This window comes from Vanellus vanellus, assembly GCF_965231255.1.
Source record: "Vanellus vanellus genome assembly, chromosome: 3".
In the NCBI taxonomy this organism is placed as follows: domain Eukaryota; kingdom Metazoa; phylum Chordata; class Aves; order Charadriiformes; family Charadriidae; genus Vanellus; species Vanellus vanellus.
In genome coordinates, this window is record NC_138907.1 from 59,961,788 (window position 1) to 60,033,876 (window position 72,089).

Consider the following 72,089-nt stretch of genomic DNA (forward strand, 5'->3'; position numbering starts at 1 on the left):
TATCTAAAATTTGCCTCCCTTGTTTGTAGTTGTTATCAGGAAATACCACATAGGGTGTGCTACTTCCATTTAATTATACAAAACAGAAGAGTAATATAGGTAAAGCAAAATAAATAGGTACACAGACACACATCTATATATGTACATGCCTACACACACTAAATTGCTTATACACAAAGCTTCATGCACAACAGTCCAGGATTTCTGCTGAGTTACTGAACGTTTCCCAGCACTGCTATATCATCTCCATATGGAAAGTTTTCTTAGCTCTAACAAGTACCTCTTAATAAGTTCCCTTATTTTTCCTTTCCCTGATTAGAAATTACAAATTGCACCCCAAGGCATAAAATATCTATTTTTTACAAAAAAATTTGCAATACCTATATGAAAAGCTGTGGCCATTCTTATTTCCCATAATTTAGAGAAAAAGCAGTATTACTAAAAATTCTTCTTCTGTTTGGTGGCCATGATATAGAGTGCTTTTCTACATTATCAATCAGGAGTGAGTCAGGAAAGTGCCTCCTCTGTCTTCCTACATCTCTGTAAATCAGAAGCAATGCCACTAAAATGGGGAGGTTAAAACCTGCCTGACAAAAGAGCAAAATCCATAGATTTGAAGGCAAAACTCCAACAACTGCAGACGTTTCGTGGCTAAAAGAGACATTCACAGACACTGGGAAAATTCTGTGCTCCTTCCCACCCACAAAATGCAGACACTTTCCTTTCTGGGTATATTTTCCCCCACTATTTTACCTAAGCTGTCACTTCTGTTAAACTGCTCATTGTGAAAGTTAAGCTGTCTCCAGAGATGCATCCAGACTGCTGCCTTCTACAAGTTTCCCAAAGATAAAAAGAAAGCTATGGGGATGGATTGCTAATGCCTTCCCACCTCACAACAGTTGCTCCAAAACACAAAAGGCCACTTGACTTGCTTTTAGTTATGTCCTTGCCATTTCTCAAGGACCCAGAGTTTAACTTTGCTGGATTTCAGCCCAGCACAGATTGACGTAAAAATCCCCACCATTTCTCGCAGTTTGCCTCAAAACTGCCCTTTCTTGAAGTATATTTTGATCTCTTTGTTCTCTGCCCTCTCTCTTCTCTCAGAATGTCAAGTCCATTTTTGCAAATCTGCTCGCTCCAGATTTCCCGATCACAGCTGAAGTCCAGAGAGGCTTTTTATCTCCTACCACCGAGAAGATCAATGTTGTTTTGATACCCTTCTGTCCAATGCAAACCTGAAAAATACATTACTAGTGTTAGTTCTTCCTACTATTAATAATCTCATTGCAGATTAACAGGCATAGTTACAGCAGTATGTGCATAGCCACTCTGTGTCAGAGTTTATCATGTGATGGGTCTTTTCTAAGACTATTAAAGTGGCTCTGTCTCTCCCGCTTTCACTTTCTCTCTCAAGCTCGTGGGCAGATAACAACTGCTACTCCCAATCACAGCCCCCCAGGGCATGTTACACTCAAAACTCATCAAGGATCAGTTACCTTCATTTTTTCTCCCTTCCAAAGGAAAAAAAAAAAAGTGACTACTTAAAGTACAACACATACACCGACATTATCTGTGCTGGCCTCCTGTTCATGCCTTTTTGAGACATCCCATCATTTTACCCTCTCTGTGTCTCTGTCAGGTCCATTCCATTGATGCTATCTGGCTCACGGGCTCCTTTTTACTTGTTTTTAAGATTTGGCGTCCATCTCTTCCCACCAAGGGAAGATGGCGCAATGCCTCCTCTTTGTCCAGCAGATCTGTGCTTGCTCAGTAATTGTCTCATCAGAGAGAGAAGCAACTTCTTATGACAGCAGTCTTTTGTGCTATTAAATTTATTTCCATTAAATGCAGTCTAGCTGTCTTGGATTGCAAAGATTTCATTCCTGCCGTTCGATTTGATTTTTTCACATCAGTTGTGCATCCATCACTTTTACATCACTGACTGCACTGTTGGACAGTCTTAATCCAAGTTGGCTGGTGAACATGCTTCAGTATCCAGAGCACTGCTCTGGAATTAAACAATTCTTAAATGGGATATAAGCAGAACTTAACAGATTGTTTAAGCGGTCTTCCCATACTGCATCAGACTGTGGATATCCTGAATCAGAAGTAATGAGTTCAAAACTCTTTTAGAAAATGTTTGAATTCCTAATAATGAAATTGTGGTCCATTATCTGACATAACCATCGGTTGTGTGCTATGGCAGACAAATACCATCTACGTATGTGAGATCACACGTTCAACAGATGACTTCTGCAGCAATGTTATTTCTGGATACCAGGAATACTGATCAAGAAAAAATGTGACATTTTTTTACAGCAAACATAAATAAATTTCTTTCAGCCATGGAGTGGGAGTCTTAATTTTCTGGAATTACCCTCGTTGTTTTTTTAAATTTACCCACATTTCTGAAATTAAGTGGGGGGTTTTGTGCTTTAGCTATTTTGCCCACAATAACCCATAGTTAATATTTCTGAATGTAATATAATACATTTTGTATTTTCTTCATACGCAGATATCATGCATGCATTCTGTTTACCAGCACTGGATTCAAAGTTTTGGGAAGCGGTTTAGCATGCTTAGAAAATACACTCTGTATTCTACACGCTTTCAAAATTGTTTAAGAACCAGTAAGTGCTGGCCAGTTGGTCAGACTCATAGCCTGGATTACCTTCTGCAATGTTATATCTAGCATTTTGGCTTTCTGCAGTGACAGGCGTCCACAGTGACATCCTGTCTGAGAAGAAACAAAATTCTTAACAATTTTTGCGTGCACAGGAGACTCTGTGTCTGTACTACTTCAGTTCTATTGAAAGCTCTAGATAGACTATCTGCTCTATGTAAGTCTTTTCCAGATTTATATTTGAGCTGTAAATCATACCAGACGTTGCAATCTAGGAGATCTGCCTGCAAAGCCCTTTTCAGCCATTGCCACTTATGGCTTGTGATCAGTTCCTGCTAGCACTGGTATTCCATATAAAAACAACGACTATTGTTTGCATGCATGGACTAAAGACAGAGCCTCCGATTCTTTTTGTGCATGCTGACATGCTGTTCCAGTTAGGTCTCCAGAAGCATATGCCATGGGTCTCCAGTGATCACCATTCCTTGTTAAAAGTGTTGCCCCAAGGCCTTGCTTAGAAGCATCAACTGCCAGCTTTGTTTGGTGCTTATTATCATTCACTCTGAGGACAGGTTCCCTCTTATCAACTATTTGAGATTCAGGAAGTCCCTGTTGTGATTACCGTTCCATGCCCATTATGCATTTTTACACACTAAAGACCTTCAGATAGCAGTTTAAATGGTTTAGAGCTGTTTGAATATAAACTCCCCAACAAAATATGCCTTTTCTTTAAGTTTTTGTATGTCTTCTTTATATATGTATGGGGACATGTTAGTAATCAGACCTATTTGTATCCTCTGCGAAGTTTTTTTATTTCCCTGCTACATTTTCCTAGATTGGTTATTTCTTTAACCTTCAACTCACATTTTTGTCTTCTACATTTCAACCTCCTAATTTGAATCCCTTCCAGAAGCTTACCAGAGTCTATGACTGCAACATTTTTCTGTTATTTTTCTCCTCATCTTCTCCTCATGGTTGCATGTCATTTATTGTGTATTTGTGGGAAATACTTGAGATTTGAAAATCATTTTCCAAATAATGTGGTAAACTGGGGCCTTATAAATGGTGTGTTAAAATTGCACCATTTTTTTTGAGCCTTTTTTTTCCAGAGGACCCTGGCAGAACACAGCTGAAGCATCCAGTGGTCCACAGAAACCATTCCTTGGCTAGGGATTTTTTTCCTCTTTTTACATGCTTTGTTAGTTGCTCAGACTGCCAGCCACAGGGAAGTACTCATCTTTCTTTTTCATAATTACTGTGGAATAAACTAATTTTGGAAGCTCTTTGATAGTTTCCATTGTATCTGTCTTGGCCAAAATAACTCTTCCAAGTTTTCATTTCAGCTCCAGAGAGAGATTTCTAGGAACATCTATGATAGGACAACTGATTCAGTCATCTTACTCTATGTTTTTGTTGGCTTTCTTTGACAACATTAAAAACATCTGGAAAACGATCTCCCAGCTTACGAGCTGCTGTCCTTCCAAAGAATGTATTCTGTCAGCAGTCAGTAGGTTGGACATGTTTGCAGCATGAGAGTAGGTACTCCATTTGTGACAGCACTTATAAAGTGTTTCTGCTAAAGCTGCTGTTTGCATCAAACTCACAGTGAAAAAGCACAATTTCTTCATCTATGGAATAGAAGTTATATGTGCCTGATCATTTATTTTCAAACAGTTTCTTGAAACTTTGGATATAGCCTTCCCTATCTAGTTTAGGAGATTTACATCTCTCTAGATTAAAAGTAGTGAGACATCAAATTCTGATCAAGATAATATTCTCGTGTTAAGAGGTAGCTGTCTCTTGTACAGATCCCTGAAAGAGATAGTTACTTACGTTGAAGATACGTGTATTTTTTGTAGGCACAGGTTATTTTTCCAAAAAGGTTCTGCTTTATGGAAATTTAGCAGCTCTGTCTTAGCACAAAGCAATGCTTAAATTTACAGTTTTTTTCACATCATTCACACTTATTTGTATGACTTTTCCCAAACTCACTCAATTAGAATTTTGTGGAGTATTTTTCCTGTGTTCTCATTTTTCTTCATCTGCATGTTGTTATGGACCCATGCTTTGCAAAAATGTTTTGCTCATTTTCATTTTCATATTCTGAATTCTGGTCTGGTTCTTTTGTGCAATTAGGTAAAATGCAAACAATTTTTCTAACTTCATGTTGAGATCTTCTAGCATAAGGCCTCTGATACCTACTATAGTCTTGTCTCAAAGCAAGGATAGCACAGGCCTCCAAAACGCTATTTCTGACTCAGTCTCAACTCATTTTTGACCACTTGAGAAGTATTACTCTTTGTATTTACATGTAGCTAATCTCTCAGAAGCCTCATACTTCCTAGGAGTCAACCTTCTTCAGCAGGTCACTATTCCTAAATCGACTGTGGGTTTTAAAGAAATCTCAGCTCTCCCGCTTTGCTGTATTGAACACCTAGCAACCTTTTGCTCACCTTTCTCTTCCACCTGCTATCATGAAATAGATACATCTTTTTTGGACCACTTCTTCTGCACTGTTTCTGAGAGCTTAAGCTGTTTTGGAGTTCTTAGTTCCATATTAGCCTTTTGCTGCCTTACCTCCTTCTCCTTCTCCTTCTCCTTCTCCTTCTCCTTCTCCTTCTCCTTCTCCTTCTCCTTCTCCTTCTCCTTCTCCTTCTCCTTCTCCTTCTCCTTCTCCTTCTCCTTCTCCTTCTCCTCCTTCCATCTCTCATTCCATACTCTGTTCTAAGATGAGTATTAATAAAGGACTTTGTGAGACAGCTTATAAAATATAAGCCGTTCATACGGTAGGTGAACAACCATTATATGGAAGGGCTTGAAAAGGAAAAAGAGAGAGATCTGCATCTTTCTTTGGCTGCTAATCAACGAACAACAGATGTGACATTTCAGCCTTACATGCAGAAGCAGCTTCAGGGTTTGCTCTTTTAACGAAATAGTTGCCTGGAGATTCTTTTGCACTGCTCTGAATGTCTGAGAAGACACAGCTAGTCGCAGTATTTTTTATCTATCTTCTGCTTCTGAGTTTGCATTGTATATGTGTTGTCCCTTTAGTCCTGGTGGTATAGAGGAGCCTACGTTTTGGAGAGGAACAGGCAAAAACAGTTCCTCTCCTTTATTCCAAGCCAATAATAGTCAGGTGAAAATTAATGAAAATTAATTTTAATATTGAAATAGATCATGATGATTTTAACTGTAAAATAACTCCAGAAGATAAAAAAGAAGTATTTGTTGACTTAATGAATAACTCTATTAATAAATGGTGCTCTTTTTCAGGGTTACAACCTTTTTTGATTGCCCCCTCTATAGTGAAACATAACCTTATTGATTTGAATTTGTAAAACACCTCTGTGACTTACCATGACTCATGGGGGACCATGAAATCACTCTGTGACCTTCTAAGTCTCTCACAAGTACCAGGAACAACAATTTCTAGTATCAAATATTTCAAAATAGGCAGAATAATGTAAAATTCAGTACTGATTCGCAACATCCAGAATGAAAGACTGTGGATGAAAATGGAGATACAAAAGACTTTGGATGCTAGCAAGCTACAGAGCAAATCTGTCAGCTTATGTTGCTGAATGATGAACTATTCTTCAACCCATGCCTGTCAGTTCCTTCTGTTTTTTCTTCCATCCCTCTATTCTACATGCTGCATGTTGCTTTTACTTTTCATTTGAAGTATATAGTGCTGGGCAGTAAACAATAAACTGTAAGTCTGTATATTTTGCTTTTTATTTTGAAACTTCAGCTGGTCAAAAATGTTGGGTGAAAAAATAATTTTCTCTAAAGAACGAGTTTTTTTCAGAAAATGCTTTTTCATGGGAAAATATAACTTAATTACTTTTTCTTTTCATTTTTCAGTGGCAAGGTCTACGAGGAAAGTAAGTTAAGTTTCAGTTTACATTTCTTGTTTTATTTCAGCTTTAAATTCAAACTTTGTTTACTTTTAAATGTCACATAATGTAGTTTGAATAAAATTTTTCAACCAGTTTTATCTAAAAAGTTAGAGTTGTGAGGATGGCAGTGGCAGAGAGTGTTTAGCTTTACTCAAACTCTGTTCCCATTGAATGGTTGCTTTATCTCCATTGAATGGTGGCTTTAAGCTGGAACCCATGAGGTAGACTGCTGCATGTCCAGGAGAAGGCACTGGCTCTTAGAAGAAAGCAGACACCAACCCCCAGGTAGACAAAATTCCTGTGACAATAGTAGAGCAGTAAGCTGTGCTCATGGCACAGAGCTGCTGCAGGTGCTCTCCAGCACAGCCAGGCCACCACTGTGGGCAGGACTGCCGGCACTGTGGGACCACAGAAAGTCTTCTGGGACATCACCTGGATGAAGTTGCTCTGGTTGGCTAAATTGGTGTACTTAATGCAGAAAAAAGAACAAAGACTGTGAAACTTGGTTTATAACCTCTATTATCAATTTACATTCATCCCTGCTCCTTCAAGGTAAAGCTAAAATTCAAGCCTGTCCTGTTCCTACAACATGAGGTGACTAATTTACCAATACAAGGCAATAGTATCCTTCCTCTGACCAGAGCTCCTTTCCTCCTTTCTCCCATTTTACTAGGATACACACACCACAGTCGATCCAATGGTATTTGATTGCTCAAGTATCTTAAAAGCAATGAGATGGTTCTTCTACTGCTGGACACACATTTACAGCTTCCATCTGACCATCTTCTGCTCCTCTCCTTCTACAACGCATAGCTCTCATTCATACTAATGTGAGGCACACCTCAATGCTAATTAAAGAGAGCATTAACCAGTGTCTATATTTGACAGTACTAATCACATCCATCATGTACACATGTGACAGTGCTATCAGTATCAGGAATCAGACACTCTCTTTAGTATACCTTTTACATCTTTTTAGTCAAAAAAAGGTTCTTTTTGCTGACAGCTTCCAGCTCTGATAGTACACTCTCACAGATCCTTGAAGAGGAGTCATCACTTCTATTCCAACTTTTATAACCCAGAATTTTGGCTATTAATAAGCATGTTGTATTTCTAACTATACTTTAGAAACTAAGCCGCAATACAATGAAGTCATTGCTTTACTTGTTCTACTACTTGTTAGCCCTTTAAACAACTTATTTTATTTAGCACAGAACACCAACAGTTACTAGATAGATATATTGGGGCCAAGGTCTTATCTCAGTTAAAATACAAAGACCTATTCACTGGGCAGAGAAAATATGATTCAGGCTGAGAAAACAAGGCTCTATTTGGTGGCCTTATAAATTATTTTATTTTATAATTTTTCCAAAAGTTTTTGCTGTATAGAAAGATGTGATTTGGCCAAGTTCATTTCAGCAGAAAATTATCAGCCAGAGGGATTGGGAGGAAAAACATGAATTCTTGAACACTGCAGGCGTATAGGACTGAGTCCTCTGTGACTTGATCAGGATTTCCAAATGCTGGAAAACCAGCAGTGGAACATACTAGATACCAACAGGAGAAAGAAGTGATGCTCCTATATAGTCGAAAGTCTTAGGCAGTCCAGAGCAACAGGGGCTTAAACACTCATGCTGTCTGGCTGCCTATCTGCCCACCTTTCTGTGAGAGACATGAGAACATGTCTGATTCCAGCCAAATTTGACAAAGGGGCTGCAACAAAAACGTATTTAATCCTTACAACTTTGGGAAAATCGGAAAGTGGGGAAAGAAAAGAGGTCATATCCACCCTTCTGCTGATGGAGAATAGGCAGAGCATGTCCATTATTTGTCGTCTTTGGCAACCGGTTTGTCCAGCAGCCCCCTGCAGGCAGCAGGCAATCCCCGTGTGCACTGCTGCAGCCCAACCGCTGGAGCTGCCAAATCCTGCACAGTCCCAAGGGTGTGGGAACAAATATGGGATAGAAATGGAGGCAATGTGGATGACTGGATGGGAGAGATTGCTTAAGACCATAGGAGAGAGGAAAGGAGCCGAAGGGCATTTAGAAGATGCTGGGAGGACCTAAAACTCTGATTGCAGTAACGGTGGCAGAAGGGGCACGGGAAGGACAGCCAAGGCTGTTGCAAAGAGAGTGAGCAGGAGTTGTTGAGCACAAATCCACAAGGGCCCTCATCTTGATTAGCACCACAATCACGGAACCACTTGTTTTAACGTGATAAGGAAAGGAGGTGAGATAGGCAGCTACATGCTCTGAAATGATGGCTCAGGGAGAGTCCCTTTATCAAGCAAATGCTCAGAAGAGTATAATTAGCTTCATTCAGCTTGAGTCACAGGGAAATCATAAGCCCATCCCAGCTGGAACCTAGAGCATTTGGACTCTGAAAGTCCACTTCCCTGCTACAGGCAGGAATTCAAACTCAAGGGCAAGAGTCTGTGAAGGAATCCAGAAGAAACTTCATGCCAAGGAAAAGGCAATAGGTTGGCCAAAGGTGGAATAGGAATACAAGAAATATCCGGAACCTCAGCTTCCCCTAAACCCGTGCCATACCAGTGCTCTCTGAAGTATTGGTACCCAATACCCATCAGATAGCTTTTCACTGAGGACTTGAATTTCTGTAGGAATGAAAAAAACTTTCAAAAATCTGTAATCACAGGGTGATCATTTCCATTTTCTTCCAGTCCCAGGGCACAGGCCCACCTAGTTCCCAGGAAAATTAGCAGACACGGTGCACCGAGTGGCATTTTCCCCGTGCAGCAGGCTGACACAGCCAATAACACAACCAATAAACTACTACCAGAGCTGAATTTAGTGCTCAAGGATGCCACATTGGCCTGATAACTCCAATTCACCTGTGGAGCCACCTAATCCTGCCAGTGCACTGTGGCTTCTGCCTTCAGCAGCGTGCCCTGCCTCTATCTTAGATATTTCTGCTGCTAGTGCATAGGTGGCTCCTATGCTCCTGAAGCAGTATCTGGGGTGGAGCAGCACAGCTGGCATCAGTCTTGACTTTCTCTAAATAATGGGGTTTAGTGCACAGGAGTTCAGTTGATGCTGCTGGAACAGCTGAGCCATCCCTGCAAGAGGAATGGGGCAGACACGTAGAGATGAAAACAGCTATGGTATCCTGGGATGAATCATTTCCCGCATCTATTTTAGATCAAACTTTTGCAAGTTACACAACACTTTCCCAGACATCGGGTCAACTTTTCCTCTATTTACATCATCTCCAAATTTTGTCTCCAATACAGAGGTCTGAATTTCCATTAAGCAGTAGTTGCTTTAATATTGCTTTTCAGTGGTTTTGTAAAATGGAAAGGAAGTACCGCAGCTCAGCACATCAGGACATCTGCAGGCAAAGTCCATCATATTTATTTAGACTGCAGCCTTCCAGCCATTTACCCAGAAAGGAAACTGTGTAGAAGGCACAACTTAAAGACTCAGTAAAGATGTTTCCTTCCATCTTGACTCATCAGCTGACACATCCCATATGCTCTGTTTTGCTTATTATTAATTTAACTAACAATAGAAAGTATATTTAATGAATTATGATCCTGTGACAACAAATTAGCTAGACTAGTATGTAGAAAGGTCTCTCTTTAAACTTTAATTAGTTTAACAATGGTGTGCCTGCTGCCTGTGTTTGCATTTCAAGAAAACATGCAGCAGCTTGGAAGCAGGATGCTTTGTATTTAACATGGAAAGTGTCTCTCAGTCCAGGCTTATTTATAAAGCAATTTTCTAATAATGATCTAGATTCAGTGGAGTTCAATCAGGGATGGAGTTACCCTGACATACATAAAATGAATACATTAAGCCACTTATCAAGTAACTGACTGCACAAATAAACATAAAGAATGGGGGGGAAGGGAGATGAAACCTGCCAAATGGGGAAAGGCTGAGAGAACTGGGTTTGCTCAGCCTTAAGAAAAGAAGGCTGAGGGGAGACCTCATCACCACATTCTGGTATTTAAAAAGTGGCTACAAAGAAGATGGAGACTCCCTTTTTACAAGGAGTCACACGGAAAGACATGGGGTAATGGGTACAAGTTACTCCTGGGGAGATTCTGACTGGACACAAGAGGACAATTTTTCACAATGAGAACAATCAGCCATTGGAATAAATTCCCCAGGGAAGTGGTGGATTCCCCAACACTGGACAAAGATTCAGCTGGACAGGATGCTGGGCCATCTTGTCCAGATCGTGCTTTTGCCAAGAAAGGTTGGACCAGATGATCCCTGAGGTCCCTTCCAACCTGGTATTCTGTGATTCTATGATTCTATAAAGAGAGGTGACTCTTGAATTGGATCCTTTTCTCCTGAAAACCCTCTCCTCTCCCTGCCCCTTGCCCAAAGCTGGGGAACGTGGCAGGCTGCACTGTGTACAACACATGCTCGTTCTGCCTTCCCTGGAGAACCCTATGGACTGCACACTTTGCTGCTTCCGTAGGTCTGAGTGCAAAAGGCACTGCTCATCATGCATCACGCAACGAGCTCCCTGTCGGTCCCTCTGCCCTCTTTCTACTTCAGGGTTTCCCCACACCTCCTCCTGCCTCCTCTCTCCCACCTGCTCTCTCAGCCCCACATCTCCATCCTGTAGCACATGCATGCCTTCGCCCCACAGCACACTCTCCCCCTCAAGGCCAAGGGGAGGAGGATTCACCACTGCCCTCTCCCACTCTTCCTGTTCTCCGTAGTGTCCCTTTCCACATGGCAGTTCCTCCCCTGCCCCAGATTCCCTTTGATGTTGGCTCTCTGAGACGGATTTTCCCATGCCACCCCTCCCTGTTTCCTCCAACACATCCATGTGCCCCTCACACTCCTTCCTCCATCTTCCACCTCTGTCCCAGGAGGACATGACCCAGGCCAGCCCATAGGAAGAGGGGGGGTTGTTGTGAGAGCACAGGACAAGCCAAGCCACCCTCCCTCTCTGGGCAAGTCCCTCTGCCAGAAGTAGGAAGTGTCTGAGCGCTACTGCAGAACCAGTGCTGTTTCTGGTGTCATGAGCAGTGGTCTCTTTCCTTTCCATGCCTTTTATGCAGCTTTCAAACAGGCATCTCCTTGTCCTACTAACACATAAGAAAACTTGTACCAAATAAGCCTTTCAGAAGTTTCAGCAGCTCAGTTTTATCTATAGCCTAAAAAGGAGCCTTGTTGTCCCCAAAAAATGCAGGCTGGACCTTCCATGCTTGCATTATGCCAAGGCATTAAATACTGAGTGGCTTATATTGCCAAAGAGATGTTAGCTGGAAGGGACCTCTGAAGGTCGCCGAGTCCAACCCCCTCTGAAATTGGGACTTTTCACAGAATCACAGAATCATGGAGTTTTCCGAGTTGGAAGGGACCTCTAGAGATCATCTAGTCCAAGTCTACTGCTAAAGCAGGATTGCCCAGAGCACATTACTCAGGACTGCATCCAGGCGGGTCTTGAAAATCTCCAGAGAAGGGGACTCCACAACCTCCCTGGGCAGCCTGTGCCAGTGCTCTGTCACCCTCACCATAAAGAAGTGTTTCTGTGTATTTGAACGGAACTTCCTATGTTCTAACTTGTGCCCATTACCCCTCGTCCTGTCACTGGCAACCATTGAAAAGAGCCTGGCTCCATCCTCCTTCAACCCACCCTTTAGATACTTGTACGCCATAATAAGGTCTCCCCTCAGCCTTCTCTTCTCCAGGCTAAAGAGTCCCAGCTCTCTCAGCCTTTCCTCATAAGGGAGATGCTCCAAGCCCTTAATCATCTTAGTTGCCCTTTGCTGGACTTGCTCCAGCAGTTCCCTGTCCCTCTTGAACTGGGGAGCCCAAAACTGGACACAGTATTCCAGTTGTGGCCTCACCAGTGCAGAGTAGAGGGGGAGAATGACCTCCTTCGACCTACTGGCCACACTCTTCCCTATGCAGCCCAGGATTCCATTGGCCTTTTTGGCAACAAGGGCACATTGCTGCGCCATGGATAATTTACAGTCTACCACAACCCCCAGAGCCTTCTCCTCTGAGCTACTTCCCAGCAGGTCCGCCCCTAACCTATACTGGTGCCTAGCATTCTTCCTCCCCAGGTGCAGGACCTTGCACTTGCTTTTGTTCAACCTCATTAGGTTCTTCTCTGCCCAGCTCTCCAGCCTGTCCAGGTCACGCTGGATGGCAGCACAGCCCTCTGGGGTGTCAGCCACCCCACCCAGTTTGGTAGCATCAGCAAACTTGCTGAGGATACACTCTGTCCCCTCATCCAGGTCATTAATGAATATATTGAACAAAATTGGACCAAGTATTGACCCCTGGGGGACACCACTGGTTACAGGCCTCCAACTAGACTCTGTGCTGCTGATCACAACCCTCTGAGTGTGATCAGCAGCCAATTCTCAATCCACCTCACTGTCACCTCATCTAGCCCATACTTCCTCAGCTTCCTAATGAGGATGTTATGGGAGACAGTGTCAAAAGCCTTGCTAAAGTCAAGGTAGATGACATCTACGACTCTTCCCTCATCCAGCCAACCAGTTATAACATCACAGAAAGCTATCAGATTGGTCAAGCATGATTTACCCTTGGTAAATCCATGTTGACCACTTCCAATAACTTCCTGTTCCTCAAAGTGTTTGGAGATGACATCCAGAATGAGTCACTCCATTACCTTCCCAGGGACAGAGGTGAGATTAACCGGTCTGTAGTTCCCTGGGTCCTCCTTCTTGCCTTTTTTGAAAATCGGAGTGATGTCAGCCTTCCTCCAGTCCTCAGGCACCTCTCCTGTTCTCCATGACCTTTCAAAGACGATGGAGAGTGGTCTAACAATAACATCTGCCAGCTCTCTCAGCACTCACGGGTGCATGCCATCGGGGCCCATGGACTTGTGAATGTCCAGCTTGGCCAAGTGGTCTCTGACACGGTCCTCCTCAACTGAGGGAAAATCTTCCTCTCTCCAGACCTTCCCCTTTGCCTTCAGAGTATGGGATTCATGAGGCACAGCTTTAGCAGTGAAGACCGAAGAAAAGAAGGCATTCAGTAACTCTGCCTTCTCTGTGTCTTCCACCACTCGGGCACCTGTCTCATTCACCAGTGGGCCTACATTTTCCCTAGTCTTCCTTTTTCTACTGATATACTCAAAGAATCTCTTCTTATTGTCTTTAACTGCCCCCTACATAGCTTTGTTATATCTTGATAGTCCTCATAAGTTGCCAACCCCCTTTTCCGGAGAATGTAAACTTTCCTTTTTTTCCTGAGGTCCAGCCAAAGTTCTCTATTTAGCCAGGCTGGTCTTCTTCCCCGTCTGCTCGTTTTTCGAGACACAGGGATGGCCTTCTCCTGTGCTTCTAAGAGCACCTGCTTGAGTATGCCCAGCCTTCCTGGGCACCTTAGCTCTTCAAAACTGCCTCCCAAGGGACACTCTCGACCATGCTCCTAAACAGGCTAAAGTCTGCCCTTCGGAAATCCAAGGTGCCAGTTCTGCTGGCTCCTTGCCTTACTTCATCAAGAATTGAAAATTCTATCATTTCGTGATCACTCTGCCCAAGGCGACATCCAACCTTTACATCCCCCACAAGACCTTCTCTGTTAACAAACAGTAGGTCCAGTAGGGCACTTCCCCTAGTTGGTTCCTTCACCAGCTGTGTTAGGAAGTTGTCTTCCACACTCTCCAGGAACCTCCATGACTGTTCCCTCTCTGCTGCGTAGTATTTCCAGCAGACATCTGGGAAGTTGAAGTCACCCACAAGAACAAGGGCAGATGATCGTGAGACCTCTGCCAGCTGCTTATAGAATTTTGCCAACATTAGATGATGTTTCTTCAAATCTCTTCTGCTAATTCAAAGCAAGATGTTTGAAAGATTTCTGAAAGTTGCATACTCGCTACAAGGTGGCACACTATCTGTTGGAAGAACAGCCTGCGTTCTCTGTCCTTCGCAGCTGGTGGCCACCACTCATGCTTCACGTGACCTCGAAACAAAGGCAGAAGTTAACTTCTTGTTCACTGTAAACTATCATAAACAATTTTTGTTTGGTTTAATGTCTTTGATTACATCCCAACATTTCAGAGTCATCAAAGCTTCCTTTTTATTAATCCTCTAAAACAGCAAAGAGTACCAGCTGCTGTTTAATTAACCACACACCAAATCAATAATTTTCTTACAACCATTTTAAAAGTCTCACACATTTTTCAGGTCTTCAAGGGTGTGATTCATCTGACTGAAATAGTTGTGTAGTACTGTTTCAGCTGTATAGTGTTTGGCAGTCAGCCGTTTCATCTACTTCTTTCTCTTCACACAGAACTTCAAAAGCTTGAGAGGCATCTTTGCTCACCAGGCAACTGCTCTTGGATGACCAGACACAGAAAGACACCTATATTGCCCCTCATGCAGCTGTATGGGAAAGCCTAGATACCTGGGGCCCTTTATGATTTGTTTCCTGTTATTAGTTCCATTTTCACCACTTCCATGCCAGAACCATGACTGCACTAGCTGGGCATCTTCAGGAAATGAAACACCACCCCCTGCACACTTTTCCAATGCCTGCCTGCTAGGTAAAACCAGAAGGAAGGAGGGAGAATGAGGGATAACAGATTTTCTGTAAGATCACCAAGTCAAATCAGTTTAGTGTGACAATGGAATAAATTAGATTAGCACTGGAGGGAGACAGAGGTAGGGCTCAGGAGGTATAGTTAGGGACGCTATGCATAGACAGGAGTTTGAGATCATCACAAAATTTAGCCCCCCAAAATCCTGGGATAGCGTCTAGAACAGAAACATCCTTCCACAAGCTGGCAGTGTCACCACCACTAGTGTCACTAGGTATGTGTGAGGATCCTGGCACCTGAGAAGAGCCAGAGGTGTGCCTGCTGCACCCTGAAGAAGTTCATCAGAGCCACTGGAAAATAAACAGAACAATTTATGCACTTCACCTGGGGGCCAGAATTGAACTATGAAGGGTTTCTGCTTGAAAGCTCATGTCCCACAAATAATAGCATCTTTAATCCTAGTCTTAAAGCTATGTAGAAACAACATCACAGTGCATGGGCCTATGAATGTCACAGGTAATGGCTTCAGGTTTTGGGCCACAGATCCATTTTGTGGGCATAAAATCTACAAAAATTCTCAGACCTCAAGTGTGGGACTGCAGACCAGGCACAGATAGTACTTTACCACAAGTAGAGATGAGCGGTTTCTTCATAAGCACTTTTAAAAAAAAACGTTCATCTTGCACCTCACATCCATTTTCATCCATGGACAGTCCCCACCAGCCCATCTTGGCATGATTTCAGCAGTCAACTTACACAAAGGATCTTAACTGGGCACCCTCGCTTTCTACTTTATTCTCTCTCTCCACTTAATGCCTGCCTCCTTGGACCATTGCATCTCACCTTCTTCAGATATTTGCCAGCTGCTTCACGGCAATACTGCAACAGCACTCACTGCCAGACCCACGCCACAGCAGAGCAAGCCCTTGGCATCCTCAAGATATGTTACTGATGCTAGTACCACTCCGGAGGCATGGGGTCCACCCCACATGCCAGAGGTGCTCAACACCATTTTTGAGGCGTGCTGTATCCTCCACAACCTGGCTCCAATGCCCATCACACGTGGGAGTTGGCAGATCACCTGCTCTGAGGGAAGAGGGGGAGAGGCAGGGAGGTGGGGATGCAGAGGCTGATGAATGGTGCTGGAAGACAGAACAGCAGAGAGGAGATGTCACAAGTGGCAGCCACAGGACAGCCTTCAGGGGAATGTTTCCTTGGCTCAGCAATCTCGGGACTGAGCAACACCCATGCCCTCTTCTTCACCCAGCCGAGAGACCTGGCATCCCAGGGCACAGCAACCAAGTGAAAAAGCTCAGAAAGAGAGTTCAGGTGGAAATAAAAAGGAATTTACTGCACGACACAGTAGAAGGAGTCGAGCCACCTCAGAAAGGTGTATGAGTGGGCCGATTTCAGGCCATTTTAGGTGCACTGTATCTCACTGTCTGTCCCACCACTCCCAGTATGAGGTCTCTTCCAGGGAAGGCAGCAGGGACGCTGAGCAAGCAGCGGAAGTGCAGGCACCTGCTCTGAGGAGGGCACCTAATCTAATTTTGGCCTGGATGAATCTCAGCCAAAATCACTAGATGAATTGCCTAAGCCCTGGCAACAAAAGAATGCTACAGCACAATACTGTATAGGTGCTTAGTGGCCCCTAAAAGCAGGAGAAAGAGCTGTTTTGTTTGGTTTAGGTGGCTGGGAGTTTATATGAAGGCTGGGAGCTCAGTTTAAATGCTAATTGGCTCATAAACAAGCCTGAGTTAAATAAAAGAATCAACTAGCATCAGCTGAGCTAGATCAGTTTAAAAATTAGGCCTTTTGTTAATCAGAGGGAGTTTGTACTGGGATAGGCCAGGCATTGCTCCAAAAGCAGCATCAGATTACACCTCCTACTCGAAAAACACTCATTAAAAAGCGACTTCCATTGAAAAAGATCCCACTTGTCGCTACCAGCCATTGTTAGGTAGTGAAACAGTGACAGATATTTTTGAAGAGTATTATGGGAAATAAATATTTATTTAGCTGTCTAAAGTAATTAATCCCCGCTGTTTGCTTTTATGTAAGCACATACAAGGCAAGACTGTCTTTGTACTTGAATTTTAGCAGACAAGTCTGTGCAGTGGCTCCCATGGTTTTTGAAGGCAGTAACAAATTCATACCTAATGTTTTCTGTGCAATTTGAGAATGCCAACCGTCAAGCAGTAATAGACTTTTCCTATCCTCATTCAGTTGCAGCAGGAAGGAGATATATGAAGGGGAAAGGACAGAGAGGAGAAAGGTTAGAAAGCAAGAGACTGCAAGTGGCATGGAAGGCTGCGAGAAGCTGGCACGCGGCTGGCGTGGGATCTGCTGAAGGAAATCACTTTTGTGGAGTATCAGCTTGAGAATCAGGAAAAAAAAGGAAAAAGAATGAAGGGGGATTAAGCTGTAAAAGCACAAGAAAAAAGGATCAATAGCCATCTTGGATGAATTTTCTGGGAAGTTGGCATGGATAGCACAAAGATGTTACTTAGTGAATATGTTGGCATCTTCCCATTTACAAGTTATACAGCCAAAGTGCAATTAGCACATTCAGAGGAACAATAATTAAACAATACCAAACAGGCAGTCCATAGACTGATCTAAGCATATGTGAAAAATAGAGATATAGACCCTAGCTCAGTTCTTACATGAGTGCCTCTCTGCCCTAATAATCAGTTGAACAAGGTATACCCACATTGTAGCATATGAGCTACAGATGATAACTACATATGAGCTTGATAACATGCAGATTGTTTTTGCTTTTTAAATTTTAGCAGGTAAATGTCATTGCTACATGTTTAAAATCAGAAGCAATTTTTAAAAAAGTAGCTCAAGTGCTAAGTTCCATATTTCTTTTTCCCCAGAAGTATTTTATTGCGGAGTAAAATGACAGATGCAATTAGATAATGTTGAGCAGATTATAGTTTGAGAATGTTATGCTGTGTTACATATTCACGAGTGAACAATAGCAAGGAAAAAAGAGAAGAGATGGGTATCTTAGTGCCTATTTTTAAAGTTGGACTAAGAAATGTGTCTTTTCTAGGTAGGCAAATATTATGGGGCTTTATGAATTCAGTTGTGTTATCTCTTCTCAGCTACACGAGGAAGCTTCTCTGACTCAGTTTAGCTTTAAAAATCACTTTGGTATTACTGGAAAAATTTAGAATTGACCAAGAGCTGGGTTTGTGACAACGTGACAGTTGGGCTCAGACTCACTGAACTTATTTTCCACTGATATCAAGAAGCATTTGCAAGCCCACACATTTTACTTTGTTGACCTATGTCTCAACTCACCTACCAACAGTGAAGGTATATCCCTTAGACTGTGGAGCAGGTACCTATCAACACAAATAGACTATAGGTTAGGAAATATTATTCCATTAAACCAAGCCCTTCTGGAGACATCCATCTTCCAGAATAATGAAACAGGGCAAGAGCTGATCCTTATTCCTGGTATAGATTTTGTGCTTAAAAATTAGTTATCTAAATCTGAGTTACTCTAGTCTTTATACTTAATGGCAAGAAGGACACAACTTCACAGAGTGATTTGTTTTGCCCATCTTGGACCACCTGTTAAGGTGATATGCTTCATCTGAAGGAGAAAAACACCTTTTCGTTTCTCTCCATTGACTATAAAAGGAAGTCAGGGTAACTTTTTCAGATTTGAACAGACATCACTTTGAGATACCTAAGTGAGATGCAATAAGTCTGATTCTGTGGGAAGAGCACAGAGAAAGCATATTATGCCTTCCCTCCTCATTTTGTACCCACACAAGAGCCAGGCACAATCAGACTCCTTCTTTAAAAATTATTTTAGCCAGAAGTGCAGTTTTACCCAGTTTTATCCTGCCAGTAACCTAAAAGATCATACAAAGATAGCAGGTCCCTCCCCATCCTTTGCAAAGGAGAGTGTGGCCTCCCCTCGAGGTCAGCTCTTCCAGGGTCACACAGACACCCAGTGTGATTTGGCAGATTTACTTTCACCAGCCCTAAGAGAACTGTAAAATTTCCCTTCCAAAGTATCCACTCTTCCATCGCACTGTGCTGGGACTGCCCTGGCAAGCTGAGAGTGAGATTTTTGCATTGATGGACACAGTTAAGGGCAGACCAGCAAACCTTGGAGATGGTTTTAATCTTGTTCTTTCATGGCGAAAGTGCTCTCATTACAGTCCCAGCAAGGCAGCAGAATGCAAGGTCTGCATCCCTACCAGCAATCTACAACTAGACCCAAGGCTATGAAACTCACCTGTCCAGGAAGCAGATGGAAAGGGCTTCACTAATTAAATATGGCAGTGCCTTCTTCGCACAGCTCAAAGAAATCACTTGACTCAGAGACTCAAAAACCCAGCTTCTGAGTCACTGGACACAAACATGAATACATTTTGCCCTGGTTTGAGGCAAAACAGAATGAATTTGCTGTTCAGTAATTTTACTTTTCAGTTAAGCCTCTTCTAAATAACTCAACTCCCTGAAATTAACAGACGCTGCCCTCTTCCAGAGGGATAAGACCTGATTGTTTCTAATTTATGCCGAGGCATGATATGCAGAGAGGCTCTGGCTTATACTTATTGCTACAACATCCAAGGCAGCTAACCGTGTTATTTGCCCCGTTGGAGGGTGGGAAGAGGAAAAGCGTAGTGGGGTCGCACCTGCGGGGAGGAGCGGACAGGACAGGTGACCCAAAACTGACCAACGGGGTATTCCATCCCATCTGCCTCATGCTCAGTACAAAAGCTGAGGGATCAAAGGGCCAGCTCTCTTTCTTCAATAGCTGGTGCCCGAGGAGGACTTTTCGTTCGTCTGCTTTTGATCCTGAGCCATGCATTCCTGCATCCAGACCTGGAATCCAGTTCCCGTCCATCACTGAGTCCAGTCTGAGACTTTCCCGATGCCAGCTGGTGATGCAATCATGATCCTGGGAGCTTGATAGAGTCTTGTATATATTGTATATATTTCATTATTTTCTTTTTATTATTTTATTAATATTTTCATTAAAGTAGCTTGGTTTTCTTTTAAACTCGTGCTTTTTCTCTCTCTTCGTCCTCTCCCTGGAGAGAGAGGTGGGGGAGAGCATCCATCATTCATTTCAGTGGCCAGTCTGGCCCAAACCACAACACATTTCAATGGTTTCTGTACCTTTAGGTTCACTCTTTCATTCCCAGAATAGCATGCGTTATAAGTAGCCAGTTCCCCACATTTCCTGGCATCCCATTTCATTTTGCCTGTAAACCCATGTTATTTTCATTAGCTGACCAGTCAGTCACTCTGCCACCTGACTTAACATGACAGCCGTTCAAATCTGTCACATTCTCTGGCATCATTGGATGTTACTCCCAGATTAGTAAACAGATGTTATCAATACCCCGTAACAGGCAGAGAGTGCGCAAGGCACCTCATTTAGAAGAAAGAGCGATTTAAATAGATCTTACAGAAATTGTAAGGAATGCTGTGAATATGCTCAATATTGAATTCACTTCAGTGTGGGAACTGAATACTTTGATACGTCTAAAGAAAAATTACCTGCTATAGTTACAGTGGTTTTTATTCCTTATTTAATAGAATTTTACTTTAAAATGACAACCAAAAAGTATTTCATTCCCATCCACAGATTTTAAATAAACAGTTTATAAGCTCCACTTCACTTGGAATCTGTAAGAGATGCACTTAGCCTTCAAGGAGGAAATTCCAGTTCTGTTTCAGTCCATATGGCGAACCTGTGACAAGTCCCTTTTTCCTCTTTAAATTTCAGTGTCCCCATCTGCAAAATGCCTACTACATTTCTTGCTTATTGTTTAATTTCATCCCCTAATTAATTTGATGAAGCCCCTCTAAATAAGTAAAATTTATTCAGAATAACACAGCCTTTATTTTGATCAGTTTTGATCCCTTTCAGCAGGTAATCCTTGATAATGTAATCACTGGGTATAGAAGGTTTCATTTAATAATGAAAGACAAAAATTCTGAAAGAGAGAGACAGGAGGAAGCTACTGGAAGACTGGAGTGATAATAAAAGATGACTACAACCCGAAGTTGCATTACTTAGAGATTATTATTGATATTGCAAGAACTACCATATGCTTTGCAAGCTGTGACAGTCACCCTTGTAGTCACATGGATGAAATGATCAACTGCTTTTTGCATTCAAAGTGATAGGAACAAACTTGATCCAAGTAAGAGAAGCTGCTGTGTAACAAACAGCACAGGGACATCATGTGGCCTAATTACCGATGTAGGGGAAGAGGGTCACTTGGTTTGGTTTCGTTCGGATCCTCAGCTGGAAGTGCTGCAAGCAGTAAGGGCAACATTTATTTTCTAATGCATTGCCGAGGAAAAAGCTAGATGAGTTCAGGAAGTTGCCATTTCATTACGTCACGCAATCATTCTTATGCGTCACATCACACATTTGACACCATTAATGCCAGTGATGCGCTGTTGTGCCCTTAGGACAAACATGATGAGCCTGGTCTGAGTGGACAGGACTAGAGTAAATTGCCCACGCTTTTTCAGTCACATTTAAGTTAGAGACTCAATGCTTATATAAAGGTCTTGTCTTCTTATAGCCTACTACAACCCCTGTGCTACATCCTTTGCACCCTGTATAATTCTGGGGACGAGGTGGCAGAACCACTTCCAGATGGGATATTTGATACCATCACAGTGGTCCTTCCTCTGTGATGGCATAGCTGCTTCAGGAGGCACCAGAGTGCATCAAACCTCGGCACACTTGAGTGCACCCTCGACAGACCTTGAAGCATGGATCGAAAGGTATGCCTCAGAAATCGCCCACTGACCTCATTTTGGATTCAGACCTGACAGGATTTTAATCCCCCCTGCAATCATGATGGCTGTGCTCTCAGCAGAAGTAATACACTCTCATTATTGGTAGACCTTCAGCTTCACAGACCATAACAGCATCGATCCTGTCACTGAGCATGCAGAAAGTCCATGCTGGGGAATCTCTGCATGGACAGTAACTCCTTGTGCTCACTGTCAGACCTGGGGAAACATGAGAGAAATACTGTTTGCTGTAAGACTTCTGGTCCAGAGTCTCCTCCTTAAAAAGAAGAACTATTTTGGGGCAGGCACAGGGAAAGGAGATGAAAAGTGGGGATATGCACAGCTCCATGGCCTGACCCCAGACTTTATGGCATGTGCAGCAGACACACTCCTCTGACAACAGATGAAGCGCTGGGCTTCACTCATTTCTCCCTCACCTGCTGGACCTCGTCGTAGCTGAAAACGGGGGCAGCTCAGAGGGACTCCTTGTTCCATCTCCATCGCAAAGCGTGGGGCTTTGGGTAACTGGATATTTCTCCACTAAATCTGATTTCACACTTGCAATTGGAAAGGGTCAGCCCCCTTCAAAACAACATATCGTATCTATTTTGGAAACATAAAGCGAAGGAGACTTTATTTAACAGTGCAACACATACAGGCATGTCTTCTATTTACTCCTTTTTTATTTATTTACTCCTACATGAGGTCATTGAAACTAGCAAGAACTTTACAAATCATTTCATTTTTCACCATTGCTTATTAATCATTAAATAAGAGTTGGCACTTCACGTGAATAGACTACATATCAACTGGAGCTTTAAATGGGATTGTATTGATACAGTAGAAGTAGAGAAACATTTTTTTTAACTTCCCTCAGTGTAGTCAGAGAAGGCAGCATCAATGGTTTCATTTTGTTTGTACAAAGTTTACCTATGTGATTCCCATGCACCAGCACTGATTTGCAGCACAGGCAAGGATTTGCACCTGAAGTATTTTCACTTGGGTTTTCTTATTTTTATTAAATCACAAAAACTTTTGCTAAATTTAGGGGTTTTTTTTTCTTAAATGTTTTATTTGGTCTTGAATGTAATCTGAATTTGGGGGCAAAAAGGACTTGGCAGAGTCCCTTTATATCACCTATATCTTCAAACAACCAGCAAGAGAACTGAGACAAAAAGTAGGCCAAGGTTTTTTCTTAAGGTATAACTGTTCTTTTTTGTCAAGCTTGATCCAATGTGGAAGTTTCATTTAAATGTGACCTGCAAAGCAAAAATGAAACGCAACCACAAACTTCTGCACTGAATATCTCCAGGCTGTGGGGTACAAGAAAACCCGGTACAGAAACAGCTGTAATATTTTAGTGCATGGGTTTTGGGGGGAGGTTCCTGGCATAAAACCTCCCAACTCACTGCAGAGGCCCCAGAATTCATCCTACGTTGTCGGCAGATTGACTGTCTCAGTTGAAATGAGAATTTGTGGAGTCACTCTCTGAATGTCCAATTGAATGTGCCACATGCTGGGATTTTTTCAGTGAGCTAAGAACAAAAGGAAATTTCACCAAGGAAAAAGAATTCAAAGTTCTTAAAAAAATACCTGTGATAAATGTCTTTTCTGCTTTGTCTAACATGTGGCCTGGGGAGCCCTGGAAGATTGAGGACTGTACATGAAGGTGTGTGAGGGAGAAGTGAGTAAAGCAAGAATACTGTTAGTACATTCAAATGCAATTTCCAAAGTCTGCATCTGGATCAGGACATGTATAGAAGCTTCTCAGCAGAAAAACATCATAGAAGCCTTGGTCCAGGTCCTGCAGGTGCCAGCACCCAGTTAACAATGCTGAAGCTGGAGCAGAGCTTTTCATATCAGAGTGGAGCAACTTCTCCAGTTTCTGGGGGAAAAAAATGCAAGCAGAATTGAGTTGCAGATGCTGTAGGTAGAAGAGAAATGTGTAGATATTGACAAGTACTGCCTGTCCCAAAGAAGGTGAGGGAATTGGTAAGAGCCTGAAAAAAAAAAAAAAAAAACACTTATTTATGGCTTTGAGGCAATGTTTTAAAACTTTTGGGGCAAAACCAACAATTAGGTAACACAGATTTATCTATTTGACTGTTAAATGGGTTGACACTGTGTAAATGGACTCTACCATGCCATGCAGCGCTTTAGAGGAGACCACTTTCACACGTGTGATGTAGAGAAGGGAACTAGCATCTGTGACCTTGGGAGCATTAAAGCAAGGGTTTATATGGAGAGCAGCCCCTGCCTTTATTCCCATTGAAACTTGGCTCTCCCCCACCCCCACCCCAAAACCAGCATCCATAGTGCTGCCTCCTCTGAACATGCCTGTAGTATTTCCACCCATGTGTCATTCGCTGACACTAATTGAAAACAGGGACCTTGACAAAATGGTCTACATTGAGAGAAAGAAAACATTAGTGTCATTGTGATGCTAATAGAGGATGCTATAGTTAGACTGGGAGGAAAAGGAAGGGGGGTTATGTGTATGCACCTCTTTTGATTTATCCATGGTACTTCCACACATTTTTCATTTATAGGAAAGAAAAATGGTCTTTTTTTTTCAAATTACCTTGATAATGCCAAAAAAAAAAGAAGAATCAGGAGAATGTTCAAATGTTTCAGGCTTTCCACAGTTAAAAGAAAGTTGAATTTAAACTAAGGAAAAGTACTTTTTTTTTGTTTCAGCCTGTCCTCGAATCATTCTTTTAAAACACCAGCTCATTATAGTCAAAGGTCCTAATTTTAAGAATGTCAGACTCCATGGGGGTTTCATCAGCTCTTTGTTATTCATTTAATGAATGGTCCGGACCTTCGTTTTGATCAACCAGGGACTTTTGGGAATGAACCTTGAGGTGAAGGTGGATATACATTGCTTTCCTGCTATCGAGTTAGATTCCAAGCTGTCACAGTATATAAGAAGATATTCCTGGAACAAACAGCCTCAGATATCCATAGGGAATACACATATGTGATTAACCCAACTGGCCACTGGGTGTGACCATTGCACCACACAAAAGCATCTGAGACTTTTCCAAAGACAGGTCTGGAAGTATCGGAGCTAGAAAAAAAAAAAAAAAACACAGCCTTTTGAGGTACGAGCAGGCAGCGGCAATGTCAAATAACTTCCTGTGCACTGGTTTCATATGCTTGCTGCACGATGTGGAACCTCTCTCAAAAGCAAGACATAGAGCATTTAAAATCATAGTGTAAAAAAATTCAGTGTAAATCACATTAATGACATTACCGGAGTCCCTTTTACTTCTCCAAAAGAAAACTAGTGAGTCCCTTAAAGCTGCAGGTGCTTGGCTCTCTGTTCACTGAAGCCACATTAATAGAATAAGCACATTCACAGGCAGAATGGCTTAACTAGGCAGTATCCACACTATTAACTCTCCATTACCTAGCTTGCAGCCAAAAGGGTAATACTGACTAAAAAGAAGAGGAAAAATAAAGTCTACAATAAAACGCTGATAATTATTTTTCTTCAAATCTGGGGTTTGTAAATATGAGACAAAATAATTTTGTCCAGAGTAACCCAGCCAGATATGTGGCATTATGTAGCTCATGTCAGACCACTTCAAAATGCTTCCCAATTTTATGTGTTATTTTATAGCATTTCTACTATTGAAAAGTCCCCAAATTTATCTTTTACAACAGATATACTATCTTATATTCTCAGTGCAGATATAGATGTACACACCAATTTACAAGATGTGTTTTCCTGATCACACTCAGGTTGAGTAGAGAAATGTTTGCATATTCCCTTGAGTCAGGTTGAACTTCAGTAGTATCAGACCCTGATCAAAGAGTCAATGGTGGAATAACATCACCTTGATCTCTGAAAAACCTGTCAGTCCTGAGATTGTTCGAGCTTACATTGGCTACAACTACCTCAACAGGCAATAACTGAACAAAAAAATCACCAGGAGTATAACCGTGCTTTGCCTTTCTTCGTCCTTGGGTTAATACCCAGTGCCCTGGTCAGTGGGTATCAAACACGGTGGATGTTACAGGGTCAGTTTTACCAAAACACGAGTTTTCCCACGCAGGAGGAGTCTGAAGCTGTACTTGTGGAAAGCTTCATTGCATACAAAGTGAGGGTCTGAATTCAGACCTGCCTTTCAGATCTTACGTGAATGGGAATGCCACTTCCCAGAAGTGCAAGGCGCATCACTGACTTCTAAAGGGGTCTAAAAATCAGTGTGTGTTGGTTTTAAAGGGGAAGATAGCCCGTACGGGACGATAACCTCAGTTTCAGGCTTCTCTCTGTACCTTTAATTCTGATTTTTTAAAGGTATGCTTTAGTAAAAAACAAAGCATGATCAATTAAAAAAAAATATTCTTTCAGTATCTAACAGCTCATGCTGGAAATTATCCACAGTTCAGACTCACTGTGTTTTTACACTAAGTGAGACATCTGGCATCTTCCTGAATTTGTGATGAGCTGCCAATGTTTTAACAAGGGGCATTCAGCAAACACCACTTTCCCTATACATTTGTGATAAAACTTAAACTGGGATTCTGTGAGTTAAGGGCTACGGAAACTACCCATTTGTTTCCCCGTTTAAACAAAAATGTTTTCTTATAACCCTGGGCTAGGAAGGAGCAATTCCACTTGACAAATAAACAGAATGTTCTTGCTGGAAAGCTACACTTTCCATCCGAAAGCAAAACACACTGGCTATATTGCCAGCGTAGCGCACGGTTCAACCCCTGTGTAATTTGAATGTAAAAAGAGAGAAGGTCCTTAGAAAATTCCTCATCCTTGGTGAAATCTACTGCATTCAAAAGGAGGGGGGAAAGCGCTCTCTTCTGAAGTGTCTTTATGGTCTCCAGGGAGAATATTCTTTATAAGACAGGAAGATTTAGCAGGATTCAGAAAGGAGAGCAAGCGCCCTCAGAAGCAGAGAAAACACCTACCCATCTTTCAGTTTGGCTGTAAGGGACTCCTGACAGCCCCACATCTGGTTCCTCAAGCACCTCCTTACTGAAGAGCCTTCACGTGTGTGTGTGTGTGTGTGTGTGTGTGTGTAAAATAAATTCAAGAATTTTTGTCACCACAGAAAACCAGCAACAGCAGCTCCCTTTGTCAACCTGTCGCATTTCATATATGGTGCTGAGTCCCGGGGTGGGGAGCAGCTTTGCTGCTGGCAGCACCACACAGCTGTGACCGTGGCCCGGGGATTGTCCCACCTATGCAAAGGCATCCCCACTGTGGCACACAACTGCCCAGCAGTGCCTACGCTACCCACCATGACTTCACTAAATATAGTAAGAAGGAAACATGGAGGGGAAAAAATAACTGCCGTCATACATCTGACTGAAAGAAGAAACTGGAACCCAAAGAGTGGCATCTGAGGCACATCTTATTTGATGACTCCATCACCCTCTCCTTGACCATGCCATCACCAGGCTCTTTATGGACAGGGTGCAGAAGGCTTCCCTCCACATCCAGAGGCTAGTTAGGCAGTTTTCAAGGAAATTACATGCATGAATCCCATTAAATGGGTTTTCTACCTTTCCTATATCACCACTTCTTTAGTAGCTTATAAGAAAACTTCTAGAATAGGCTGGATTTTAACTGAAAATAAAAGGTTGTGTGTCTCACCGCCAGCCCTCAGGAGGTGCTCAGAATCTTGATTTCCTTTACCTGCTATGTTTCAATCATTTCAACTAACTCATAGGCTACCAGGGTCAACAGCTTGGAAAAAGGATGCAAAAAGTTGTGCTCAGTGTATTTTCTCTCATCAGAGTTTCCATGGCACAATATATAACAGACATTTGGTAGGATTAATGTGTTAGTGATGAAGCAGTAGCCTAGAGACACAATGATACTGTAGTTGTGCCATAGAAAATCAGACTTTATAAAAAGATATCCCCTACCAGAGACCTATTTTTGAAAACTGTGCAATATTAGAATGGCTGCAATTCTTCTGCCTTTGTGTTTGGTAAACTGAGTTTATCCTGCCAAATATATGCCCAAAATGGAGGGTAAAAAAACGAACGAAAACCAACCAAAACCAAACAAACAAACAAACAATCCCACGCACACACATACACAAAAAAAATCCCAAAACCAAAACCCCCAAAAAACTAAAAAAAAAAAAAAAACCAAACCAAAACCGACCAACCAAACAAACCCAAACAAACAAACAAAAAAACCCACCTCCCACATCCTGGTTCTTCCCATCCTTTTTATATCTGTTCCAGTTTCAATTGAGCTATCTTATTTTATACCCTTCACCAAGATCATAAAGTTTTTAATGTTTTAGGGGTGAGTGATGGGAGAGAGAACTAGACTTCCAAAACAAACCTTTCAAAAACATTTCATCTCTAAACGATTATTCCTAATAAATTTTGAATAGCTGCTTGGTAGAATCTATTTAGTACATGTCCTAACTTTTGGGGTAAGCTTTCATGTTGCCGGACTTGAATCCTTGGGAGACATCGTTCAAATACAGAACTTTCATATTTCATGATGGAAATTTTGAAATATTGCCAGCTGCACTGCTATGTCAGGCCCTTGGAGCAGGAGTCTGTAACCCCAGGCAGGAACAAGGGTGGCAGAAAATTCTATGCATCGATTCTATTTCATATTAGTACCTGGTATTACCCATGAATTATCATTTCAATGCTTGAAAAGATATTGTCTCCCCTATAAAAGGCTGGAGATGCTGAGGCAAGTATGTTAGCTGTGAGACGAATAAACACACAAACCATTACAGTTAATTTCCATACAGAAAGAAAATGAGTTACCAAATGCAAGACTAAATAGCACGTAAAAATCCTTCAGCCCTTTACTATCAGAAGAAAATGAGAGGCAAACAACAGGCTGATGAATTCACAGATTTGGAGTCAAATTTTCTGCTAGTATAACTCCCATATAATTCTGTGAAGTTCAATCATTAGAGAATTTCACATTGATGGAAAAGTTTTGTTCAGCAGACAGAATTCATTCCTATTTCAGTCATCTGCAAGCACATAACTGCAATCAGTTGGAATGGGATCAAGTCCAAGCATAAGTGGAGGGAAACAAAATTTTGCTATTCTCTGTTGTCATAGGAAGATATTTCAGCCCCTAGTTTCCCTGACATCTGCACATAAGGGATAAGGGATAGTGGAAGCTTTACGGAAAATGTTCTTCAGCAGGTTTTCATCAGTCTGAAGGGGAAAGAGTATGTCTTGCTGTGGTTGTGCCCCAGCCTCCAGCAAGCTGAATGTTACTGTGTTTTAGGAGAATGGTTTCCTGTAAAACACTGCAGAGCACATAGAGGAAAACAGCAAGTGAATTATATTTGCACTAGAGGTCCTTTATTCTTTGTTGCTTTCATTTTGTTTAGAAAAGAAAAAAACAGCAGTTTCATCAATACCTGAGGACTGCTAACAGTCCTTACCCTCCCACTTGACAAAGCATTTAGTCATTCAGATGCTCCAGTTTTGCAACGGCTGCCATCGTCAGTTGGCCGATTAGCACTTTGGTTTTCTTTTAACACGTATTTCATTCCAAAAGTATCACCACAAGGTGCAGTTTCAAAGATTTGTGTTCCTTTAAAAGCATTTTTGTATTTTCGTCTTTTCTGTTTGTTAATTTCTTTTAATTTTGCTTTGCTGTATTTCATGTGTCTAAGCTTCTTCTCTTACCTTTCTCAGGTGGGATGACAAGAAATTAATGTAATAGTCCAGCTGAGAATATACCACTGATATATACAAAGGGTTTACATTTTCCTGTATTAGTCTAATGTTTTATCTACATTTCCGGCTATCACATCACACTAAGATGTTTTACTCGGCTGTCTGCAGCGATTCCCTGCTCTTTTTTCCGAGTGATGGTCGTGAATACAGCACTGTCTGTGAGCATTTGAATGTGCACTATCTTGCATTTATCAACCCTGAAATTCAGCTGTTTCTCTTCTGATTGCCTGCATATTTGTAAGGTCTCTAATCATTCTCCTTTAATACAAACAGACATTAAAGGCTGAGGCATCTCTCAATTTAATCACCTCACCATCGTTTCAGGTCAATTGTTCCAAACAAGTTTCTTAGGAAAGAAAAGACCTGAAATTTGTGTGTGCAATTATTCTTTTCATTCTCCTCTCCAGCAGTTCTTTTTTTCTCTCACCTTTACCTTCCTTTCACCTTTGCCCATTTAGGCTTAAAAAAGTTTTCCCAAATGTTTCACCGCTCCCCCTCAAAAGACTCAAGGAAGAGAAGATTCAGGATTAGTGAATAGGTAACACTTGTCTCTCAGCTGTTTGTCAGGTAGTTGAATTCAGTGTGTATTAAATAAACTCAGCGTTTTTCAACAATTTAAAAATGTTTCCCCTTTCAGCTTATATGTCTGCAGTATTTGTGATATTGTGGTAGTGCTATGAGCCCTGAAGGTGCTGAGTACTGAATCTGATTAAGAAAAATTAAAATAATCATGTGCTTAAATTTACATAAAAGAATGTCCAGTTACATTCCAATTCCTACTCATTTGTAATTGGAAAAACTCCTGAAGACTTACAGCAAAATCTTTCCTCTTGTTTGGGTTGAAAATTGCACTATTTAATTGTGACAAAATAAGTTATATACTACATTTTAGGACAGGATGAACAAAAGTTATATAGTACATTTTAGGACAGGATGAACAAAAGTCTTGTAATCTATTTTTTATTGTCACCAATGCAATGAAACATCTCAAAAAAATGTCTTGAGATTTGTGATTGTTCAAAATGTTGCTCATTGAACTTGCTGCGCTCCATGTAATGATTTGTAATTGCACTATCTTTAATTTTAGAGAAACTTAGGAGCTTTATGAAAAAAAAAACAAACAAGCAAACAATTCACTTCAGCAGGCCAGGCACTTATTCCCAGAGTCCAAACAACCTGGGCTTTATCTCAAAGTGCACACATCAGACCACATGGCACTCAATTCATCTACAGCCCTGCTGCCTTGCTTGTTCAAATGCCGTTATATTTTACTCCAAATGAAAATAGGGTTTGATTTACAGTCATAATAATGATCATTTATACAGCATTTTTCAAGTAAGGATGGCAGATCACAGGATAAACTCAGAACTATTTATATAGGGATTGCTTTGCCACTATGTAATCCCACCAAAATGAAAGGTGATAGCCTTCAAACAACAGCTGGAAAAATATTATCCAACGTATACATTATCTTAATTAATTTTTACCTTTTTTCTCAACTAATTTATTAGAGTAATTTTTCTTTTTGTAGTAAGCAACCAGCTGCATAGCTCTGCAAATACTGCTCATGGAATAAATCACTTGATGGATAATGATGATTTTCATAGAAACATTTACTTGGCAAATATTTTTTCTGATAATTGAGGAGCTCAGCTTTAAAAATCACGCAATAACATTGCACAGTCATTCTAAAGCATAAAAAATACCTTTAAGTGAAATTATAGGAAAAATTTTACACAGCAGGAAGTAATTAGCCACATGGAAATACCGCTATAATGGTGAGATTAACACTTTTACCTGGTGAAAAGTTGTCCACGTTCTTTAATTGTTAGGTATGCTCTAAGATCTTGCCTTATATCTCATCAAAAGAATCTTTAACCAGATCTATCTGTACTTCTAAAGAAATTCTCTCTTTTGAAAAGGCTTGGCTTGCACAAGATTTTAGCTGAACAAATCCCATTAACAGCAATGAGAGTCACTCTGCTAAATCCCCCATGCCCCAGAACGGAAACAACAGCATAAGTAATGTGCAAGCTTGTACTCCTCTGAAAAGGTATAGACATGAGATAGATGGGAAACAACTTCTTCTGGAGCGGATGTGTGATCATCTTAAAGTATCATGCACCCTCCTGGAAGGAGGGGAGGGGAAGGAAAGGAAAGAGGTAAATAATGGAAAAGAGAGGAAGGAGGGAAGGGAGAGAAGGGCGAGAAGAAGGGAGAAAACAGGGAAGCAAGAAAGGAAGATGGATGCACATGAAAAGTAAAATTATAACAAAACAAAGGTCACCACCAACACCTTGTAGCAAATACACCTGCAATTTGTGTTCCAAAGGAATTCTGCCAGCTGCCTGGCCTCACCTTTTTTCCTTTGAAGTTCTTTATGGAGTTGGCTCTTTTCTAAGCAGTTCACGCATCCCTATTGAAATACTCAAAAATGGAACAAGGTGTGAAGAGGAACAGAAGATTAAGCAAGGCTGCAGAAAATATCCATTTATTCATCTTTCAAAGGCACTAGAAAGGGAGTCGAGCACATCTTTATTCTTCTGTGAGAGGATGCTATTGTTCATCTTGTTCTAATTATGAAATTTGAACTTAAAAGGAAGAAAGAGAACACCCCTCTGACAGTGCACAGAACATATTTTCCGGAAATAATTCTTACAGAGATATATGTCAACCCTATGTATCCAAGAATGACCCAACAGTCACAAAGCAACACGCACAAGTATTTGATACAATCTACAAAGCTGCACTTCTTGATCTATTTGTGTTCCAGACAGATTAGAGAACTACGTGGCAGAAGAAGAAAACACAGCTAATCTTTCGTGACTGCTAGACAGTGCTGCAGAAATGTAATTGCAGAACCAGAAACTCCATGAAAAGAATGCCATGCCATTTACCACAATTCAAAACGAATCCAATTATTCCTTAATCACACTAAAGGGCATGCTCCTCAAGCACAAATAAAATAAATAAAAAAAAAAAAAACTGCAAGATTTGGGTATCCACTAAAAATACATGCAATTTGTAGAGTGAATCTATTCTTAAAAAGTAAAAATACGTCAAGAAAACATTGAAATCCTTTCCACTCCAGCAAGTCATGGGTCTACTAACATTGCCATCTCCTCCTTCCACCACCATCCAAAAAAAGAGACTGCTAGAAGATGCAATCGTTCCTATTAGCCTGAAGCCTAGAGGATGGAGAAAGAGGGCCAGTGTTGTCCGATCATCTTGAGTAAGTCTGAGTTCATTGCCTTCCAAAGGGCTCTTCTGCAACTCTTTGATTCAGATATAAGTGGCACTTTCATCGCTAAGTAAAACGCTTGAAATGAGGAGAGATACAAAGGGACTGAGGATGTTGGCTCAGAGTAAGGTACTTCTCTCTTCTGTCTAGTAATTGAATGTGACATTGACAGTTTTGCGAGTCTTTCTTGTGTACCTTTGGATTAGAAACAATAACATCTGTATTTCTTAAAAACCAAGAAGTAAAGCTTTCTTTAGCTATTGCACACCCAACAATGCCTCAGACAATGTGCTCATCTACATGGGCATTTCCAAAGTTTCCACAGACTTTAGATAGATGGGGTTTTCTTTTCCCTTTCTCTTTCTCTTCACTCCCCCGCATCTAAAACAGACTGGACTAAGGATTGCAACACCAGCTGGGCTGCATCGTGAGGGTATAGATGTTATAATTTGCAGTTGAATGAAAATTAGTTTCTTATTTCTGTTCCCCAATTCCTAGTAGATTCTCAGTCACATACTCTTGTCCAGAGTTAGATCTGTCTTGTTTCTGCACTGGGATAAAACACTGTTTATTTGCTCCTTCATTCAGAGCTGTTATGCCATGCACACGCAGAGTGAGATTCACAAAGCTGAATCCTGCTCCGTGCTGGGGCTGCATACCTTGCACTTCTGAGCATTGCGCCTTCTTTTCTACAATTCACATTAACCTGGAAGAATACAACCCTGGCTTTTGGTTTCATGCAGGCAAAACATCCACAGAAGAGGAGTCTTCTCCAACAGCTCTTCACATGAAGGTTAGTAACACTCATTACCTTCCATTGACCATGTTTTCAGGAGAGGAACAGTGGATAATAAACACCTCAGTTCTTTCGTGTCTCTGAGTCTGAATATCCACCTTCAGAAAACCTGAATTGGAAGCCTATTCCATCAGCCTTCTTCTATAATTGTCTTCTGCAACCCCATTGAATCAGGACTTTGCCTGTCAACAGCCTGGAGAATGCATTTGCACTCCCACAGAATAAGTTGAGATAATTTATTTTTCAAAAATTAGAGGCTCTATTATACAAGCTTTAGACAAAAGGTGGGTGAAAAATCTTGCGTTTTAATTGCTGCACAGTCCTTCTCACCTGTAGACCTCTTCATAGCAGCCAACCCTAGTTTTCCAAATGACTGCACTGCACAGGACATGTTGCAATGCCTGGGCACATTCAGAAGACCTTCATGTCTCTGAAGAACCACTAACACAAAAAGCACCTCAGCCTAATTCCAGAGTGTTTGGTCTATCTCAGGTCACCATTGCGACTGTGCAGGGAAAGTACTTGATCTCTACTGTCCTATAAAAACGATCACAAGCTGCTGATGTTTGGAAGTGCTTGCATCTGTTAATAAAGGCTCTTTTTACTCTTACAGATATGACGCGCCCCAGTGGAGAGGGATGAGGAATCACCGTGGTCCCTTCTGAAGTTCAAACTCCATTTCACTCTGGAGTAGAGAAGGTTTTGATAGGAGGATGGTTTGTTGATAGAGATAGGTCATCTGTAACAGGTATCGCTGGAGTTTCGGTTATGCTGCCTATGCAGCATAAATGACCTAATATCAAAATCTCTTAACTTAAAATGGAGGTTTCCTACTTACTTTCCAAATCACCCTTTCTTTAAAATGCTCATAAAAAGCTAATACAAAACAACTTAATGAGCTCTGTGACACCAACATAAACCCCTGTCCTCTGTAGGAATAATACCAAGTATAATTATAAGTCATTATTATCCCACACACAGTCTGAATTCAGAACAAAATTCTTTAACACAAAATTTGATTGGAAACAATTTAAAAACATGAGGTATATTTAATTATCTAATATGAGAGTGCCCAGAGGCCCTAACCGAGATAGAGATCTTGTTGTGATATACTTTGTAGAAACATGTGGTATGAGACAGTTGCCTCAGTTTACAGTCTAGCTGAACAGAGTGGCACCAAATGAGAAGGGGAACAGATTAAATGACTTGACCCTGCTCAGTAGCTCTGCAGTAAACAAGACCTGGATCCCTTGATCCTTCTTTCACCTGCTACATTTTGGCCCTTGTTGCCTTTGTACTGCAAGACGGGACAGACTGTCAGGACAGATACATCCACACACATCTATACATGGCCAAGTCAGTGATGGATATTATGTGAGTGAATATGTATATGCTTATAGTTCTGAAACATGTATCTACAGCCCAAAAAATATTTGCTTGGACTACAGAGGAATTCAACATTTCTCTTGAAGTGGCAGTTTAGTCAAATATCTTAAAAGCTAAAGGCTAATCAGGTGGAACTAAATTGAAGAAAATATTGTCAAAATCATACACAAATATAGAACACCCGGGGGAGCTTTCAAGCCCAAGGTATTAAACAGAACGTGACATCAACATAGTAAATGAACGTTTCCAAATTTCATCACCTAATTCCTATCCAAGAGAACATTCTAGCCAGCTAAACCTTTCCATTCTCAAACACATGATTAGCCCCAAATTCTAACAGCAAGCATCTCCCAAAATGATATAAATAAAGCAATATAACAGTTACTGGCCCACACAGCAGCTGGACCAGATGGCATCTCTATACATTTTTGAACAATACAATCTAATACTGTATTAACACATCTACTTGCATAAGTATATGTGGAGATACAAAACAATAACAATACTTGACACTAATCCTGAGGAAATCAGCATGGAAAATAACTTGCCTTCTAGAGGATAGCAAGAGCCCTCAACGGTGATAGCAAAATATTATTATATATTTGTGATAAAAGATTTCTACCTCTGTCTGACATTATTCTCATTGACTTGCTAAGTATTGCTTACCAGTGTGCCACCAACACCAATATTAAGGAGCTGTTAAATATTCTGCATTATTTATAGTATGAAATTATGAATGTCTCCTTAGTCTTGAATCCACTAAGCTCTGTAGAGTATCCTCAAAGTATTTACATTACCCTTCAGAAGTGATTTTGGTTTGGAGGTTGGACACAGTTCTTTTACCAGTATTTCAAAACTGCAGCCTCTAGCTTGCTACTTCCCCACCTGTGATTTATCACAGATGTCCACCAGCTCTCTCCTCCATAACATTGTCTTTGGAGCCACCTGCATGGATCCTGGTACAACCATTGAACCATCCTTTTGTGGGCATGTCCCAGGGGATGTTTTTCAGACACTTTCTTCCTTTTGTTCAGAAGAACCAACTGACTGGCATCTGCCTTGCACCAAGGGCATGCGGGTGTCTCTTGAGTGTGCAACATTTTTTGACAAATAAGGAAGTAAACAAAGTGAGGGAATTAGGAAAGAGAGCTACACGAATATTTTCTTGCCTTTCTAAAGCCAGTAGGAGAAAAGGACCTTTTATTCCACTGTAATAGTCCAGTAAAACCAACTATACATATGGGGTTTTTTTCCTAATATATGTCGATATCCAGCTGAACTCATAAATCTCTGGCTTGTCTAATGAAGATTTGTGACATGCCAAACTTAGCCGCTGGCTCAAGATATCTCACAAGAAGATCAAATCCTATAGATTTCAAATTGAAAAGAATTTACAGCAGCTCCACCACAAGCTGTTCTGCCCTCCTTCCAAGAGCCAGCTTCTCTCTAACCCCATAAAACCCTCTCCTGTCTTTGTCATCCACTCAAAACCCTGCCGCTGGCTGAAGCACAAGACTTGCAGAACTTGTTCAGTGGCCATCATTCAGCTGGATGCCTGAACTCTTAAATACAAATTTTCAAGACAGTAAGTAAAAAGAACCGAAATAAGACAAAAACCTGAAACATCAAAAGCTCATCTGGTTTCCAGATTTAAGGTGTCAGGCCCTGCACTTTGACTTTCCTTCATCACATGTTTCAGGAGAAGAAGGGGAACACCACTCACACCCACACTAATAAGAAGCTGGGAAGATAAACAAAATTCATTTTTCAAAATCCCCAAACACTTTAGTTCTTAGTTCAAGGTTTTGTTTATTTGCTTGCTTAAATTGTGAGAAAATCTGAGTAAAAGGTGTTGGGTTTGAGTTTTTTTTTTATTCAGAATTCCCTGCCTGCCAACTAGGTGTGCCATCAATTCAATGGCAAATTTGTGACAGACCATCTTGTTGAAATTTTGGCAGCGCACTGCTACATGTGAGCATTCACAGAACACCAGCGTTTTCTAGGCTCCCTGCCAAATGAATGCTTGGGAGAATGTATGTATATACTGTATTCCTGCAGTCTTCAAAGGATTAGCTTTGAATTACCTGAATTGTTTTGAGTTTGAGACATCATTAGGTTATATTAAATTACAAAATATGTAAAAATAAGAGCCTGTGCTTGCTTGAACTAGCAACTCTGCCACTTTTACCTTTGTGACTTTATCTGTGATGACATTTGCTTTTTTGTGCTCTTCTATTTAACAATTCTTCCAGGAGTTGCTTTTCTTTTTTCTCAGACTTGATTTTCAGCTCCACTGTTTTGCATTTTGCTTGGCTGCATAAAAGGTGCATACATCCCTTGCACTCTTTGTGAATGGGATTTTTTCCAAACATTATTCATTTTGGGTCTCCCAAAATTGTTTTTTTAAAGCTTTTTCATCGTCCTTCTTTTTTAACCCAGTCTACTTGCTACCACTCAGGGATGTCACCTCAGCCTCCTTCTTTTCTCCTTTCCTTTTTTATCCCTCTCCCTCTATTGCCTCCATTTCCCCATTTATATTATCACCACTCTTCTCTAACACCAGCAGCTTCAAGCAACACATCAATTTTATCTCCAGAAAGCTGAACTAAAACTAGAGAAAAATTGGTTTGAATATTTTCTTTTTCTTGAAAGGGAGCTGAGCCTATATAACAATTTTGAAGTACTATTAAGCTCAAAACAATATCAAACCAGAACCGTTTCTGTTGCCACAGAATGCAAACTGTAACTGAACCAAAAGATGCAGTGGTTTAATTGCCTGCCCACATACACATCCGCAATGCTTGCCTACCATCACTCCCCAATCTCACATGCCATCACTACTATTATTTTTTTGCCATTCTGTCATCCCTCATCTCATATGTGTTGCTCTTCTCTCTCCTTACCCCCAGCCACTGCTGTGTTTGGAGTGCACCTCTTCCTTATCTTCCACATTTCAGTCCCTCTAGACCATGACTCTCGCACAGACAGGGATGTCTCCATGTCTAATGATGCTTCTCCCACCAGCTTCTCCTACTTTGATGCTTGCTGAGATCCTCTTTGCTTCCATTTCTAGCTGTTCCTCTTTTCCCACTCTTCCTCCTTTGAATGGGGCTGCCAATGAGTTATTTTTACGTCTCTCCCTCTATGTTTCTGTTGCCTAGATCAGTTTTCCTTCTTCAACCATGATTCCCCAAACTCAGCTCTTGTTCTCTGTTATTTCTCTTTCATGATGTCTCTTTCAACACCATCCACCAGTCCCTCAGAAGTGCACACTGCCACCCACTTTTTCCAGGTTTTCCAGTTCTTTTTCAGCCAGTGAGGAAAATTGTCAGCTGTGACAATATTTCTGAGCTCTTTTTCTCTTTCTTTCACTTGGACAGGACATTAACTCTGCTTCAGTTGTATATAGCTACAAGGCAATCATCTTCCCTGCTTTCCCTTCTGATTAAAATAACAGAGCAGGTTCATGGTCTGAACTAGTTCTGCCATGTGAAACACTGGGCTGCTCAGGTAGTAGCTTCTGTCTGTCCACGCAGCAGCCCCCCATATCTTCTCACCAATAAGTCCTATGACGCCTTCCCTTCCCTTCCCTTCCCTTCCCTTCCCTTCCCTTCCCTTCCCTTCCCTTCCCTTCCCTTCCCTTCCCTTCCCTTCCCTTCCCTTCCCTTCCCTTCCCTTCCCTTCCCTTCCCTTCCCTTCCCTTCCCTTCCCTTCCCTTCCCTTCCCTTCCCTTCCCTTCCCTTCCCTTCCCTTCCCTTCCCTTCCCTTCCCTTCCCTTCCCTTCCCTTCCCTTCCCTTCCCTTCCCTTCCCTTCCCTTCCCTTCCCTTCCCTTCCCTTCCCTTCCCTTCCCTTCCCTTCCCTTCCCTTCCCTTCCCTTCCCTTCCCTTCCCTTCCCTTCCCTTCCCTTCCCTTCCCCTCCCTTCCCCTCCCTTCCCTTCCCTTCCCTTCCCTTCCCTTCCCTTCCCTTCCCTTCCCTTCCCTTCCCTTCCCTTCCCTTCCCTTCCCTTCCCTTCCCTTCCCTTCCCTTCCCTTCCCTTCCCTTCCCTTCCCTTCCCTTCCCTTCCCTTCCCTTCCCTTCCCTTCCCTTCCCTTCCCTTCCCTTGCAATATTTCCAAAAACTGTATCTTTTTCTCTAGGCTTCACACATATCTATCCAGAATGATGCTTTAAAGGTCATCTCTTTCATTTTTAGAGGAAGGTTCTTCATGGATTATCCCCTGGCCTTCTACCATCTCTTACTCTGCACCGAGAGTAAGCCTCTTAAGAGGCTCCCACCCATAAAATCTTCCACTAGGCAGCTTGAAATGTTCTCAGAATGAATTTTCGAAGATATTCATGCTTTGCTTTCCACTCTTCCAGATGCTCAGGAGCCACTCTCTGTAAATATCTACAAAACAATTCATCATCTTCCTTTAACGCTCTCTTTAAAGCCCCCCTTTTCTGGGATGCCTACAAAAGACTTGACAACATTTAGACTTCTGGTATGCTGAGGTCACTGCCTATGATGCTGACTAATATTTTCTGTGTTTCCTGGTGTTCCTCCATCTGCCTGTCTCCATCTGTTGTTTCCTTGCTTCTCCTTGTAAGCTGCTCAGAGGAAGGACCCACTTGCTGCTCCCTGCTTGTGCTGCGGCTGCGGCCTGGCGTCCCTGGCCAAGGCTCATGTCCATAGGTGCTCTGCACCCACAGACCGCACGCGATAACCAGGCCCATGTCTCGCTGAGGATCTTCCTACCTGCCATACTGAGGGTTTTGGTCAGGCTGCTCTCAGGCTGACTGCTGGCTTAGGCAATCTTTTACCTCTGGTGCCTTATGCTCAAACACTGCTCATCGTCACCAGTGGAAGTTATTGCGTTGACCTCACTTAGTCAATATCACAAAACACCGCACAATTTGGCAGAATAAGATTCCCTCTGTGGGGTAGCTTCCCCACAGCATGTGTCTGTCTCAGGGCCAGCTTTGCTACTCCATCCATTTAATTCACTCAGAAAATTACATTGAGAAGGTAGGACATAAAGAGACCCATTTGCCCGATGCACTAATCTAAGCCTTTTTATTTGCTGCAGTGTAAGTAGGGACCAGTGAAGAAAGATGATTTAGCATAAAAACCTGCCCAGCATGCTGATCTGAAAACTATGAATAGATCAGTGTTAGACGCACAGGACAGGTCATGACAGTGTAATGGCTGTCAGAGAGGAGGCTGCTAAAGCCTCAGCTGAACTAAATGAATTCTCCCCAGGTCTCCCTCTGAAAAGTTAAAGGCACAAACTAGAATTCTAGCAATAAATGCAAGATTTGACCAGTTCACCCAGAGTAGATCGTGCAGGAGGATGATGGCATGGATGCAAATGAGAAGAGCACTAGGATGCAAGGCTAACAGTGAAAGAGGGCAGAAGCACACAGCTGGTGTCCTTTCTTTGTGGGATGGCAGAGGCTGATAAACTTTTGACTACCTAAATTGAATTACCAGAAAACCAAATGTGAGCATATTGTATTAGACTCCTCGCTTCTGCTGCCTCCAATGAAGGGGAAAAGGTTATTTAATTTTTTGGACAATTGGACTCCAGAAATCCCAGATATCTAAAGATGTGATGCAAAGGATCATTAAGTTGGAAGAAATCATGTCCTGGTCTATAAGAAAACGATGAAAATACAAGTAAACAAATAAGTATTTTCTGTGGGACAAATGACACCGTACTTTCACCTCCCTTTAGCAGTGTTTGATAGCTTTCACACATGTGCTCCCTGTTCCCAATATGGTGGCAATAGCACAGCCATACAGCTTCCTACCTCATTCGAATGGAGCCTGCATCCATCCTGATGACATTTAACACAATATTTTTGATTACCATCTCATATGGCAAACTGTTTAATTTGCAGCTCACTAAATGCAATCTCTTTAACCTTATAAAGCTAAGCACTATTCTGTTCTCATTCAAATCCTCCTTATGAATTCACTCCTTTGAGGCTTACACATTTAACAGGTGAAAAATTACAAGAGAGAGCGAACAAAAGGCCTGACTGAACTCTTTCCTCTGAGTTTCTGGTGGGATGTCAGAGAATCCCAGAAAATAAGATTGCAAAGGCGCTTGAGAGTACAGTAAGTCCTTTGGCCCAATACATCTGTGTATCAAACTTCCTTCTTAAAACTTCCCCATTGCAGTGCTTAGCTCTCAAGATTGCAGAAAAAATGTTCTGTCTTCTTGTTACAGTGTTAGGGCTTTCTTCATTTTTATAGAGGGCAAGGTATAATTTCAGGCCATGAAAACAGAGCTATCACCAGTAGATTCTGTGAGTATCTGTGCTTTCCAAGTGCCTCCTTTCCATTAGAAGGAAAGACATTCTTTGATTTCATTATGATTTTTCTCCTACATTAACTAACACTCAGGTAGATACGTACACTTTTATCCCTTGAACATGTTTAGACAGGATTTCAGTCCTTCATTCATATTATTTTCAACCGGGATACACAAGTGTTCCAAATTTAGAAGCATTTGGAAATGTAATTAATGCTGTTTGTCCTAACTTCTAAACAGAGAAGACAAATGCTAAATAAGACCCAGATAACAGAGAGCCCTTACTTCTCAGTTATTCAATACGTAGTTCATAAATTCCTTAAAGCTATAGTTCAAGAATTTCCAAATAATGAGGGGCTTAAAATATTTTCATTTTAAGCTTCTCACTACATACATTTTACAAGAGCACCTAGCCCATCTATAAAATCAAGACTCTTCTCAAGGTTTCAGGTTAGATGTCCCAAAATGGGGACATCCAAAACTACTTGTCATCACTTACATATTTTTAGGACCTTACGCCTTCAAATTAAGTTAATGTACCTTTATTATTTGGACTTCATCAAAAGCTTTGCTAAAGGACGGCAGTTCTATCCTTTTAGGAATAGCATTCCAAGTTTTTTGAGGCTTTCTGCAAGGAACATTCAGGAGCCAAGAGTAGGAGAAAACAAATAAAAGAATGAGAAAACAAAATGTCTAGTTGAACACCTTCCTCTGGTTATCTGGTGGCATCTCATAGAGTAGAAGAAAATAAGGCCATGTGTGGTCTTGGGAGGAAAGTTAGACCAATGCCATCCTAGGAGCTGCAGGACACAGGCAAGCTGATTTGTGGTATTGCTGATGTATGGTCAGGATATGGATGCAAAACTGAATTCCTGACCTTTACACAGTTTGGTGTAGGATTTTCAAGTCTCTTCATCACACTTATTTTACATTATTTTATAATATGCATTATTTGCGCACTAGCCCAAACTGTTTGCTAATATTCAGTATTTCTGAGGAAGGAACACTGGTGACAGCTCGTTTCATACAGATGTACTTGTGAGGGATGGGCACAAAGTCCTCCTTTCCTCTACACATGGGGGATCGCATGGTGGAGGCCAGCTTCAGCCTCAGCTCAAGGCCTACTGTGGGCAGAAGGGCCTCCAGGAGCACTCACTTGGGGCCACAGACCCAGCAGTTCCCTTCCTGGCTTCTTGGTTCTCTGTTCCTACTTACCTTCTATAACTTTCCTGGTGGGCAGAAAAACTTGAGCTCTTCACCCCAGTGAAACTGGGGAGAGGTCTGTGCTCTCAGAGCTCAGGGAAAACCCATTTAAACACATGGTCTCAGCTCCTCTTCCACTATTGCCAAGCTGTTTGGTGATCTAAGCATCAGTTCTAAGAGCACCTCCTGGCATTAAGCGAAGGGAAATTTAAGTGCTCTTACACTTGGCCTGAAAGGAAAGCAGGCAACACTCCATCCAGACACTGACCAGCAAGCAAACACGAGCTCCCTGGAAGCCCTCCAGCCTCCACTTACCCAAGAGCTGTTCCAAGAAGAGCGAAGTCGGAGTTCAGATCCAGAGTTTCAACTATATCTAATTATAATCAAGCAACGTTATTGTGGAAAGCTTATTTCAACTACATTTGGAAGATTTGTGAGGTAGTCAAAGCCTCCCTGAAAGTCTTCAGAGAATTTTGGCTCAACGAGGGGGTCAAAAAACAAAACCTTGTATAACAGCTCACCATTTGTTCTGCACTTTTAAATTCTGCCTCGGCACAGAGAAGGGAGTGACACAAAGAGATGAGGATTTGAACTCACAGCCTCAGAGTACACCAGCATTTTTTTCTTGCTTGATTGTGTACTAAAACTGCCTGTAAAGTCAATAACTTCCTATGGCTTCACAGCAAAGTGGAAAGATTAAAAAAGAGCCATGGTCCTTTGAAGATGTGGAAGGCAGTAAGTGAGCAGGCTGAATCCTCTTTGGATTTGAAAGTCTATGCGGTGCTAACAGTTCTGCTTTAAGGTGTCAAAATTGCCTTAAATCTTTACCTTTGTTATATCCTGCTGCTACAGACATGGAATAGACCTGTGTATTCCAAACCCTTTAGACAGCATCATTTTTCTTTCAACTTTTTTGAAATACAGCTGATTAGCACCTTTTTTTTATTTGTTTGTTTGTTTAATGTGCAAACACTTTTAATTACTTTAACGAGAACAGCATGGCAATGTAACGTACAGCGTGTAACCGCAGTAGATTTTACTGTGGTTGGTAGTAACTCACAAACATGAAGTTCCAAACCAAACTAAATACTTAGGCTTCTGTCTCTTTGTTAGGCTACGAACCTCCCACTAAACTCAGTGCAAAGTCAGGAGTCTAAGAAGGATGTAGGAGCTGAAATATTTTCCTCTTCTGTACTTGGAAAACCAGGCTAGTGTATTTTAAAGGAGTGAGGAAAAAACAGGAGGTAGGAGCAAGAGGCATGGCACCAAGTGAGACATGTCCCGTGCCACTTTGGGCAGGGACATGGTCTAGGCTTGCACCATAACTCAATGCCCATCACACCGAAACTCCTCCATCTGGGAATTAGCGCCCTGTCCCCAGTGTTAGAGCCCCAGGAGCTCCCAGGAAAGCGGGGTGAAGCTGAGGCCCCGCTGTGGCATGAGCAAATGGCTAACGCCTGCTGAGACCTGAGCAGAAAACACCTTCTGAAATAGTTTCTCCGCTTCACCAGACCGGGTGCTAGCCCTTCTCCCATTTTGGTGTAAAGTCAAACCAGGTTACTTAGACCATCACCAGGGACCTAAACAGCCTGTTAGATGTTTAGGCTGAATAAAGGGGAGTGTGAGATGGTAACTAATAGCTGAGGGGTGGCTTAAGGAGCCCTTTCTTACTGCCTCCTTGCTGAGGAGGCAACTCTCTGCTCTTCAGACTGGACCAGAGGGCAGTGAAGCAGCTAGTCAAGTCTATCTCCAGGCCCAGTACCAAGCCAGACTTGCACTACGGACATCATAGGCTTTTGTCCCCTTGGGCATCATTTCTGCAGTGACAGCATCACCACCTTTCCCTCTCCCTTGTCTACTTTTTTGTAAGAATTCTTCACAGAGCTGGTGAGAGAGGCTTTTAAACTACAGTAATCTAGTTCCTATTAGTATTAATAAGAGCGTTTACTAAACACTCATTTGTTACATTCAGATAACAACATGCATGATGGTCCCTTTCCGTAAACTAGTTTCCTCCCATCACGGCCATCCCCGGGCTAGTCCTATGAATTTTTCAGCCTCCTACTCTGGCACCATAAAAAGCTATTCTGGGCTGCATAGACACATTCTTGGCATCTGGTGTCTTCCTTAAGAAAACTCCGCTGTCTCGTGGGGACTGTCGAATTAGTTTGAGGTATAGCTTGAGTGTTGCCCCTGAGCAGACTCCCATAAGTTTCTATCACAGATTAAACTGTGCTTTAAGCTGCAGGCAGCTAACTTAATGGAGGGCAAGGGATGGTAGATTGAAGCTCAAGTGTAGCTGACCTTCCAGCTCATAAAGCAGTGAAGACTTGACTATCCTGTGGTAATACAAACACTCCTGCTGACGGCACACAACTGGAGCTGCTGGTGTACGGCTGCAGAGGCAGGGGGTGGCTTGGCTTTTGGGGTTCTTGTCCCCAACTGACCCTCCTCATCACATTGTGCAGGCTTCTGAGCTGCACGGCACCCAGCTCCTGAGCCACCACAGGTAAAGGTGCACTTTCTGGGCTAAATCATCACCAGTTTTAGCCTGTCTTAAAACACAGAGTTGTTAATTATTTATATTAAGCCTTTCTTATTCCTTGGTCTGAGCTTTGAGCTAAACTGTCTTGAAATCGTATAGCTTCAGTGCGGCTACTCAAGCTAGCACTGCAACAAAGATGAACCTATGGCAAAACCTGTTTTTCATGGAGACAGAGACCGTAACAGCTCTCATATAAATGCAACTATGTAACTGTTACCACATAAATTTTTCTTTCTAATTTTTTATGGGTTTCCTAAAGAAATAAGACTTACACAACTCACTGGCTCTCTTCAGCCTCCTGTCTGTCTGTCAGTCTGTTTCCCCTCCTCAGTAACTTTTAAACACACTGAGTAACTTCAAACAAATTTGAAAATTGCATAAATGTCTTTGGGACTTGGCAGGCAAGTTGCGAGAGATCTTCTTGAAGTCCTAACCAAGAAAGAGACTGAAATAAGAGTTCAATTTTTAATAGAAGGCAGCAGACCCAAGTGCAAAACAAAAATCAGTAGGAATGCAAGGTTTATAACTTCTACATTTTATAGAATTACTTGCTAGCATTACAAGTGACACACATGAGGATACACGAGCAAAGATTAACATAGTTAAGCATCTTGTTAAGCACGTGGAGCTTGACAAAGCAGTGAGCAGGGGGCAGGATGCAACAACCACACGCACGTATCTGAAGCATTCAAATAACAGCGCAGGAGAGAAATCATAATCACTGTGACTCATGGCTGGCCAAGTATGAGCTCTTAATGGCAATCTACATAAACTTCCACAGCCCTCTGTGAAGCTGTCAGTCTCAGTAGTGGAACATACAGGTTTCACACAAGCAGGAGAGGACCCCAGCAGAACCACTAGTGCCAGTGCTAAAATTCACATCTGAAAGGGATCAGAATGACCATCCTGGTCTAAAATCTGCTCACTCTGTGAGACATCTCTCCTTCACCCTGAAAACCTCATCTACAAAACCAAGTTAATTTGGCTCCTGGGACTGTGAGGAAAACCCAAGATAAGCCGTCAAATGCTACAGAGGTGTGTGGTATAAAACCTCGAAAGCACAGAAAGTGACAGCTTCAATCTTCCTAGTGTGTGGTGCCACCTCCCCTCACTCTATGACTTACTCCTGAGATGCAGAACTGAGCCTCTCAGTCCCTTCCTGAGCACTGGTTTCGATTCATAACACACCTTCAATCCTAAAAGGCAACACGTTGCACATACAAAGTTTTCTCACCCACTCCCACTCCTCCTCACCAGATTTCTTCTCTTCAAATAGCACTGCCTGAATTCCACCCCAGGCATCTGCACACTAGCCTTGTTTTGTCTGCCTGAGGTTAACTTTCTTCATGCTCACTAGTCTTCATTCAGTCCAGGAATATAATCCCCAAGGATTTCAGGATCTCTTTGCTGTAGTGGCATTTCCAGTTTCTGACTGTGGAAGAAATATTGATGTGAGTTCCTTGAAACCCTTTCCCTATGAAGTGTCAATAATTACCATCTTGGCATACAGAAAGGAGACTTTGGCAGGGTGCCCAGTAACATCAAGCAGGTCTGGAATAGTCACAAGAGCTCAGCTTTCTGTAACAGTACCTGACATGATTGTAAGAAATCACATAATTGACTTCTAGGAATTTGAAGAGAAGATATATTCCTTGATTAATTGTGATCAGCAACATAAGACCTATCCTTTTGATACTGGGTTACCAGAATTCAAATAGAAACTATGACTTCTTTCACTACCCATTTATCTGCTATTTCAGTTATGAAAGCACGTTTTTCCTATTGGTTATCTTCACAAAAAATGCCCTGACCAGAGAATTCTTGATTTAACTTTATAGTTCTACATGCTATGAGGTTTTAACTAAAGCTGTACAAAACTTTCCTCAAACTCAGAGATCTTGTTTGAATTTTTTTCCCATTTCAAGCTTCACAAAAACCCCAAATAGAATTACATACTTAAAAAAAACCCAAAAAACAACAAAACAAAGAAACAAAAAAAAAAACCCTAACCCACAACCAACGAAACACAACCTCCAAGTATCAGAATTAAAAATGATTGTAAACCACAGGAATCATTTGATCCTAGCCGTGCCAAAATAGTGTATGCCAATGCACACCATTTGGCCAAAGTTCCTTTGAGAGGCACAAGAACTTGATTAGCTTGACCTCATCAGAAGGGCCAAACAGATTAACATCCGTCATACCTCACTTCTTATCTATGCCCCCACTGAGGCCTGAATTGCATCCTAATTAAAAGTTCTCTAAACACCACCATGTTCACCATTCCAAGGGAAAGTAGCTTATCCCCCTTATTTCAGCATCAATTCAGAGTAATCAGGTAGGAAGATCCTGTGTTCAAGCTATCCATGTGCAACGCAAACTATCATATATTCCCCAGAAACTACCTCTCCATTCCTCAGTGTCGAAGTGGCTCCGCTCTTCCTTTTACATTTGCCTTTACTTTCTTGATGCATCTATTTTTATTTCTATATTCTCAATATATCCATTTCTAAGATCATAATGTAATCACTAAGCTCATAAAAATTATTCAAAATTCCAACACATGTCTGCAGCTTGACTGATGTGTTAGACAGGAAACCATATAACATGCCAGAAACACAGACACAGAGGAGATGAAGTAAGAGGAGTCAATGCGAACTAGTTAACAATAATTCTATCATTTTGTATGGCACTGAAATAATAAATGAGAAAGAAATCTGGCCATAACCCACTGGTCAACTGGAAGGAGTTTTTTCCCACCTTAAGACCTTTCTAACAGCAGCTAGAGCAACTGATGACAAAGAATCATAGTTTTTAGACTGACCCATGAACTGTGCTGAATATATTATTTATAGTATTTGTTCTTTATGGTTGTTATAGTAATTCTGCACCAAATCCCAAGATTCATTCAAACTCCACAAGCACACAAATCTTCCTGTTGCTAGCACTTAATCAGCCCTAAAACAGACGTTACAAACCTACAGCTCAACTAGAGAAACCAGCAAGGAGGCAAAGAACTGCAAGAGGATGCTGTGAGAAAAAGCAAGCAGAGCTGAAAACTGTTCTGTGACCCTCTGGAGTGCCCCCTCCCATGATCCTTATCAAGTGATTTCTTCTTTGCCCAGTTTGTGCATCCTCCCATACATGATACAGTAAGCAAACAAAAGCCAAATATATAAATGCACAACCCAAAACAAAGGGCCACCAGGAAGTAAGAAATCCCCAGCTAGCACAAATTATCATTGCTTGACTGAAGTCACTTTGCACTGGTGGATGAGCCAATTCTATATTTCTAGTCTAGCGGTCAAGTGGTCCTGGGATCCCACAAGTCTTTCTTGTTTCTCCTCTTTTCATTGCTATCATATCTCCTCCAAACCCTTCCAAAAAAAAAAAAAAAAAAAAAAAAAAGCGCACTATATTTTTGTTATTGTAAAACACTATTTAATAAAGATATCTTAATAAAAATATGCTAACAAAAGAGCACTTGGGATATTCACATTGCCACCTATTTGTATGGGTTGGTACGATGGATACACACATGCCATTCTGACTGCCACCCTTATCAGCCCGCCATGAATGTTGTGCTACACTGCTCATACACAGTCATTAGGTGAATGGTTGTCAGTGAATCCTAAAGATCAAAACAGAAGATGCAAGATAAAATATGTTTATATAAATAAACTGGAGATTAGACACACAGGACATTACAAGAAAACTGGTTTCCATCTAGCGGAGACTGATTTGAAGTTGAATTTGTTTGCGTTACAGAAGAGTTACAGAGATCTGAGAGAAGTATTACAGTACTTACCACGACTAGCAAACAAGTCTTCTTTTTAAAATGTTTTTTAGAGTGTTACTATCTCACTCCCCCTCCTGTTTTCTCCCTCAGTTTTTACAAGAAAGTCTCTTCCTCAGTCAAGAGGGAAACGTTTGAGGTAGCGATTAGATATTTTCCCCTAAAGCAGTTAGCACAATTGATTGTTCATATATCAGTATTACTCAGCAGGAAGCTAAACTCTAAAAGCTTTCTGGTCAGAAGCAAATCTCACAGGCTTCAATCTTGGCATTTCCCACTCTGAGTCAACTTCTACGACAGGAAGGAATGCACTAACAGAGAGGTGCCAAACACCAGTTACTCTGATGGAGAATCGGAGACAGAGCAAACGACTGTGCAAGTGTATGTGAAGCCTGTGCATTTCTTCAGTTTCTATCTGGAGCTGGACAAGACACACAGTGCATGGTACAGAGGATTCCCAACCTTTCTGGGCAGTGGTTCCTAGTCTGCTTCCTAGAGACTCTGGTTTTCAGACTCTGGAGTCACAGAGATTATTGCCGTCTTTAAAGTACATTGTTAGTTATGTCCAGGGCTGAAAGGCAGATGGGAACTCATGGGGAAAAAAGCTTGTCTGATTCCTGGCATGGAAGTACCATCTCTCAGGGTAAAGAAATCTTTCTGAACATACTTATTCCTATTTCTGACTCTCTGAGGGAGGCTACCTGCAAGGGAGGCAATGTGAGTAGCCTATGCACAAGCCCAGCAGCATCCTTTAAAAAATTTCTTGTGAAAACTCTCATTCAAAGACAGACCTATTAGTTAATTAAGGATTTGGCAGTAACAGTGCAGGATTTGGATCCACTGTGGAACACTACAAACATATATGATAGAAACACATACATGTGTAGTCTAAACAACAGACTATGTCCACCCCAGCTGGGAGGTCACAAAATGAGAATATTTCTAGAGGTAAACCCTGCCATCAAATCCTTGTCCACCATAAAGTAAGCTCTGCTGGGACTCCACGAGCCAATTTCTACCAAATCAGCTGGATCAAGCCCCAGAATTTCAGTGCTGACCTCCAATTTCATCTGTCATTTTCATCAGGGAGTGAAGGCTGTTGTTCTTGGGACTGATCTATTCACAAGAACTGTGTCTAAACTATTATTTCTGTATCAGTTTATTTTTTATAGAAACCAATATTTCTACAAGTCCAGCATCCTCGTCTTCATAAAATTCTACCAGGATAAAACATGCTTATGTGGGTTTTAGCTTATTCACACGTCTTTATCTGCGGCTCTTATAGGCATACAAACATGAGTGGATGAATCCTGACTGCTGCAAGTATATTTTCTTCCACAGTATGGTCCTTTTTATTTTTAATTTCATTCATTCATTTAAAAAAAATCCCCTTCTTCATACCAACTTCAGGTCACCTCTGTTAATCCAGTGTCAACTCCATTATTGTCAATTACCTTAGAAAAACTAGATTTTAACATGAGAAATAGAAATATTCATCATGTCATTTTATAACCCACCAAGTGCTTATTCAGACTAAAGCACTGATTTCAAAATCACAGCAAGCAACTAAGACATAATTAAAATTTTATCCCTGCAGATTTTGAGAGATACATATTTCCCTTTAAAAAAAAATAGAAAGGAAATAAAACAGACACCTGTAGTGGGTTGTTGTACTTTCATTTGCTGTAAAAGCACAAAGCAATATTTTCTTACAAGTACTAGACGTGAGAAAGAAAAAAATAAAGATGGCAAACAAACTTTGTGTTGAGATTTTTACAGTCAAGGTTTTATTTTGCCTAACACTTGGATATTTTTCCACACTTTGTTTCGTTTCCCCACTTACTTCTCCATTACAGTAAGAATAGAATTGACCTGCCTCTGCATTAAAAAAAAGTTTTCCCTCTGGGACCAAGTTACTGAAATATATCTATCCCTTTTCCAGCACAGTGGTCAGTTGAATAAATACCACTATATTATTCCTGGGCCACCTGTGACCCTTTCCACACTGCAAACAGCACCAGTTGGTGAATAAGCACCTTGGATAATCATTCAAGACAATCATTTTGTTCATGCTTATAAGTGGACTTTTCTTTTCAAGATGCCTTAGCCTAGATCTCGTGGAAAATGCAAACAGAAGCCAGGTACCAGGAAACTGCTTCAAGGGTGCCTATAAGCAGTATGTTACTAAGTCCATCTGTCAAGGGCTTCCAAAGCCAGTTACAGGTATTTCTATTCTGCCCTTCACAGCCTGAGCTCCACTGATAATATGCTCTGGGTCACCCCCCAGACAAAAAAATGCATGCTTTTTTTTTTTCTGCCAATGTCTTGATAACTCCCTGTAGACTTTAAGAACCCACGCAAACAAGGTCAGTGGTGGCCTCTGCAAGTCTGAGCATCTCCTACAGCAGTATAAACAGGATCTTTATGCATAAACTAAATATTACTATTCGACGCCAACTAACCATACTCAAAGAGTGCTTATCCAGGCCTCAACCTTGATAAAGTTCTTTAAGCTCATTCGTACCAACAGATGAAATCTCAGAACTCAAACTCAGTGTTTGGCCCCTCACCCTGCAGGACTGACAGGCAAGAGCCCAAGACTGGTGTCCTGGCACCCTGGCACTGCATGTTCTGCTTCTCCAGCAGACAGAAAGAGCCAGGACTGGACTCCAAAGCAGTATCATTCCCCAATAAAGCGTTTTTCACATGGAGGTCATATGTACACCTGGCTGCTGCAGTTCTGTTCCCCACGGGCAGGGAACTACCTTGTTTTCAAGAAGTGTAAACCTCCCTGTCCTTGAGCATTGGACCATCCTGGACAGCCAGCTAATTGCTTGCAACCTGCACCATTTAACTCAGCCCACTCCAATGCTCTTCAGACCTACGCATGCGTATTCAATCTCACCTCCTTTCAAAAGATCATTGAGAAGGCTCTTCTAGAACTGAGTGCAGAGATCGATCATAAAGGAGAATAATCAGGTCAAGACAAGGCTATCACCTGCCATGAGGACAGGCTGAACACACAGCAAGGTGTAAGGTTTGGATGAAACCTGACATGCTTGATTCTAGGACCCAAGCTCCGTCCTTTACAGTGTTTCCGTGCAGTCACTGCCACGGAGAAGTGAATCAAATCTATACCAGCTTGTGTTTATCCTCTTTCTTCCTAAATCTTTATGTACTGTTGTGTCTCATCCCTTCCCTTCTGCACTACCCAGCGTGTCCTATTGTTCCTATTTATCAAGTTATCTAATTAGTTTGGGGCCAGATCAACAGATTAGTCATGATAGTAGGCTAAGCAAATCACCCAGGAATAAGTGTTTACTGGATCAAGCCCTTAGACTGTCAGCTCCTCAGAGCAGAGACTGTGCTTTATTATTCACATGCAGAGTAGTCTGTACACCGAGCGTGTTATATACATAATTCATTTAAAAATAATAATGGTACACTAAGAATGAAAAACATGCCAGCAGGAAAGTTCACTGACTGCACTACCATCAGTAACTCAGAGTTGCTCGCACACAGTTCAGGCTTGGAAACCGAAAGGATGATGTTTTGTTCAAGGTAAAGGACCAAGAGTCAGAAGAGCTGCAGTGCAACTCCCAGCGCTGCCACAAAAAATTTGTCAGGACAAAGCTTCTGAACTCTCTGTGCCCCAAATTCCCCTTCTGAAAAAATGATAATATAAAAGGGGTATTTATTCTTCTCCTACTACTTGATATACTGAAAGGTAAACCAGGACTATGAAACAGAGGGACAACATACTGTATATTAAACATAAGTAATATGTAATTGCATAAAGCACATTTTTCAGCAGAAGACACAGACACCTTATTGGCATTATTATTTATAGATAATCTCCCAAAATCTACAATATAGCACATACTTACAGAAAACAGACACTTCCACACCCCAATGTGGGTGAGGGGGATGTGGGTAACTGTCATGTGAGCAACACATCAACACAGACAATTTACATTTACAGATCACAAACAGTACACTAGAACAGAAAATGTTTTATGGTAAAGTACAAGCCTATGACATTGACCTGGCTGTTCCACCATTTAAACCGGCCTTGACCCTCCAGGAGCTAAATATTCATGACTGGCATGACCTCTGGGCTTTTCTCTCACATCCAGTTGTACCTAAGAGTCAGAGAATTAACCCTTTCACAAGCCAGCATTTGGGGGGGAAGGGACAGAGGAAGTGTGTGTGTGTGTCCTCCTCTTACTATTATGCCAGTCTTTTTTTTTTTCCACTTTACCATCTACAATAGCCTGGCTATTCTTCTTTCATATTTAAAAACCTTTATGCAAATCAGGCTGGTAGCACAGCAACCTAAAGTTCTTGCATTAATGCAGAGTATTATTCACATATAAAAATTCCATTTAAATCCCATTAAGGTTATGACATAAATCCAAACAAACTAGAAAATGCACAGTTAAGGTGGAAAAGTGACATATGTCTTCCAGTCTCTTAGCAGAAGAATGCAGAATAAGAAACCTATTAGAGTGTCACCCAGTTGGGGCAAGGCAGAGAAGCACATATGTTACCTTCCTGCCTCTTAATTGTTCATTCCATTGCATCTGGGATTGCTTTGGATTTTCTTTTTGCTTAATGCCTGTATCCTAATATCGGTGGTCCTAGAAAATAGGTTTTGTCTACAAATGCTTCTGAACAATATCCAATCTGAGGGACAAGAGAGGCAGCCTCCTGTAAAACCGCTGTAAACTGAGGAAAAAAAAATCAGATTAGCATTTTATATTTTTCTGGAGGTGTTTCTGGGGGATAGTAAAAACCTATGACACATATGACACTGTTTTGCAAGTGTCCCAATTAGCAGCACTGCCGTTAGAGTCTGGAGACACCTACTTCTGTTCTCACGTGTTCCTCCCTTTGAATTCCTGACACTTCATAGTAATGAACTGCACCACAAGGTCTTGCAAAAGAGTCAGTTTAAGACCAGAGTTATGTTCCTGCAATACTTGAGAAACTCTCGGGCATGGCTGAGCTGAAGGAATGGGGGTCAGCACCAACGCCTCTTGGAGAATCCACTACAGCTGGTGAGGATGTGGAGTACCTCAGTGCTCCTGAGCACCTATAGCTAGTGTTGCACATCCCTGTGTGAGCAGCTGGATCTCTCTGCCTATTATGCATAGATAAAGTTTGACCCTGTAGCCTTGTAATAAGGAGATGGGGAAAGGGAAGAGGTTGATTCGGGGTTTAGCTGCATTACTGGGGCTACAGATGCCATACTTAGTTGTGAAATTTCAAGCAGAATCAAGCCGAGTATGTGCTTCTCCATATGTTTGTCATATAGACAAGTATTGCATAGTGGGCTGTTATTCGAAAATGTGGGATTTATTCTTTTTCTTTGGAGTTGAATGAAACTTGATTGCAGTTTTCCTTCTTTTTGGTAATGATAAGAGTACAGAAACAAGCTGGTTCAGGCAGTGAAGCTGTTGTCTTGACTAGAATCCCAAGTTTGATTTGAATTAGCCATTCGTAAGACAGACATACATAAGCGCGCGCACACGGGCACACACAAAGAGCTTTGAAAGCACTTCCATCTGTTTTTTGGTGAGGCTGGGTCATAATTAACAGGAGTGGAAATATTTCATGTTCTGCATTTGTAACCTGACATGTCTTTCCTCGTGTTGTCATTGAACACTTCTGTCCTAAACAGAACTGGTATTAATTGGGGATTCAGTAGAGCCAGGGATTAAGGTTTAGAGGGAGGTTGATGTTTTTTAAATTTAGAGTATATTTTCTTTCACTCTGCCTTGAAGAAGTTGTTTTTCTCTTCCTCTGTTCTAAGCAAACATTCTACAAATTATACTTTGAATAAAACACATCACAGACTTCCATGGAAACAGCAGTCAGCATGAGGAAAGAGTGGAAAGTGCTCAAGGTGACAAGAATACCTTCTGCAACGCCATCACAAGATACAAGTTGAACCCTAGCAAGTACAGAAGAAGCTGACATGACAGTACAAAGCTAAACAAGATCACAATGTTTGGGAGAGGGAGGGAGGGAAGGGACATATGTGCCCAAAGCCATCCTTTCTTGCCAATTATTGAATCCTTGACAAATGACAAACATTCAGGATCTCTTTTGGATGGACCTTCAGGGAAGGTTGAGAGAACAGCTTAAAGTGGGGATGTCCGATGTCTTCTTGGACACTTTACATTTCAGATTAATAAATAGGTGCAATTAGACAAATATCTGTGAAGGATGAGAGGTGCCTACAGGTACATATTGTGCTGAAGTTTATAGGAGATGCTTTTAGCCTATGTCCTCAGAGGCATCTTTCAAACCATGTTAACCTGCTGCAGGAGTCAGGTCTTCTCTGGGTTGTGAAGAAAAACTGGTTACATGGCAGACACTGGAAAACACAGAGATAAAGTATATAAGTGGCTATCAACTCTCTGGACAGGTAAGCAGGTAAGTTTTTGAGAAGCCTTTCCTAACAATGCCAGATTTTTTGTATTTACGGTATTCTTACTGTCTTCAATGTCCAAGTGCTCAGTGACTTCTATTACATCTTTCCTTCTCCCATTTCTAAATATTTACGCATTCCTATCTAGAGGCTTGTCCAGAGCTCTGATACTACAACCTTCTCTTCTACCCAGGATTCCTGGCAGCACTTGTCCTCCACTCCACCTTATTCACAGCTCAGCTGCTGCAGTCATCTGTCTTGCTCCATGACCCATGTTTTCCCATCACATACGTTCCTTCCTTATCAAATTTGAGATTGTTTTTCACAGTTGTTATTTCCACTGCTGCTCATTCTAGCTGAGCATTTGCTACTCAAACCAAATGCTTTTTGCATTTGCTCCTTACGTTTCCAGTTCTTCCTTCTGCACTCACTGCTCTGCTTCTCACTTTTACCCAAATATCCTCCTTTCTTGGGATAATTTTTAACAACATAGAGAAGACTGCAGTAGGCCAGTTTTGACCTTTCATTTGGAACACTCAATGCGTTCAAATTACACATCTCTAAAATTTTTAAGGGTATCGGTCTGTAGAGACAAGAACCAGCATCCTTTAGTTTTCAGTGCCAAGCATGTAGCTCAAACTCCAGAAATAAAAGGACGACGGCAGTATGTTCATGGTCTCTCTAGGTATAGATAGGCCAACTTCAAAGGTTTGCATCTCACTCTGTGCCAACCTGGCTGTCATCAATGCCACCTGATCAAGTTTGCCCCCCAGCTAGGTCTGCTAACTGAACTCACCTCGTCCTTTTTCCCAAATCCAAATCAGCCCAAAGAAACTAGGTAGTTTAAATACTAGGGTTCAGAGGTGGACGGATTTCTAGCATGACTCATTTTGATTTAAATGAAGCAGGAGCTCTTACCCAAGGAGCTCAGCCGGAAGATAAAGCAGAACAGACGTGCCTGACAGAGGGACAGAGCGGTCCATCTGGGAACATGAGGGTCCTCAAGAAGAGACTGTTGTCCTCATGGTCTAAGGTTTCAGTCCTACACACCTCCTCTGCATGTGTGACTGCTTCTATTGACTATTCATGCATTCAAGTGCAGAAGTTGGGGGTTATTTTTAAGCAAGTAAAAGGCTAAGTGATTTGATCAAGGCCACAAATCAGCATGCCAGAGACAGGACTATTATAACGCGATAGTAAGCCAGTCAGATGGAAAGCTTAAACTCTGGAGAGAGGAGTCACCTTTCACACATATGAAGCGTGCTGGGCATAACAGAACTCAGTCCTTGCCGAGGGTTCTGAGTGGCAGTTTAATACAGATAGTAAATGTAATGTAGACCAATGTGCATGGGGCTTACACAGCTCTGGGGTTTTTTTAACTCTTGGGATCATAAAAACTTCAAAGTTTCAACAGAAAAAGGTGGGTCTGCTTCTAAATGTTTCAAGCTACTTTCATGGATCCAATCAAATAAAAACATACCCTGCTAGGAAAGGTTTCCCATATGGAAATTTTCCTTTCAGATTGTTTTGTTCCCTTTATAACTGCCAGTGACAGCATAGCATTTGAGGCATAAGGAGGAAGTTATGCCGAGTAGCTATTGTGAGAGGAAATAAAATAAAGGTGGGCAGAAGATGAAGAAAATATCATGAGCAAACTTAAAAGATGTATGAATTCTCCTCACCTGCATTGACCCCAGAATTGCGTTAGTGATGAGGATTAACATGCTTCCTGTACATAACAATAGGTTACATCAGTTGCTGGAGAGAGATGGTGTACCCACTCAGGCACTGAAGTGCAGCCTACAGACTGCTTATCCACGGAGCCATGAAAAAAATGCCAGCGCCCTAACTGGCCCTGTGAAAACACCAGTATTTCAGGAGGGAACAGGCACAAGGCGACGTCTCATATCCGAGGATGTACCTAAAACCAAAGATATATACTCTTGATAAATTATAGCTTCTTCTTCATTTCTGTCATATGTGATCATCTTCAAAAATTGCATCAGTTGACTTTATTAGTTTCCAGATGAGTTGTTCCCATCCTCTCTACCGTTTTCCTAACAGATGCAAATGTTTTGTGGAAAACTTGTGTGGAGTTCAGTTCTTCCCAGCCTACCTTCTACTTTGTTTATCTCAGTGAAGCACTGAATGAGTGATAAAAAGGGTCACTTAAGTATGCATACATATCCTGACAAAAGAAGCTTCACAAATAGGTGGGCAAACCCTGTGTAGCCTTATCCTGTTGCAGCTGTCCAAACATAGCTTCGCTTCCGAAGGAGTTTGCTGAAACTTAGACCCAAACACACCAGAAAAAAGTCTCAGTAAATGAAATTCAGTGCACATTCTCCTGTTCTGATACTCTTTTAAGTAACACTGCCTCGGGATACATTAGTTTCATTATCTCTGTGTCTATAATAAGATCCTAGTGCATGACAGCCAAAGATTGCCATTTATCCTTCCCACACTAACAGGGTTCTTTTTGGTTGGTGGAAAGGATATGTTATGTGAGCCACAGCCCTATAATTCCTACTCAGCATCGCATCATGGACATGACATTTGGCCTTGAATCCTTCCCATGAGAGAAGGGCTGTTGTACTGACTCAGAATAAATATTGCTGGCTCTTTCAGCAAATTTAAAGTTTCAGTTTTAGATGAACCAACCTACATGAAAACTTTCTTGTTCTTTCTGCATTTTTTAGTTTTCACTCTTGAGGAGCATGTTTCCATACAGGTAAACATCACATTGGAAAATTCCCAGCAAGCTCCTCTTACATACATTTTCTAATAGGAACAAATAATTACCAGCTTATTGCTCTGCACCAGTCCTAGCTTGGTCGAAACCTTAATCTTTATGAAAACTGAAAAATCTAGACTGAATTTCTCCATCCCTGGTTTCCACAACATTCATGAAGAGCACTAAATGAAAAAGAGCAAATCCAGAGTGCCCACTCTACATGTCTGTGTTAAACATTACAGCACCTACATATACATACTTAGCCCCAGCATTAATAGATTAATTGATTAATTAATCCAAAATTAGCATCCCCAGACTGTCAGTGAACAGATTTTGGGCATCTCCAAAGAGACTCAAAAGCCTAGTGGGGAGTTGCATAAAGGGGGGCAGTAAGAAATAGTAAGGGGGGGAGGGTATCTGCTGTTTGTCTGAGAACATTTGGTGTTCGCTGTAAGGCTGCTTCAATTATGTGCTTCCACCTAGAGTGAACCCACACCTCAAGGGCTCCTCTAAGCTCTCAGCAGCGGTGAGATTCAGGGAGCATGAGCTAGAAGTGGGAGATCTGCTGAGTTCCTGCACTTTATGATGACTCTTTACAGGCACCTGTACCTTTTGTGCACATAAGAGCAGAAAGCAGTGGGAGAACATACTTTTAAGATGGAGCTGGTTCTTCTAATGGAAGGATTGTAAGATGTGGTTTTCTAAGATTTCAGACGACTGCATTCAGTGACGCACCAGACTCCCTTCCTATTTACTGTGGGATTGTGCTTCCTGAGACACACTTAGCTTAACATCAACAACACGTCACTGGGACAAACACGACTAATTTCAAATCTCTCCACCTACTTATTCAAGAGCACCGCACGCATGTGAGCTATGTAGCTCAGCTTCGCTGTTGCAGGGTATGCCTTGGCTGTCGCTGGAGGTGCAGCTGCAGAAAAGACAGCACGAACCCAGCAAGCTCCATATAAAAAGCAGTTATCACTGAATCTACTCAGTGTAAAGGTCTTCCATGGACTCTGCATATCTACTCCAGCAGGTAGTCGGTGCTGAAATCCCTTCTGAAAGTAATGTCTGTGAGGTATCATGTGGATGGCAGGGGCAGGGCAGGCACTCTGGAGTGGCACTGGTGATCCCCCCGACAGCACTGTCCCTCCCAGCAGTCCCTCATCTCACACAGGGTTTTGCTGGAGTCACTGTGATAAAGATCTTCCAGTCTTCTATCCACGTATTCCTTCAGTCTTCCTGGTAGCGTATCAAAATGCAAAACCAATGGTGTGCCACTGAGAAGCAAGGTTTTAATTGGCATCAAATATGCAGAAGAGAGTTACACAGAGGAGCATCCCACTTACATTTCCTCTCAAACAGATGTTTAAACACCTTGTGGAAGAAAACAGGGTAACTTTCATAATTTCTACTAGTCACCCCAATTTCCAGAGCTCATCAAAAAAGACCCTTTTTTCCTTAGGGAGGGTGTGAAATAATTGAAATCGAATATTGAAATAATAATTCTCATTGTACACTGACAAAACAAAGCCTCTCTTGTAAGGTTATTTCTAAAATTTTAGTACCTTCATGCAAAACGTCTTGTGATGCCATAGCTGATGCAAGATACAATGAAAAAAATGTTAGCATCTGTGGTGAGGGAGAGGGAGATATTCTTCTGACTAAACACCACCATAAGCGTAGTCACTTTTCCTCAAACTTATAGTCATTGATGAGAATAATAACTATGAGGTCACAAATCATCTTATCCTAAAGCAGACACCTAAAACCAGTCAAAAGAATCTCACCCTACAAAAGCCTATTTCTCTCCATAGAGTATAAAAGGATCCTATGGTGACCGTAATCCCTAAATGCTTACCACATAAATGTCTAAAGGTAAGTGGAGAGAAGCTCAGCATTGCAAGCAACAGTTTGGCTCCCTCCCGTGACTTCATATAACTCTGTTCTCCTTCCACCAGCACTTTGAGCGTCCACAGAAATTTTCTTTAGTCAAGTCAAAAAAGACCCCCTCTTACAGCCCTTGATGATTATATCTTTGCTTGGCAGTTCATCATATGGTAACATAAAGTATAATGCTTTGTTTGCTTGGCCATTCATGAAATCATGAACAGACACAGCTGTGCCAGTACTTTTTTATTTGATTACCCCTCAGAAGCAGAAGTAGGACTACCTTATATACAAACCCTTCTCTCCGTGCTACTGCCAATCATGCGTTGGATGAGGCAGGACTCATGGTCTTTTAACAGTCAGGCTGTTTCACCTTAAAGATTTACACTTCGTATCAGCTTGTTAACATACTGTTGTAATGCATTAAGTAAGAATCTATATAATATCGAATACTTCGTTTCAGACACCTTGATTGAAATTTGTTTAATCATATTGATTACATTCCTAGTAAAAACTGACAGCATGGTTGAATTACATGCAAAATGTTTTGTCAGGTTGCCCGTGCAATGGAAATTACAAAAAAAATCTGGATAACTTGCATTTTTCCCTATGTAGTTTCTTAAATTTTGGTTGATACTCTTTATATGTATTTCATCTAGTCAGAATATTATACCTCACTATCCTGAAATAAACATTACAGGCTGATCTACTCCTTCTCTCTTTTAGAAAAGCAGGAGGATTAAGTGTACAACCAGGGATGTAACAGGCTCCAGCAAGCTACTCTGCCCCCAGGAGAACGGCAGCAGTGTCTGTCCCTTGGAGGACCGACATCTCCTCGCTGAGCTGCTTTATGGCCCCCACCAAGGCCGCTAGCTGTGAGCTGAGCTCTGGCCACATACTGGCATAGCGGTTGTATTACCCACCTCCCCTCCCCAGCATCACAGCTATCCCTGGTCATATCCTTTTTTATATTAGCTCTGTATTTCCCATAATTTGACAGTTTCATGGCTCTATGCAGCTTCATCTCCTCTTCCCCCTCTCCAGCAGCTCACTGCTCCAGGCTTCCTCAGCCCCTTGGTCACCCCTGGTCTCGCGGCACCATCTGTCTGTGCCTCCGCTCCCTCTTGCTGTTTTTGTCCAGCCAGCAGAAAGCATGACAGCTTGGCTTGTCCAGCAAAAACTAATTCTGCTTGTCCTGGACAAGGAGATTTTTCCCATCTTTCTCTTGTCTCTGCGTATAGTCAATATTTGCATAATATATTAAGTATGTGGGGAAACCTCAAAAGATTTGGTTCAATGCCTTTTGGATAAGCACCTGAAAAGCTTGGCTGTTTGTGCAAACCTAATCCAAACAATCTGATCCTTGAGTTAATGGGCTGGAAATCTTGTGAGAACAGGTTGTCTCACAGAACAAGATTTCTCGTAGTTTTTGCTTCTGCTGTTGGAATAGGAGTACGATGGAAATAACCTCTTGTACTATTTTGACACTTCCTTTCAGGGATTCAGGACAAGGTGGGGAAGAAAGTTACCCAGACTTTTCTCATACTTACAAAAGTATCCATCAGCTTAAACTGATCTTTCAGGTGAGAACTCAGGATGGGAGATTATGCCATCCAAGCCAATTCAGCTGTTCTTTTATAGCAGTGTTCACCCACTTTATTGATATGCATCAGGTATTGGTAAAATAATACACTACATACTCTGACTGACTGGCTAATAGGAATCTGTCAAACTATGAATGCTATAACAGTCACATAATAATAACACAGCACTACAGAAGGTAATAAATTATATACTTGCCACCATCCTTCATGTATTCTATACGGATCATGGAGTTATGGTTATTGGTTGCAGTGTGTATTACCAGGTCCCAGGGTCACCAGAACAGAGTTAAATGATGTAAGGGAGTAAGTAAAATGATGATCTATGTTCAAAAACAGCACTAGCCTTGGTACCTATTTACCTCATGCAGTATGTTTATATACTGAATGTGAATAATCAGGTTCCCTGTAAAAGGAGGGAAAATTGACAATGCCAGGGGCAAAATGGTACTTTCCATTTATCAAGAATTTTGGATTGAAAACCTTATTTGTTTTTGTAGGTGCTGCGGGTTGTGGGGGGTCACTCAGAGTTGGCAAAGTTTCTCTCACGGATCTATAAGACTCTGTACCCAGTAGAGTATTTCTTTTCCTCGCCAAAGTTCAGCTGTGACCATCATGTGGAAAGAAAGGATTCCAGTAGCTGCTGTGTGCCACTCTCAGATAACAACTGAGCCCGAGACCAAAGGCCACAATAATCCTAGCTTATTGTTACTGCTACTGCTCCTACTTGAGCAAAAGGAGCAATTTCTCTCCATTTAGGCAATGCAGTATTTGTGCTTTAGTTTGAAGTATCATCCACTTACATTTTATTCATGAATCCTTTCAACTTCATTCCGTCTCCACTCTTCAGTGTATTGCATATCCACAGATTCGGTAGACCTCAAAGACAATGCTGATATATCATAACTTACACTCAAGGGAAGCACGAGGGCGGAATAAATAGTGGCTCTGTACAATCAGAGACTGCTTCCAGATTCACCAGGGAAGCCGGTTCTGGATAGGGAAAAACAAACATAATTGCACAAAATTGTATTGCTAAAAAATCCCAATTACATAAATCAATGCTATTTTACACTGTACATGGATTTATAGACTATTTAGGATTGACTGATACAGCTATCAGCCACTTACCGTCAGCAAGTTCTGTATCTCTTGGTGTCAGCAAGAAAATAAAAAAAATAAGGGGGAGGGAGTTACTTTTACATCTGAGATGAAATTATGTTGTATTTTTAAAGCAGATGTCATCTCAAGAAAAATTATGCTTAGGCAGGAATTTTCATGTAAATAATTTGCTGCTGGGCAATCTATCGTTGTTTGGATTTTTTTTTTAAGTATCTATATAAACCCAAAGATTTCAAAGAGTAGCTATAAAGCCGGGGGAGAAAAAGTGGAAACAGCCTAGAGCCCAAGTACCCCAACTTCAAGGATCCCCAACTCCAGACCTCGTTTGCTTTTTTACCTATTTAGGTAACAGGTAAACACACAAAATAAGTTATCTTGCCTGTCTCCTCCACCCCGAACTCCTGCCCAACATATACGTTATGCCAAATTACGCCTCTGGAAACCATCATCGAGGCTAGGTTAGAATAACTGGGCTAACTGGGACATAGCGTCTGTTCTCTTCCTAGGCATTTGGTTTGTCGCATATTTATTACACAGAGTGCTTTTAACCCTTTCGGTTTCAGCCCTGCTGTGTGTAATGCTAGATACATCTCTGTACCAAACGCTGACCCGACTCATTTGTGCCCTCCCCCTCAAAACAATGAGGTGCTCAGGTGTAATCGAACAGAATTGGAACAATAATCCCAGCTTTCTCCTGAAAATGAACAGTAGTGCATGAAAGGTAATATACCCCTATTTTGCTGAGTGCAGGGCTCGGAAAGGTCACACTGGGAGAGAGACTGTGAATTGTTTGGAAAATAGCCAATTTGATTACAATGGGCAATTCTGAGCTTACAGTTTGCTTGTGTCTATCCTGCCTAAAGTGGCATCATTTGTAATAACAACTGTATTGCAGAAGCACCGTGGAAGAGACCACAAGCCTGATTTTTATTCTGCTGAAGAATCAGGAAGGAGAGTTTAATATCAAAAACAAGATACAACCTGTTCAACATTGTCTAAAATATGGATATTCAAAGCAAGTTCAGAAGCATTAAATTAGTATTAACATATACCTGCTAAACAGTCACAATCAACAGCAGTTTCAGGGTGAAATGAACTACTGTCAGGTTTTGAAGGATCATTTTCATTCTTACAAATAAAAAATTCAAAACAGACAGAATCCAAGGCATTTCTTTGCTCTCACTGTCTAGGTCTAAGTCCCATCACTCCCCTGGAATTTGCCACGTGCTTTCCTGTTAACCCAGGTGATTACTTCCAGTGGCGAATGTGACCAATTCCAATTCACACACAACAACAGTGTCTCAGGTGATTCAGAAGTCCTCCTTGTCTTCTTGCAAGAAATGGTGGAATTCAAAAATCTCAGCTTCTCATAGGCAGACCCAGCCATTTGGTCAGTCTTGTATGCAGACTGAAACCCCATGTATCTTCTCATGAAAATACTGTTGGTTTTGCCCATAATGCCCTGATGTGAAGCATCATCATTAGGGCCACTATAGATAAATGGGTTTTACCAGACATGCTCTGTTCATTCTGGACATATTTCAAGATTTTTCTATATTTGCCTAGGGTTTGCAGTCATCTGGTAAGTCTAACACACATCCACCCAGGGTACACATGCTCAGCAGGTCTGACATCTTTCAGAAATATGGTAGCCCTAATTATAGGTTCTTACAGATGGATTGCTTGCAGATTGAAGCTCCCACTCCATTTCTTGCATATTTATAAGTATCTGATTAATGAATAACCATAGGTAGGGAACTGCAATGGTCTTGCAAATTACCTGAGTAAATTTAGAGGAGGCCACATCAGCCTGTTCTAAATCCCTTGGCTTCATTTAGTCACACTGGCAAGCTACGCTGAAATCAGAGCTACTCCCTCCCATGGCCTGGTGTGATGGCAGCATAATTCACTAACAAAGTATTAGCATGTCATTCCTCGATGGAAATCAACCGTTTCTAACTAAACAATAGGGTTGAATGGACAGTTTTAATAGCAGGGGGGGAACAAAGCAAAACAAGTAAACTGCAAGTATCTACTATCTGTAGAAGCTTCTTAGGTTTCTACTCCCTGAGGAGCTTTCTTGAAGTTTTTGAGATGGTCAGTCAGGAGAAGTCAATTCAATTTCTACCAGAAATAATAGCCAAAATCTCTTCACTCAGCTTGGGTAAGTGTGAAGGACTAACTGGAGACAAAAAATGCTGCTGTTACAGTCTGTTCTTTCAGAAAAATAGCATTATATAGGTACTCTCATCCAAACCCCAGACCTTGATAAAGGCTGCTCATCACTCCAGCTTTCTGGTACCCAAGTGTATTTTCTTAGTTTCATTTTTTTCTGCTACGGGTGTCTTTGATGCTTGATGCTTGTTGAAATATTTTCCCAACTTAATTTCTGATGGCACTAAGACAATAAAGAGTAATGTGAAGAATTTCCACCCAATGTTAAGGATTAATGGCTTAGTTTTCGATTTCAGTTCATTAAGAACTCCTCCCAAAATAATTCATTTTGTGATGGTCTGGAGGCTTTGGTCTAGTAAAAGGCAAGGGATATAAAGACGACTTTACATGTGAGCCATTTAAAAACTGTCATAAATAGACAAAGAGAAAAAATAATACACAAAATACTCACAAATGGAAAGCAAACTGAGCTACATTTTTTTCAGACTCTTTTTCAGCTACCATGGAGAGTTTTAAGGCATATTTCCAGCATTTGTCCTTTTCTTTGCTACTGAAAACTGTAAGTTAAAGATCAAGCCACAGTCTTTCAAAAACAAGTTTGGGAGGGGCAGGGGGGGAACCAGCAAACAAATTATGTATCTTTAGTCAGGTTACCAAGTTTCTCTCTGTCACGAAGAAATGTAGTGAAATTTGCCTATTTTTAATCTCTCTGAAAGAGATATCAAGACATTATTAGAAAGCAGGGCTAGGCAGCAAATAGTTTTCATATACATAAAGATTTGAGATTTCAATTATTTTTCCAGCCTCAAAAATGAAATCTCATAGAATCAGAGAATAGTGTAGATTGCAAAGGACCTCTTCTTGCAAAATGAAACAGCCATAAACATGGGGTTTGTTCAACTGAAATGTTTCATTTGACCTAGTTTCTCTTTTCTATGCAAATTAAATTTAATTTTAAAAGAAAAAGTTGTTTCTGACTGAAAAAACTCGATGTTTATCATTTTTTTTAAAGAGTAAAGTAGATATTTGTTATCGCACATGTGATTTATTAACAAATAATTCACTGAAATGAAAAAGCTCATTTTCTGAAATTCTTTTCACAAATCAGCATTTTTCACTGAAATAAATAATGAAGAATTCCTATTGAGCCACACTGAAGAATGTCACTTTGCAGATGAGTTTTATCACCTACAATTTATCCTTAGGCATGGCTTAGGAAGCCTTTCTCCATTGTGTTTTCACATGTCTAATATATTACTGGAGCTTATGGATCTCTTTCTTGACTGTCTTTCAAATAGTTAGAATCATCCAAACATATCAGGAGAGTATTATTTCCCACAAATCAAATTTTTAAAATATTGCATGAAGTAATGGGGAGTCTCCTAATTGAAGGGGTGACATCTTATCCTCTGAATGTATGAACTGAAGTTGTATTTGCATAGATGAAAAAAAAAAACCCAAATTCCACCATCATCTCACTAAAACTATTATCCCTGCTGAACTGTTCCCGTATAAATGTCAAGTGGTATCACAGTTCATCTGTTCTCTCACTCACCCACAGTACATAGCATTTCTAATGCAGAAGACAATGCATTTTCTACCTTAAATAAAAAGAGGGCAGAAGAATAAACCCAGCTTCTTTTCCTCCTTTTTTTGTAAGTAACCTTGAATGAGAACTGTGCAGCTTACACCTGTTCATCTCATCAAGAATATATGTCATTTCTCTAAGTAAGCATCATATATCTCAATAGTAGGGTCAGTTACCCACCCCTACCCCCTCACAGTAGCTGATCTATCAAGTTAAATCACAGGCTTTTTGATATGAGTGCCAATGTAGATCTGACATTAAAAAAATCACCCACTGTGGGGCAGAAAAACGGTAAACAATGCAGAAAAAAATTTAACTCCTTAAGCTCTCAAGACACTCAAATCCAGAGGGGCTGGTGTGCAGTTTATGCTCTAGTGCAGAGTGTATTTTAGTTCAACGAGTTTGAATGCATGGACAGTTTTTCATGAACTCATCTTCTCTTTCTTTTTCAGACCTCTTGAGCTACATGTTGCCTTTCCTTTCTCGTTCTTCTTCAAGAGCTTTACTGCTCCAGTTTCCATATAACCTCTTCCTCTATGACTGATGCCATTCCCTGCAAAATGTCATCATTTTCTCCAAATTAAATAAGCTTAAAATACGTTGTTCCCAGAGGCCTTTAAAAGCCCCAACGTCTGCTAAAACAGAGAAGACTTGTAGAATTGGTAGGACTTCAACTAATATTTGGCCTGATCTGGAATTTTTCTAGTAGAAGTTTTTTCCACAAATTCAATGTTGAAATTTTTATTGGGAACAAACGTACACGTTTCAAGCAACATAGGACTTTTAGTCAAAGCAAGAGAGAAGGAGAACGAGGCTTTCTCCTCGGAAGACCCACCAGCCCACTATTAGAGGATTCACACCTGTGTAAGATAACGCAATTCACAGCCCCACTCCAGCGACTCGGGATCCGTACAGGTTGCAATAGTGCCTGCAGAAGAGGCAGAGACCCCGTGTGAGACGCAGTGGGGCATAGCCAACACCATGAGTTGTTGGGCACTTCCCTGGGACTTCTCTGGCTCTGAAGGGGCAGGAGAAGCAGCACAGCATGTCTGGTTCCCACAGGTCTCCAGCCTGTGGGACCTCCTCCATTCCCTTCCGGGTCTAATGTAGCCTCATCCACATTGCCTAAGGGTACAGATCCTCACCTGTGCCACCCTCCAAACCTCACCTGGGTGTAACCTAAGAGCAGTAGGTGACACAGTCCAAAACAGGGCTGGGACCACACTCATAACCCAACAACATGGCTGACCACACACCAATACCCTAGCTCAGGCCCTGGCCTTTCCCATAAGCAGGTGAGGCTGAGGTCCTTATTCTGATCCAGGCATCCTGGACTTTACACGCAGTGTGGAGGGTGACCCTAAACAGGAAGGGGTTCCCAGGTGCACCTCTCTTAAGTGCTTTCTCGGGGACCAGATGCTATTTCCAAAGACTATGTCTATGTGCAGAATCTCAGATTTTTGTTTCAAAAGATTTTTACTTCATCCCAATACAAAATAAGGAGGGGGGAAGTACATACTCTTGAAAACGTTGAAGAAATCTTTTCTTGGTCATATTTAGTAATGTATCCCTGCACTGTGAAGCTCCTCCTCTTGCGCATTTAAGCCCCAGTCTGGCTTCCTTCAAAGTCAGCGCCTTCTTACTGACAGCAGCTAGAGAAGACCACTGCACTGCAAAACTGTGCCAAGCAGCAGTCTTACTTCAATAAATGGCATGTAAAATGCTACTGGCTTGGCAACAGAGAGATGACAACACTCTGTTCCTCTCTCAGTTATAGGATATCTCCCTATTTGGGAAGGTGACAAAAGATGTGCTCGTATAAAAGGTATATTAATAGAACAAAAATAAGATTATCATTTATTTCAGCCTGAAAAGACCTAGTCTAGAAAGAATGCTTTTTTCCTCAAAAAACACCTTCTGTTTGCAGATCTCACAGCAAAACCTTTATACCATGAGCTCTAGTGCTTCTTCACAGGAGGGGCTTACTTTGTCCACCAGCTTGTAAATGAAGTGGGATGTGATGGACAGTGCAGCCACAAAGAGTCCTGCAATAGGGGAACAAGGAAAGAAAAGAACGCTGAGAAGAAGTACAGCAAAGGGGCATGTGTTAGGCCTCCTTGACATTTTCCTTTAGATTAGCAGTAAGTGTTTTACTGTTCTCAACAATGCTTGTGTCCCAAATGTTAACAATCTCCCTACAAATAACGCAGAGGTAGGTGATGCAGTATGCACAGGCTTATGAGAGGAAACGCATTAGCTTTAGATGCCAGGCCTTCAACGGACGGTAGATTTTCTGGCTCAGGCCCCGGGTTTCGGCGGTCTGCAAGGATGGCTCTGGAGAACGCCCTCCTGTCTCGCCGACCTGCTCCTTTTCCCTGCAGGCTCCTCCATTTCAGGAAGGTGCTCTTTGGGAATCAGACATTCAGAGCATGCTTGTTTCCAATTTATTAATTAGAACTAAATAACTGGGCAAAAGTGTAATATGCGCATAAACAAACACAATTAGAATAAAGTGTGGAAGTAGCAAATTCATCTAATGATCAGGTTGATTAAATTACTTCGCATAAACCAACAATTCCTTATAAGCACTGTGTAATGGTTTAGGAAGGCTGCAGTCTTGTTTAGCTCTCAGCCTGGAAAATAACAGGGCTTTTATCAACTCGCAGTGCCAAGTGACATATTTAAGTTCCAGCCAAATAGCTGGTACAGGGAGTGTCAATCGCTCCCAGGCTGAAACCAGTGTTGAGACCGTGGCTCTGCTGCCAGCTCCGAGAGCTTGTGCAGATTATTGGTTACCTAATGCCAGCCAACCTTTTCCCTCACTGCCCTTTCCCCCTCAAAACTCCCAACAATGGATAACAGTGGATTACACTGGAGGTATTTCAATATTTCAACATGACACAGCTTCTTAAATTTAATAGTCAGAAGATAAATTCAATGAAATAGTATGATTTATCATGATTCAGCTGTAGCTAGTTATTGCAAAAATCATTCTTTACTCACTGGGCTCTGGGGATTCTCGCTCCACATGTATGCCAGCCAGCAGCTTGCATTAAAAAACATGCAAGCACATAGAAATAGGGGTGATCCTTAACTTACAGAAAACAAACAGGTGCCAAAGTAGAGATATTAAATCTGAGAGAAAGGTTACGCCAGAAAAAAATATACACCCTTTTGCACTTTAAAAAATGCAGTTTGGGAACCTACGTTGTACATGCAGGAATATCTGCCTCATGACAGAAATGGCCATGGGATATTTGTTTTATGTTTGGGTTCTTTGGCCGTTTGCTTCTTTTTAGATTAGTAGCAATTTGTTATTTTCAAAATCTTTCCCCTACTGAAACTGGGATTTCAGACGCTGTGCAGAGTGTAATTTCTGAAAGCATAAACCACACAGAAGACTGGACACAGCCATGCATAAGAGAGCAGAATCCAGTGCTATTCTCCACACACTCCTGAGAACTGTGAGCTCCCATTCCCTTAAACTCCCCAATAGCTAAAAGGTGAGTTTATGTGAAAGAATTGGCGATATCCCATTTAATATGAACCTTGGAATCCAGAAGACAGTTACAGACTCTTGCCAAATCAGACTAGATTAACTTATTTGAGTCGGTGCCTAAAATGTTCAGATCGATGTCTTTGGGTTTTTGGTGGGCAGCTTTTTCCCCTTCAGATTGACAGAGGCCACAGTACGTGCAGTTCATCATTTCAAGGCACAAGAATTAGTCTTTGACTAATTGGAAGATTTGCCTGTTATTTAAATGAAACGTGTTTGCAGTTTCCTCATCCGTGTGGAATCCAGAAAGGCATCAGACTATCCCATCAATTTAGTTAGAAAAGAATAAATGAATAAATAGGCTGACAATTTTCTCCCCTGGGACTCACACTGTCACTACATTGTTTCTCTATTATTAATTACCTATGTAAAAATAATTCACTGTACAGCACTATATACTCTGTGCTATAAATGACTGGATCAGGTGCCTTTCTGTTTGTCTTTCTGTGTGCATTTAAATCTCAGTGTCAGCAAGTGATGCTCAATGGTGCGTTCACTTTGAGGGAAGAAAGGGAAAATCAAGTTGCAGGCATCAAAGGGTTACAGCCTACATTTTTTGGATGCGTACAGTAATAGGGTTAGTTCTTTTATATTTTGTATGAAAGACTCATTTACAACGGCTGCTCTGCTTCTGGGCTTTGGATTCAGACTGTCTTGCAAGCAGTTTCTGTGCAAGGCTGAGATGTAATATGCTAGCAGATGTCACTGACAGGTCAAGGAGTCCTTCAGATGCTGGAAGCCCACAGAGCCCCTAATGAAAAGGGGCAGAAGAGAAGCCAAACACATTTCTTTAAGTCAGAGCCTTTAGAAGTGTTTGCTCCGCATACAAAATTCTTGACACTACGTGGTGGAGAAAAAAATTAAGAATCTGTTTATTTTCAATAAGCCAATACTCTAGATTTATTTCACTTAACTTATAGGAGGGGGAGGGAAGGAAGAGTGCAGTGGCGGGGCTCGGGACTTTCCTTTTATTAAACTTCAGATTTTCACCCGCCTCTCACCTGAGCACATCTGCATTCATTGCACCATCAGGTCTATCCCTAATAAATATTTTTCTTATGTATCATCTGAATAGCTTTTTTATACTCCTTCAAATAATTCCACATTTCACTTGTGTCTTACAGATTTTGCCATGTGCATTTTATCTCCACTGCTGCAGTATTATTAATCCTTTAAAACTTGCAAAAACTACATCAAAACAGAAATTCGGTCTTCTCAGTCCTACATCCCAAAGGGGTCCCATAATTTCAGCTCCAGTCCTGTGTAATTGCAAAGCTACTTCAATGATTCTTCCAGGAAACAATTCCTTCACAGCTGAAATTTTCAAAAGGGTTCAGACACCCAGCCTCTCCAAAAATGCTACCAATAATCCAGGAGAAACACTTTGAGTATTCTCACGAGCATGAGATAGGTTATTTTTTCTTACAGCCCTCTCCTGTATTCTCTGGAAGAATGGTGCTATCTTTAAAGCACTCTTCAGACAAAGATGTGGCTTTGGGGGATGCAGCAGTAAAAATTTGTGTTCCCATTGGGCTTTTTGTATAGCACAGTGCACTTTTCAGCATCTTGTATATTATCTGTTCCCTGCATAAAGGAATTCTAAACCAAATTCCTTGCGGGAACTCCCTCCATATAATGCAAAACTTTAATTTGTGCCCTCTGCTTCTTGTATTTGACACAAATTCAAATTGTCTGGCATCAACCATTCTTCCTATTCCCTCAAGAACTTCATGGAGGAAAATGATCTCACCTCTCAGTCTCCTCTTTCACAGAGTACAGCCCTAATTTCTTTGGTTTATTTGGGACAACTAGTGCCCACCACCCCTGAGTTATTCTGCTTGCTTTTGCTATATCTTTGTCTTTCACTATAAAAATTCTTTAAAATCAGGTGATCAGCAATAAGGATGATAGTACAAGTATGGTCTCTGCAGTACTACAGGGGGGTAATTTCTTGATACTTAAATCCACTATTTATGTACAATTTGCAAAGATCTCTGTAAACTTCTGGATGTGTGTACACCTGTTTTAATCCTTCTGCTTGAAATTTCTTCTGCTACCCATGAGCTACATTTTCCTGAACAGCATTTCTACTTAGTATGATTTTTCAGAGTCTGGTCCTCTGTTTTGTCCAGCTCCTCATTATTTTATTTTTATCTAGGACATTCATCTTCCCGTACACATGTGCAGCTTCTTTGTA